Source organism: Lepidochelys kempii, chromosome 23, assembly GCF_965140285.1.
Source record: "Lepidochelys kempii isolate rLepKem1 chromosome 23, rLepKem1.hap1, whole genome shotgun sequence".
Classification (NCBI taxonomy): domain Eukaryota; kingdom Metazoa; phylum Chordata; order Testudines; family Cheloniidae; genus Lepidochelys; species Lepidochelys kempii.
The window spans coordinates 16,800,800-16,868,641 of NC_136402.1; the positions used below are offsets into that span (position 1 = coordinate 16,800,800).

At 65.4% G+C, this 67,842-nt stretch overlaps 4 protein-coding genes and 1 pseudogene across 5 annotated transcripts in view; 1 reads left to right on the forward strand and 4 right to left on the reverse strand.

Moving 5' to 3' along the window:
- The window catches only part of LOC144929678 (DNA-directed RNA polymerases I, II, and III subunit RPABC5-like), an 8,364-nt pseudogene extending 7,178 nt beyond the window's left edge, over positions 1–1,186 (reverse strand). The window contains exon 1 of the transcript XR_013634910.1: positions 1,092–1,186. The product of XR_013634910.1 is annotated as a DNA-directed RNA polymerases I, II, and III subunit RPABC5-like (transcript). The remainder of the gene's footprint in view (positions 1–1,091) is intronic.
- AKT1S1 (AKT1 substrate 1) overlaps positions 1–3,773 on the reverse strand; it is a 6,701-nt gene extending 2,928 nt beyond the window's left edge. Inside the window, exons 1-4 of the mRNA XM_078850032.1 lie at positions 3,680–3,773; positions 2,551–2,998; positions 2,057–2,134; positions 1–898 (exon numbers count right to left, since the gene is read on the reverse strand). The exon at positions 1–898 is cut by the window's left edge and continues 2,928 nt beyond it. Of these exons, the coding sequence (XP_078706158.1) occupies positions 585–898; positions 2,057–2,134; positions 2,551–2,992 (834 nt within the window). The 5' untranslated portion in view covers positions 2,993–2,998; positions 3,680–3,773 and the 3' untranslated portion in view covers positions 1–584. The remainder of the gene's footprint in view (positions 899–2,056; positions 2,135–2,550; positions 2,999–3,679) is intronic.
- A 260-nt stretch (positions 3,774–4,033) lies between these two features.
- TBC1D17 (TBC1 domain family member 17) lies at positions 4,034–17,965 on the forward strand. The gene is given in 18 exon segments (XM_078850019.1): positions 4,034–4,128; positions 5,140–5,238; positions 5,476–5,550; positions 5,626–5,734; positions 5,991–6,201; positions 6,573–6,684; positions 10,845–11,006; positions 11,446–11,577; positions 12,043–12,146; positions 12,414–12,508; positions 12,909–13,025; positions 13,120–13,220; positions 13,303–13,402; positions 13,905–14,002; positions 14,241–14,357; positions 15,179–15,265; positions 17,113–17,164; positions 17,167–17,965. Coding segments are annotated over 18 exon segments (1,941 nt in total). The 5' UTR covers positions 4,034–4,107; the 3' UTR covers positions 17,316–17,965.
- Positions 17,966–25,321: 7,356 nt separating this feature from the next.
- On the reverse strand, positions 25,322–56,453 carry KCNC3 (potassium voltage-gated channel subfamily C member 3). The gene is given in 8 exon segments (XM_078850018.1): positions 25,322–26,941; positions 41,716–41,898; positions 44,928–45,114; positions 45,116–45,267; positions 45,270–45,452; positions 45,455–45,866; positions 51,664–52,513; positions 56,186–56,453. Coding segments are annotated over 7 exon segments (2,061 nt in total). The 5' UTR covers positions 52,267–52,513; positions 56,186–56,453; the 3' UTR covers positions 25,322–26,600.
- Positions 56,454–65,862: 9,409 nt separating this feature from the next.
- NAPSA (napsin A aspartic peptidase) overlaps positions 65,863–67,842 on the reverse strand; it is a 6,811-nt gene continuing 4,831 nt past the window's right edge. Inside the window, 4 exon segments of the mRNA XM_078850378.1 lie at positions 65,863–66,111; positions 66,560–66,658; positions 66,903–67,015; positions 67,018–67,070. Of these exon segments, the coding sequence (XP_078706504.1) occupies positions 65,863–66,111; positions 66,560–66,658; positions 66,903–67,015; positions 67,018–67,070 (514 nt within the window).

Sequence of the window (67,842 nt, forward strand, 5' to 3'; positions counted from 1 at the left end):
ATCATCTTTGGACAAAAATAAAGGGGCAGGGCCAGGGCCCCTGAACATCTGGTACAAAAGAAGGGGTGGGGGGGGTCCGGGCCAGGGACCCTCTGGGGTCAGGTACCGAGGCTGGGCTCGGAAAACCAGCCCCTGCCTGTCCTCTCAAAGGAGGGGGTAGTTCCCTCCATCCCCCAAAAATTAGGGTGTCAGTTCTGGGGGGCAGGGGGGAGAAGTCTCTCCTGGAGGCTGACAGCAGAGCCCCCCCATAGGGGGGTTTGGGGAAACTGCCCCCCCTTTCCGGGGGAACAGCTCATGTGCAAACGGAGGGCCTTACAAAAATCTATTAAGACACTTTGGGGGAAGGGGGGGCAGTGGCCCCTGTAGTGTGTGGAGGGGGCACCGGGGGTGCTCCCCTCTCAGTAGCTGTCGTGCTGGGGGGACCGGAGGGGCTCCCCACCACATCTGCTGCTGTGGGAGGGGATGGAGTGTGGAGGGGGAGGGACAGAGGGTTCCCCCCCCCCCAACCCTTGTGATCCTGTAGCGTGAGCAGGCAGCTAATACCCCCCCGCAGCTTGGATGCGGTGGCAGGTAGTCCCACTGACTCACGGCGTCCCAGAGAGCCCTCGGTCACCACAGGCCTCTTTGGGGCCAGGGTGCAGGGGGGGAATTCCCCCTTGCCCTGCCATTGGGGGGGGGGTGTAGTGTCCAAGGGAGGGGGCGCTGTCGGGGGGGCCCCAGGCTGTCGGGGCCCCTCCCCCAGCGGGGGGGGGTGTCAATACTTCCGCTGCAGTTTCTGGAGGTCCCCGGTGTTGAGGCGGGGGCGGGGCAGGTCCCCGAACATCTCGGTGCCGTCGGAGCCACGCAGGGCCAGTGCCCGCATGCTGGCCGCGATCTTCTCCAGGTCGGGGGACGAGTGCTGGGGGGCGGGGAGGGGGAGGGGTTAGCGCCATGGGCACCAGCCAGGGACCCTAACACCCCCCACCCCGCCCCTCCCCCTGCGGCCGGATTCTCCCCCACAACCGCCACGACCTCTGCTCTCTGAGACTGACCCCCCCCCCCAGACTCCAACCAGGGCCAGGGGCCCCCCGTTCCCCCGCCGGGCCGCCCACCTTGGCATTCTCCTCGTCAGACGAGCGCTGCTCGGGCCCCGCCTGCCGGAAGGCCCAGACGGGGACAGAGACGGGCAGTGACTTGGCGTACTGGTGGTTGGGGGGGGCGGGCGGGGGCTGGGCGGGCGCCTCCTCACTCAGGCTGCCATCTGGGGAGGGAAGAGAGTTAAGAGGGGGACCCCAGCCCCAGACAGCCCCGCTGCCTCCACCCTTTCTCCCACCCTCTCTGGCAGGCTCCCTCCCTTCAGCCCCATGGGGTGAGATGGAGGTGGGGTTTTAGTCTCCTTATGATGCCGCATGTGAGTTTTACTGGCCAGTGTGTGCCTCAGTTTCCCTGTCCGCAGCACCAGTGCTAGGTGATGGAAATTGTGTGTGTGTGAGACTTTCGCTGAGGCCCTTGGGGGCAGGCAAGGCAGCTTTGAGGTCTGTACATAGGGGATGGCCGGTAACCTGAGCCCCAGGAGGGGCATGCGACCAAGTGACTTTGTGTCCCAGAAGAGAGACAAAGACCAGCAAGAGCAAGGGGCGGATCACAGGGAGTCTGGGGACTGTGTGTGTGGGGGGGGGGGGGGGGAGAGGAGAAGAGTCCAGGGCGTCTGGCCCAGGACTCCCCAAGATGGACTTGGCTATGCTCACAAGCTCTGTTCTATGCCGTGTTCCTGTCAGCCAATAAAACTTCTGTGTCCCCGGCTGGCTGACAGTCACGGCTGGCTGCGGAGTTGGGGGGCGGGGCCCCCTGGCTCCCCCAGGACCCCCGCTAGGCGGACTCGCTGCGGGAAGCGCCTGGTGTGGATGGGGAGGCTGAATGCTCCGGGGTCAGCCCCAGGAAGGTGGAAGCTGGGGCAGCGTCTTGCCCTGGGGACAGTAGCTCCGACAGAGGAGGGTCCCCCCGAGTCCTGGCTGGCTTCGTGCGGACTTCGCCTCGGTGACTCCACGACACCCCCCGACAGCCCCCCCAAACCTACCGTCAGTGCTCTCTGGGTCCGAATCGAAAAAGGGCTCATAGTCCTGGCTGGGGGAGTCCTCATCCATCACAAAGAGACCTGGGGAGCCGCAGAAGGGGCCCGTGAGGAGACTCAGCCACCTCTGGGGTGGGGTGCTGAGTATCCAGGGTCCCCTCACCCACTGCAGGGAAGTGGGATGGGGCGCAGGGGCTGGATGTACAGGTCCCCTTGTCTGGTGCCGAGATGCAGCCCCTCTGGGGTGGGGCATGGGAGCTGAGTAGACAGGGATGCCTCGCCCGGTGCTGGTAGACGCAGACCCCTTGCCTGGCACCATGACGTGGCCCCTCTGGGGTGGGGCGCGGGCCTGGGTCCCCTTGCCTGGCACCAAGTTACGTCCCTTCTGGGGTGGGGCACACAGATCCTTCTGCCTGGCGCCGAGATGCGGTTCCTCTGGGGTGGGATGTTGGTAGACAGACCACCCCTCCCCCCTCCCATTGGGGGGGGCACGGACTCACCCGTGGTGTCGCTGGGGGGCTGCTGCTTCCCCGGTGACTCCATCTCCCTGGGTGCCGGCATGTTTTTCTCCTCTTCCTCCTGCCCCCCAACGGCCTCAGCCGGGGCTCCCTGGGCGCCCGCGATCCAGTGGGGGCTGGCGGGTGGGTCCTGGGGGGGGCAGCTGCGGGAGTAGGGGCTGGGGGGCGGCCGGGGGGCAGGTGCGGGCCGGGCGGCGTAGGTAAAAGCCGTGGTCTTGTGGACCACGGCGATGTCCTCCAGGTAGCGGCGGGTGGCGTCGCCCAGGGCCCCGCAGCCGTGCTGGGTGTAGGCGAAGCCGCCCGGATGCGGGGCCCGGTAAGCCGTGATCAGAACCACCTCGTTCCCCGTCCGGCGCCGGTACCGCTCGGCCTCCGCGATCAGCCCCGCCCAGCTCTCCCGGTGGTTGTCGGCCATGCCCGCCATCCTGGCCTGCGGGAGACAGGGGGTGAGCGCCCGGATGCCTGGGTTCTCGCCTGCCTTGGTGGGGGGGTGTGCTAGTGATTACCGCGGGGGGGGGGGGCTGGGAGCCCGGACGCCTGGGTTCTCTCCCAGCTTGGGTGGGCATGGTCTGGGGGGCAGAGCCCGGATGCTTGGGTTCCCTCCTGGCTCAGGGAGGGGGAGCTGGGAGTCAGGATGCCTGGGTTCTTTCCTACCTCAGGGAGGGGAGTAGGGGCTAGTGGTTAGAGCAGGGTTGGGGACTGGGAGCCCGGACGCCTGGGTTCTCTCCCTGCCAGGGGTGGGGGGTACGGGGGGAGCGGAGCCCGGACGCCTGGGTTCTCTCCCTGCCAGGGGCGGGGGGTACGGGGGGAGCGGAGCCCGGACGCCTGGGTTCTCTCCCTGCCAGGGGCGGGGGGAACGGGGGGAGCGGAGCCCGGACGCCTGGGTTCTCTCACTGCCAGGGGCGGGGGGAACGGGGGGAGCGGAGCCCGGACGCCTGGGTTCTCTCCCTGCCAGGGGCGGGGGGAACGGGGGGAGCGGAGCCCGGACGCCTGGGTTCTCTCCCTGCCAGGGGTGGGGGGTACGGGGGGAGCGGAGCCCGGACGCCTGGGTTCTCTCCCTGCCAGGGGTGGGGGCAGAGCCCGGACGCCTGGGTTCCCGAGGGCCCGTTACCTGCCCCCGCCGCCTCCTGCCTCCCTCTGTCCGTCCCAGCCCCCAGGGTCACTGCGCGGCCCACGGCGGCGTCACCCTCTGACTCCTGACCTATAACCCCGGGAGCAGTTCCGCCCCTCCCCCCACACAGCGCCCCGCACAAGCATGGCGGCCCCCGCAGCGCCCCGCACAAACATGGCGGCGGCTGTGTTGCCCCGGATAAACATGGCGGCCGCTACCAACCCTCGGCTCCTTCCCCCGCCCCCAAGGCAAACATGGCGGCTGCCCTTTGCCCCGCACAAAGATGGCGGCCCCGCCACGCAGAGACATGGCGTCACCCTCACTTACCATGCGCCGCCCCTCACAAAGATGGCGGCCGGCCCGGGGGCGGGGCGTGAGGACGGAAGTGACGAGTAGTTGTTTCCGGAAGTGGTGGTGGTCCGCGGAGGATGGAGTCGGAGGGCTGCAGGGTGAGCGGCGGGCCCGGGCCGGTGGGGCGGGGAGGGGGCGGGGCCTTGGGGCGCGGGTCGGTGGTGGGGGAGGGGTCCCCGTGCGGGGGGGGCAGGGGGGAGTGACAGGTGCGGGAGGGGTCCCCGTGCGGGGGGGGCAGGGGGGAGTGACAGGTGCGGGAGGGGTCCCCGTGCGGGGGGGGGCAGGGTGGAGTGACAGGTGCGGGAGGGGTCCCCGTGCGGGGGGGGGCAGGGTGGAGTGACAGGTGCGGGAGGGGTCCCCGTGCGGGGGGGGCAGGGGGGAGTGACAGGTGCGGGAGGGGTCCCCGTGCGGGGGGGGGCAGGGTGGAGTGACAGGTGCGGGAGGGGTCCCCGTGCGGGGGGGGCAGGGGGGAGTGACAGGTGCGGGAGGGGTCCCCGTGCGGGGGGGGGGGCTGGGGGGAGTGACAGGTGCGGGGGGGGGGGCTGGGGGGAGTGACAGGTGCGGGAGGGGTCCCCGTGCGGGGGGGGGCTGGGGGGAGTGACAGGTGCGGGAGGGGTCCCCGTGCGGGGGGGGGGGCTGGGGGGAGTGACAGGTGCGGGAGGGGTCCCCGTGCGGGGGGGGGGCAGGGGGGAGTGACAGGTGCGGGAGGGGTCCCCGTGCGGGGGGGGCAGGGGGGAGTGACAGGTGCGGGAGGGGTCCCCGTGCGGGGGGGGGGGGCTGGGGGGAGTGACAGGTGCGGGGGTGGGGGCTGGGGGGAGTGACAGGTGCGGGAGGGGTCCCCGTGCGGGGGGGGGCAGGGGGGAGTGACAGGTGCGGGAGGGGTCCCCGTGCGGGGGGGGGCTGGGGGGACTGACAGGTGCGGGAGGGGTCCCCGTGCGGGGGGGGGCAGGGGGGAGTGACAGGTGCGGGAGGGGTCCCCGTGCGGGGGGGGCAGGGGGGACTGACAGGTGCAGGAGGGGTCCCCGTACGGGGGGGGACTGACAGGTGCGGGAGCGATCCCCGTGTGTGGGGGGGGGCGGTACTTGCTCTGGCTGATATCCCCCCCCCAGGTGGCCTTCGAGAAGGACGGGGTTTTCCTGCACACCAGCGCCAAGCGCCACCCAGATCAGGACTCGCTCATCCCGGGGCTTGTCCGCATCCTCGACAAGGTACACCGCCGAGGGGCACCGCCGAGCTGGGGGGGCAGGGCTGGGCTGGTGGGGGGCTGCGGGTTGGGAGTGAGGGGCACCGCCGAGCTGGGGGGGCAGGGCTGGGCTGGTGGGGGGCTGCGGGTTGGGAGTGAGGGGCACCGCCGAGCTGGGGGCGGGGGGGGCTGGACTGGCGGGGGGCTGTGGGTCAGGAGCGAGGGGCACTGGCAGAGCTCTAACTGCACCCCCTGCCCACAGGGCTCAGACCACCTGCTGCAGTGGACGCCCCTGGAGGAAGCCGGTGATGCTCCCCCGATTGTTTTCTCCAAGAAGGTGAGCGGCTCCCGCTGCCGGAACCCTCTCAGTGCCCCCCTCCCCAGCTCCGCTAACCCCCTTTCTGCCCTGTAGGAGTCCCCGGGTGTGGCCGAGGAGGAGCCTTTCGATCCGGGCTATGAGCCTGACTGGGCCGTGATCAGCACCGTGAAGACCCGGACCCGGCCGCAGGAGGAGCCCCCGGGTAACGGTGTGGGAGACGGTGGGGCAGGATGGGTGGGGAAGATGTGTGGGGTGAAGCCTGGCTCATGGGATCTCGGCGTGCAGCAGGGGCCAGACAGGGTTGGGGGTCAGTGCATTGACGGGGCAGCCCTGGATGGTGCGGCTGCGGGGGAGTTAGTGCAGTGGGCCCAGCGTGGGACAGCTCTGGGGGTGTGTGCGCAGCCGGAGGGGTGTTAGTGCGGGGGGCTAACACGCCCCCCCATCACTCTGCCCCGCAGGCTCCGTGCCCCCGGCCAGCCCCTGGGCGCAGTGGGCCTTCACGCTCAGCCTCTCTGAGCTGCAGTCGATCCGCCGGAGCCGGCCGGGGCTGGGCTGGTCCTACCTCATCTTCATCAGCCGGGAGAGCGGGTCCCTGCCCGCCCTCCACTTCCACCGCGGGGGCAGCAAGGCCCTGCTGCGGGCACTCTGCAAGTACCTCATCCTGGCCATGTGAGCGGGGGTGGGGGGGATTGTGGGGGGCAGGGGAAGGGGCTGTGCTGCCGTGGCCGTGTGCGGAGCTTATGAACTGGGGCACTGTCTTCGGGTGCTTGCAGCTGGGGACATTGGGGGGCAGGGCACTGCTGGGGGCAGTTCACAGCAGGGGTGGGGTAGTGGGACACTGCCATGGGTCCAGATTGGGGGGCCCAGGTGGGGGAGCTGGCAGTATGAGGCTGGGGGGTCCCCAGGCAGTAAGAGCTGGTGCAGGGCACACTGGGCAAGGTGGTTCCAGAGGGCGGGGGGTGGGGGTGGGGGCAGTTAGCAGGTGCAGGCAGAGGCACCTGCCAATGCTGGGGTAACTGAGGACCCCCTCCCCCCGGCAGCTCCCCCAAGGACTCGCGGCTTTACCTGGTCTACAGCCATGACTCGTACGCGCTGTCACACGCCTTCGACGAGCTGCAGCTGTTCGATGAGAACTCCTCCAACCTAGTGTCGGTGAGTTCCCCAGGCCCCGGTGGACCCCTAGTGCCCCACAGCACCCCCGGTTGGCCCTAGGAGAGCCCTCCCCACGGCCTGTCTGCCGGAGCCGCTCAACTAGGCCATGAGCCCCACACCACTCATGACGTGGGGGGGGGGGGGCTGGGAATGAGGACCCTTGGGGACTATCCCTGTGTCACGTTGTGTGGGGGAGTCAGGGCCCTGCACCCCCCACCTCCTGCGATTCACCGTGACTCTCGGCCAGCCAGTAACACAGAAGGTTTATTAGCCGACAGGAACATGGTCTAAACCAGAGCTTGTAGGCACAGAAAACAGGACCCCTCGGTCAGGTCCACCTTGGGGGGCATGGAGGCCAGAGCTCCATCTGGGCCTCCCTCCATTTCCTCAGCCAGCTCCAAACTGAGACTCTCCAGCCCCTCCTCTGCCTTTGTCTCTTTCACGTGCCAGGAGGCCACCTGATCCCTTTGTTCTCTAGCCCCTTCAGTTGGCACCTTGCAGGGGAGGGGCCCAGGCCATCAGTTGCCAGGAGATGGGGTGTCGGCCATTCTCTGTGCAGACCCCATCACAGTGGCCCTCTAGGGTTCTGCAACAATCACACCCCCTTACCCCACTCCTGGATACTTAAGAACTGCCTGGGGAAACTGAGGCACCTACCCAGTATTCAGAGGGAACATTAAGAATAGTCCTGCTTCGTCACATCTCTCCCCCCTTCGAGTCCAAACTGAGCAGGGTCACTTTCACCGGTGACCTGGGGAAGTTCGAACCAACCAACGGTCCCATGGATGCCCCAGCATCTCTCCCGTCTCTTGGTGGGAGTTGCACCAGGCCCTTCCAGTCTAACGCCCTCCCTTAGGTCAGGGGTGCTCGATGGCACTCGCAGGCCGCATGGGGGAAGGTTTATGGGGCCCCGGCCCTTTTGCCACCCCAACACTCCTGGAGTTCAAACAGGGATTGGGCCTTCTCCCAGCGCTCTAGGCTGGAGGGCTGCGATTTGGGCTCTCTTGGTTAAGAGCCCCCAGCTTGACCTTGGCCCCCCTCTGACCGGGTGTCTCTGTCCCCCGCCGCTCAGCATCAGCCCCTTTCATTGGGTGCAGCCACGTCGGGGCAGAGGCGTCAGGGTGCCCAGCAAAGCGCCGCCCAAAGAGATCCGGCTGCAGCTTTTTAGGGGCCTGCCCCATCGCCAGGCATTTCTTCTTTATGGCCGGACAGTTCTGCTCCTGGGGCAGTCGCTTCTTGCTCATGTACCCGCTGGGGTGTCTCTCCCCCTTAGCATCGGCCTGCGTCAGCACTGCACCCAGCCCTGCGTCTGAGGCGTCGGTGAACACTGTAAAAGCCTTGGCAAAGTCCGGGTTTACCAGATTTACCGGGCCCTGGATTAGAGCCTCCTTCAGCACACCGAGAGCCCTCTGGCACCAATCGGTCTAGACCACCTCGTCTGGCTTCCCCTTCTCACCGAGCTCAGTGATGGGGCCAGCTAGGGAGCTCAAGTGGGGTACAACCCCCGGTAGTACCCTGCCATCCCGATAAGGGCCTGGACCTGGTTCTTGGTCTGGGGAACAGGCCCATCTCTGATCGTCTCCACCTTGGCCGGCTCTGGGCTTGGGCCGGTCCCCACCTTGTGGCCCAGGTACGACACCTCTGCCATCCCCACCTTGCACTTTTTGGCTTTTACCGTCAGTCCTGCCTCCTTGGGGAGCCCATTCCCGGTACAGGAATCCGCTTTCCCACAGGAATCTGTCCCTGCAGGCTTCCCCAAGGGGATTTGCAGTGCTGTGGCCCGCAAGTTCCCTCAGCTTCTCCACGGAGGGATCCATCTGCAGCTCGGTCTGGAATTCAGCTGGTGGGGAAGGGAGTGGGACTGTTCCCTCTCGCTGGCTGGGCCTGGGGTCACAGCCCCGCTGAGCCCTGTGCCTGGTCGCTCCCTCCCTGCCATGGGATCACTTCCCAGGAGCGCCTCTGGACAAGGCAAACCTGGTTGGCAGCCGACCTGCCCTGCCTGTGGGTGTCCCCACTCAGCTGGGGTCTTATCTCCCCCCTTCCTCAGCGCTGCCCTTGCTGTCCCAGTTGGGGCAGGCAGCGAGCTCTCTGCGCTCCTTACAGCATCAGAGCCAGCGGGACCCCCTCTCCTGTGTGCAGGGGGGTGGGGAGCATCTCTTTGTCCCACCCCGCCCCAGGGGTCTGGTTACAGGCAGGCAGGTAGCCTGAGCCTAGCGGCTCCTCCCCCTGCTAGCCAAGTCATCTGCATTTTCACTGATCATTTCCCTTTCAGCCGGTCGGTTCCCTGGATTGAAATTAAAACAGGAGCAGGGCCTGGATCCTGTCCCAAAGAGACACAGTCACTCCCCAGTAAGGTCTCATAGCTGATATCCTGGAGCACCTGAACGTCCCGCCAGCCCCACCCCTCCTGGGTCTGCACAGGGATCTGAGCCATAGGCAGGGCGAGGGGCTTCACCCCTGGGACCCTCACCCAGCTCACACAGCCCCTCAGCCTCTGAGGCTGCACCACCCGGGGCCTGACAACAGTTCTCTCTGTCCCAGGATCTCGCCACCCCAGAAATGTCTCCCCAGTGACCATCGCCTTCCGCTTCCACTGGGGGTCCGAGGGGCCTGAGCCCAGGAGACTCCACACAGACATATAGGTTGGGGTCAGGAGTGGGAGCCTGTCCACCACCCCACCCATCTGGCTGACGGAGTCTGTGGCCTTGGGACCCAGCAAGGGAGCTAGACCCTGGGGCTTTTCCGCAGGGTCCCCCTGGTTCAAGTCTCCATTAAGAACAGTCCCGCTTCATCACAGCAATTTAGTCTCGAGGTTCCCTGCGGAACTGGCCCCCCGGGGTCTATTCCCACTCACCCCGGGGAGGTCCCCTAGGCCTCTCCGCTCCCCCACCGCCAGTTCATGCTGCTGCTGCTTCTGCAGCTTTTTCTCGGGCTCTCGCTGTCTCTCACAGTCCTCTGGCTCTCTCGGACTCAGCTCCAATCCCGTCCGTCTCCGATCCCCCGATGGGGAACCCGATCATGAAGACCCTCGTCTGGTCGGGGACAGGAGTCTTGGGGCTGCCTGGCTCCCACTCCAGCTGCTCCCAGATCCTGCTATAGCCCCATTTGGGGTCAGGAATCTGTTCCTTAGTGCGGTCATCCTCCTCCAGCTGCAAGATTAACTGCGCCTTGGTGAACTTTCCAATGCTCAACCCTCTCTTTCTGCACAGGGTTACAATGTCCTTCTTAAGGAGAAGGTGACAGGCCGTCACTCTGCTCTTCCCAAGTTGTTGTGGACTCACAGGCCTGTGTGCTCTCAGCTCCCCACGGTCTCCAGGGAGAACCCCTAGTGTGCCAGCCCTTCTCGAGGTCACCACCTCTTTGCCAGGGTTGAGCTGCAGACTCCTCCGCCCCTGAAACCACTTGCCGTGGACCCAGTTACTGCAACGGTCTTTCTCACAGGTCACCCACTCCCAGGGGTTAAGCCTAGCTCCTCTCTGAGCCTTCAGCACACCTGGTCCTCGTTAACCCCCTTCGTTTTACTGCTCCCCTGTCACTCACTGCAGGAAGCGCCATCCCCGGGGTGCAGTACATCCCACCGCTGACACCAGTTGTCATAGAGTGTGCGGGAGTCAGGGCCCTGCACCCCGCACTTCCTGCTATTCACCATCACTCTCAACCAGGCAGTAACACAGAAGGTTTATTAGCCGACAGGAACACAGCCCAAAACAGAGCTTGTAGGTACAGAGAACAGGACCCCTCAGTCTGCTCCCACTTCGGGAGTGGGGAGCCGAGGCCCAGGTTCTGGGCCTCTCCCGCTCCCCAGCCAGCTCTAAACTGAAACTCACTCCAGCCGCCTCCACCAGCCCCCGCCTCGTCCAGCCTTTGTCCAGTTTCCCAGGCAGAAGGTGTCACCTGGCCCCAACCCCCTTGGCTCAGGTTACGCAGGGAAACGGCCACCCTTTGCGCTGGGCGCCAGGTATCGTCCCTCAGTGAAGTCACCCCCTTGTTTCCCATCCCCAGCTAGTCTTGGTGCAGACTGTAAACTAGTAAAACTCCCCTGCACCATTCCCAGCTTAATACTCCCTCCTCCGACGCAGCTGGGAGCCAGGACTCCTGGGTTCTCTCCCTGGCTCTGGGGGTTCCCCTCCAGGAGTGACTCTCCCTTCCCCCCCCCACAGCGTTTCCTGCAGGACCCCTACACTGCCACTTTCGGGGGCTTCTCCAAAGTCACCAGCTTCTTCCGCGGGGCCCTGCACCAGGAGGCTGGCACCCCCCTGCGGCCCTCGAGCACCACGGCCACTAGCCTGGAGGATGAGCCAGGCTTCGAGGTCATCAGCTGCGTGAGTGTCCACGGCCAGTCCGGGTGCACCCCAGAGGCACCAGCCAATCGCATCTCTTTGTGTGGTGCGGTTGGGGCACCAGCTAGACGGGTCCCTCGCTCTTATAGGGCATGGCTGGCCGGGGGGCGGAGCTGGCCTGGGGGGGGCGGGCTGTGGGTGGCAGAGGGTGGGGCTAGCCTAGGAGGGGCGGGGCATAGGTGGTGGGGGGCGGGGCTGGCCATGCAGGCGGGGTGTGGGTGGCAGGGGGTGGGGCTGGTGACACAGGAGGGGTGGAGCATGGGTGGCAGGGGGTGGAACAGGCCTAATGAGGTGGGCGGGGCTGGCCTAGCCAGGGCGGGGCATGGGTGGCAGGGGGCGGAGCCAGGCTTGGGCAGGGTGAGACTGGTGTGTGCTGGGGGGTGCCTTTCCCACCCGCCCCGTGATCCCCTCCCGTATGCAGCAGCTGCAGCTGGGGCCGCGGCCGGCCGTGTGCCGGGAGGCCCCGGTGACGGAGCAGGAGTGGGGTCAGCACCTGGACCCCGAGGGGCGCATCACCCACCTGGACGGGCTCAAGAGGAGGATCTTCGCTGGGGTGAGGGCAGGGGGCAGAGCAGATGGGGGGCGTGGGGCCTCTGGGAGAGAGCTGTGCTTGGGAGCTGGGGGGCTAGAGAGAGGGGGCCCAGGCTGGGCAGAGGGCCCGGATGGAGGTGGGGCCTGGCTGGGGGGCGGGGTGGGGCTGGAGGAGAGGCCTCTGGGGGACAGCTGTGCTTGTGGGGGCTGGGGGGAGGAGCTGCTGGGAAGGGGGCCTGGCTGCAGGGTGGAGGCTGGGGCTGGGGTGGGGCTGCAGGGGTTGAGGGGGCTGGAGGCGGGGCCCTGGCTGGGCAGTGGGGGCGGGGCTGCAGGGGGTGGGTGGGGCTAGAGGCGGGGCCCAGGCTGGGGGCGGGGCTGGGTTGGAGGAGGGGGCTCTGCGTGGGGAAGAGGTTGGAGCTGGTCCGGGCTCACTGGGGGTCCCAGGACTCTCTGCCCCCCGGGGTCTCACCACAGCCCCCCGTCCCAGGGCCTCACCCCGGCGCTGCGCAAGGAAGCCTGGAAGTTCCTGCTGGGCTACTACGGTTGGGAGAGCACCAGCGAGGAGAACCGGGCCCGGGCCCGCCGCAGAACGTGAGCGCCCGCCCGCTGGGGCTGCGGGTCCGGAGTGAGGGGCACCGGCAGGGCTGGGGGGAGCTCAGGGCTGGGCTAGTGGGGGCTGCGGGTCGGGAGTGAGGAGCACTGGCAGGGCTAGGGGGAGCCCAGGGCTGGGCTAGCAGGGGGCTGCGGGTCAGGAGTGAGGGGCACCGGCAGGGCTGGGGGGAGCCCAGGGCTGGGCTAGTGGGGGTTGCGGGTCGGGAGTGAGGGGCACCCCCTCACCCCGTGCTCCCCCTGCCCCAGGGACGAGTATTTCCGCATGAAACTGCAGTGGAAGTCGGTGAGCGAGGAGCAGGAACGGCGGAACTCCCTGCTGCGCGGCTACCGCAGCCTCATCGGTCAGTGGCACCCACCGTCCCTGCCCTGGGCGACCCCCCCAGAGTGTGGCCCTGTGACCAGGTGCCTGGAGGGGAAAGCCCCGCTCAGGGCAGACGCGCCTCCCCCTCCCCTCCCGAACTCAGGGCAGACGTCCCCCAGAACCATAACCAGGGGGCGTCTGCAGCTAGTGCCTCCCAAGCCAACCCCAGCCCTCTGGGCAAACAGGCGAGAGGTTCGTGCAACCCAGTTCACCATTCTTGTGCGCGCTGTTCACGGGCATCCAGACCCCTGCGCACGCGTGACACCGAGGCCCGCGCGGGCGTTGGGGAAGTATTACGGGAAAGTCCCCCTTCGTCACCCCCCCCCTGGGCCCCCCTATAGTGCCCCCACAGCCGTGTAACCCCCGCCCCCCCCTTGCAGAGCGGGACGTGAGCCGCACCGACCGAAGCAACAAATTCTACCAGGGCAGCGAGAACCCGGCGCTGGTTCTGCTCCATGACGTGCTCATGACCTACTGCGTGTACAACTTCGACCTGGGTGAGCCGGGGGGCAGGGGCTGCCTGGGGGAGGGGCTGGGGGCCTGTGCCTGTGGGGGGGCCAGTCTGTAACCCCGTTATCTCCCCCCCCCCAGGCTACGTGCAGGGCATGAGCGACCTGCTCTCCCCCGTCCTCTACGTCACCCAGAACGAAGTCGACGCCTTCTGGTGCTTCGCGGGTTTCATGGAGCTGGTGGTGAGTTTCGGGGGGCCCGAGCGGGGTGGGGGCTGAGAGTGGGGGGGGGGTCGGGCCCCCCTGATCCATCGTCTCCCCGCAGCACCATAACTTCGAGGAGAGCCAGGAGAGCATGAAACGGCAGCTGGCACAGCTGGGGCTGCTGCTGCGTGTAATGGACCCGCCGCTCTGCGACTTCCTGGGTGAGTGCCCCCCGCCCCCGGGACCGCCTGCCCCCCCCCCAGGGACCGCCCGCCCTCAGGGAAACGCCCCCTTGTCGTGGGGCCTGGGCGAGGGTCCGTGCGACGCCCCCCCGGGCCCGCTCAGAACAGCGCCGGGCTCCTCGGCTCCCCTGCCTGGCTCTGCCCTCGGCCCCCCCCCCCTGCAGGGAGCCTGCTGGGAGCGGGAGCCTTGCGCCCCCCCCCCCAATGGCCCATCCAGCTCCTGCGGGGGGCCCCAGTGTCTGCCCATGAGGACCTCTGCCACGCTCACCCCCCCCCGTTCCGCCACCTCCATACACGAGGGAAACTGAGGCGCACGCAAACCATTACGAAAATTCCCGTTTCATCACACCCCTGGGACTCCCCGGGGCTGGAGGGGAGCCAGCACCCCCAGAGGGGACAAGGACCCCACCCACCCCAAGCCAGACAGTCCCCCGCCCAGAACTGGGTCCCCTCACTGACAACCCCCCTTGTCTCCCCCCAGACTCGAAGGAATCCGGCTCTTTGTGTTTCTGCTTCCGGTGGCTCCTGATCTGGTTCAAGCGGGAATTCGCCTTCGAAGACGTGCTGCAGCTCTGGGAGGTGGGGGGGGGCAGTGCATGTGGGGGGGCTGGGGGGGGTCTGTGCGTGTTGCAGGGGGCTGGAGGGGGTGTGATCCAGGTGGGAGAGGTTTGGCGGGTGACCTCTGCCCCTGGTGGGTAGATGCATGGGGGGGTTCCTTGCAGGTGGAAGGGCTCAGCTTGGGGGGTCCTTGTGAGTCTGTCTGGCAGGGAGGGGCCTCTCCCCCGCCCCCCCATGCTGACCCTGCCCCACCCCACAGGTGCTATGGACGGGGCTGCCCTGCCCGAGCTTCCACCTGCTGGTGGCCTGCGGGATCCTGGACTCGGAGCGCGAGGCCCTAATGAACTCGGGGTTCAGCTTCAGTGAGATCCTCAAGGTGAGACACACACCCCCCCCCAGCTCCCCCGTCCCAACCGCCCCGGTTCCGGCACCTTCTCGGGGATCCAGCCCTGGGCCCCGCCGCCTCTGAGCCCCCAGCACCTGGCTCTGCCGCAGGCTCCTCAGGGGTCTCCTCATGGGGGCCGCCCCCCGGAGGGAGCAGCCCCCCTGTGTCAGAGGAGGGGGTATTAACCTGGGAACGGGGCAGGGGGTCGCTGCACCTGCAAGCCCTGGTTTGGGCTGCGTTGCTTTTGGCTAATAGCCCTTCTCTGTTACTGGCCGGCCGAGAGTCCCGGGGAAGTGGGGGGCGCAGGGCCCCGACTCCCCCACACTCCGTGACACCCCCCCCCCCCGGGCTCCAGCCCACAGGGACCCTCAGCCAGCGCAAAGGGGGGTCATTGTACGTCCCAGCCCAGCCCCGGCAGCTCTCAGGGCCCTGGCCCGGCCAGTCCCAGCCCCATGGCCCGGCCCCATGGCTTCTGGCTGCTCCTTGTGACCAGCCCAGTCCCCCCCTTCCAGCTGGGCCCCATCCCCACATCCCCCCTTCCGGCTGTGCCCCCATATCCCCTCCCCATGCAGCCCCCCCCCCTTCCAGGTGGGCCCCCTATCCCATCCCCAAAGCTGCCCCCCCCAAGACTGCCCAGAGACGTGTCCTCCCATAGAGGTCCCACAGCCCCCCAGTCTCATCCTTTGTTCTCCAGGCGTTACCGTAGTACACCTAAGAGAACCACGCGGGTGCTGGGGGGTCCTGGGGCAGCAGTGGGGATCCCAGGCACTACCGTAACCTACCTAATAAATGTGCCCCCCCCCCCCCCCCAGCACATCAACGAGCTGACCATGAAGATGAGCGTGGAGGAGACGCTGTGCCGGGCCGAGGCGCTGTACGGACAGCTGGCGGCCAGTCCCGTGAGTGCCCCCCGCCTGCCCCCCGCCTGCCCCCCAGTGCCCCCTCAGCCTGCCTCCCCCAGCCCCGTGAGTGCCCCCCGCCTGCCCCCCGCCTGCCCCCCAGTGCCCCCTCAGCCTGCCTCCCCCAGCCCCGTGAGTGCCCCCCGCCTGCCCCCCGCCTGCCCCCCAGTGCCCCCTCAGCCTGCCTCCCCCAGCCCCGTGAGTGCCCCCCGCCTGCCCCCCGCCTGCCCCCCAGTGCCCCCGCAGCCTGCCTCCCACACCCCCAGTCCCGTGAGTGCCCCCCGCCTGCCCCCCGCCTGCCCCCCAGTGCCCCCGCAGCCTGCCTCCCACACCCCCAGCCCCGTGAGTGCCCCCCGCCTGCCCCCCAGTGCCCCCGTAGCCTGCCTCCTACACCCCCAGCCCTGTGAGTGCTCCCCGCCTGCCCCCCCACCTGCCCCCCAGTGCCCCCTCAGCCTGCCTCCCACACCCCCAGCCCCGTGAGTGCCCCCCGCCTGCCCCCCAGTGCCCCCTCAGCCTGCCTCCCACACCCCCAGCCCCGTGAGTGCCCCCCGCCTGCCCCCCGCCTGCCCCCCAGTGCCCCCGCAGCCTGCCTCCCACACCCCCAGTCCCGTGAGTGCCCCCCGCCTGCCCCCCGCCTGCCCCCCAGTGCCCCCGCAGCCTGCCTCCCACACCCCCAGCCCCGTGAGTGCCCCCCGCCTGCCCCCCAGTGCCCCCGTAGCCTGCCTCCTACACCCCCAGCCCCGTGAGTGCCCCCCGCCTGCCCCCCAGTGCCCCCTCAGCCTGCCTCCCACACCCCCAGCCCCGTGAGTGCCCCCCGCCTGCCCCCCAGTGCCCCCTCAGCCTGCCTCCCACACCCCCAGCCCCGTGAGTGCCCCCCGCCTGCCCCCCAGTGCCCCCTCAGCCTGCCTCCCACACCCCCAGCCCCGTGAGTGCCCCCCGCCTGCCCCCCAGTGCCCCCTCAGCCTGCCTCCTACACCCCCAGCCCCGTGAGTGCCCCCCGCCTGCCCCCCACCTGCCCCCCAGTGCCCCCGCATCCTGCCTCCCACACCCCAGCCCCGTGAGTGCCCCCCGCCTGCCCCCCACCTGCCCCCAGTGCCCCCGCAGCCTGCCTCCCCCAGCCCCGTGAGTGCCCCCCGCCTGCCCCCCAGTGCCCCCGCAGCCTGCCTCCCACACCCCCAGCCCCGTGAGTGCCCCCCGCCTGCCCCCCACCTGCCCCCCAGTGCCCCCGCAGCCTGCCTCCCACACCCCCAGCCCCGTGAGTGCCCCCCCCGCCCCCCAGTGCCCCCGCAGCCTGCCTCCTACACCCCCAGCCCCGTGAGTGCTCCCCGCCTGCCCCCCACCTGCCCCCCAGTGCCCCCGCAGCCTGCCTCCTACACCCCCAGCCCCGTGAGTGCCCCCCGCCTGCCCCCCAGTGCCCCCACAGCCTGCCTCCCACACCCCCAGCCCCGTGAGTGCTCCCCACCTGCCCCCAGCCAGCTCCCCATCCTCCACCTGCCCCCCAGTGCCCCCGCAGCCTGCCTCCCACACCCCCAGCCCCGTGAGTGCCCCCATCCCCCCAGCCAGCCCCCCCTGTCCCTGACCTGCCCCCCAGTGCCCCCACAGCCTGCCTCTCACAGCCTGAGTCCCATGAGTACCTCCTGCCCCCCTGCCTGCCCCCCCAATACCCCCACCCCACAACCAGACCCCCCGCCTGTTCCCCAGTGCCCCCTCAGCCTACCTCCCACACCCCCAGTCTGGTGAGTGCCCCCCCAGTCCTGGCTGCCCCCATGTCTCATTCTGCCCCCACCCCAAGCCAGCCAGTCCCTTGCCCCGTGTCCCAACCCCCGGTGACCTTGCTCTCCCCACAGGAGCTGCCACGGAACGTGCAGGAGCTTCTGGGGCTGGGGGGTCCTGCGGGGGGCAGCCCCCAGCCACTCCCCCCCAGCCCCTCTCTTCCGTCCAGGCCCCGGGACTGGAGCTGACGGGCAGCGTCTCGCCCCCCCGGCCTGACAGCAGCATCGAGATCCTGCCCCCCGAGGAGCCCGCCCTGGCCCAGAGCCACCTGCCCTGAGCCGGACGCTGGGGTCCGTCCACCCCTGCCGGCTGTTCAAACCAGCACTTTAACAGGGGTCGGGGGTCCCATTGTGCCCGGGGAGGGGGTGTCGGGGCCAGACCTTGTTCCCAGGGTGCACTGGGTTCTGCTCCCGGCCCCGCGAACTCGGACTCCTGGGTTCTGAGCCCTGGCCCCCTCCCCAAGCCCGGACTCCTGGGTTCTAGCCCTGGTTCTGGCGAGGGGAGGGGGTCCTTCAAACACCATCACCCCACTTCCCTGGGCCCATGACCTTCGGGGGGGCTGGGCCTGACCCTCATGCCATATGGGGGAGTAGTAGGTGGGGCGACTCCCATATTCTCGTGGCCTCGGGGGGTACCCCGAGTTGCCTGTGAGTGGAAGTGGGGGGCAGCCTGGGAACCAGGAGTCCTGGTTCCCCTGCAGGTCCATCCCCTGCCCTCCCCCCCGGCCCAGCTGCTGTTCACCCCAGCCCCGGGGCTCCCCCATTGCTGCCCTGAGGCTCGCTGCTTTCTGCAATGTACAGACCCCAAGGGGCTGGGGGGTCCCTACTGCTCCCCAGACACTGACACCCCCCTAAGGGCTGCTGTCCTGGGGGGCCCTGCCCCTCCTGCTTCCTTTGTAATGTACATTAAAAACTCATGTTTACCAAATGGCTTGTATCTTTCCTAATTGGGGCTGGGGGGCTGGGAGCCAGGACTCCTGGGTTCTCTGCTCAGCTCTGGGAGGGGAGTGGGGTCTAGTGGTTACAGCAGGGAGGGGTGGGAGCCAGGACTCCTGGGTTCTCTACCTAAGCTACAGCGGGAGGCCCCTTGTTCTCCCGAAATCCACTTCTGAGGAGTTTGCAGCATCTGCTTCATGGCCTGTGACCCCTCCCTGAGCATGTCACGTGTGTGTGGGGGTATTTCCCATCTAGGGGGCGCCAGCCCCCCCCCCCATCCAGGGAAGGGAATTTCTTCGGTCTGCTCTAACCTGCCCCCATCTGCCCCAGCCAGAGCCCCATGTCCCCCTCCCCCTCCTCAGGGAGACGGGGGCCGGGGTCGCTGTCTCGGGTGGGGGGGCCCGCTGGGTGTTGGGGGTAGGAGAGGGCAGAGGCGGCCTGGACTCCTGGGTTCTAGTACTCCTCCTGCGGGTCATTGTTGGTCTGTGGCCTTTGTGTGTGGGGGGGTGGGGGGCTTCATCATTTCCCCTCCCCTGCCCTGATAGGGAGAATCTAGGCCGCGTGTGGTCCCCCCCCAGCGGGGGCTATTTTGAGCCACGCAGCCCCTCGGCGGCTCCCTTATGTAACCAGCTGCGGCCCCCGGGACACGACCTATTTATAGCAAAATGCAGGCAGCTGCTCCCCCCCCCTTCCCCGGCAGGGACAGACAGATGGGGGGGCTGGGCCAGCCTGGAACATGGCCCCCCCTGCCCTGCCCCCATACAGCTGGGCTGCTGTCCCTCACTCCCGACCCGCAGCCCCCTGCCAGCCCGGCCCTGGGCCCCCCCAGCCCTGCCGGTGCCCCTCACTCCCGACCCGCAGCCCCCTGCCAGCCCGGCCCTGGGCCCCCCCAGCCCTGCCGGTGCCCCTCACTCCCGACCCGCAGCCCCCTGCCAGCCCGGCCCTGGGCCCCCCCAGCCCTGCCGGTGCCCCTCACTCCCGACCCGCAGCCCCCTGCCAGCCCGGCCCTGGGCCCCCACAGCCCTGCCGGTGCCCCTCACTCCCGACCCGCAGCCCCCTGCCAGCCCGGCCCTGGGCCCCCCCAGCCCTGCCGGTGCCCCTCACTCCCGACCCGCAGCCCCCTGCTCGCCCAGGTGTTGCTCTGTGTTTGTCTCCTCCAGGGCCTTTGCCAGGCTGCCCCAGCCCCACAGAGGCCCCCTGGCAGGAGAGGGGAGAATCCAGCTGCCGTGGGGGAGTCACAGGCTCTCCCTGATCCAAGACCAGCCCTGGCATCACCCAAACGTTGACCTCGGCTCCAGCCCCTCCGTGGGGCCCAGCCATCCCAGTCCTGCCACCAACGCGACCCCCGTCAGCCGCTGCGGCCTGCAGCATGAATGGGGGCATTGGAGCCACCAGGGAAGACACCCCCCCCTCCACCACAGCCCCAGCCATGGGGGAGGGGAGCCCAGGGCTGGGCTAGCAGGGGGCTGGGGGTCAGGAGTGAGGGGCACCGGCAGGGCTGGGGGCTGCCAACTCGTGCGGGGGGCTCGTACTGGTTGTGGCGGAGGATAGAAAGGAGGGCAGCCCCTGCCAGCTTCCCCTCCCCGGGGGCTGAGCAGCAGCTCATTACTACCACCCCCACGCCCAATGGGCCAGGAGAATTAATTAGCTACAACCCAGCTAAACTGGGTCTGGAAGGACTGAAATAGAGCGAAAATGGAGAACTGAGAGAATTCCACCCCACCCCCCAGCCCTGCTCCGGACTCCTGGGTTCTCTGGAGTCCTGGCCCTGGGAGGGGAGGAGGGTCTAGTGCTTAGAGCAGGGGGGGCTGGGAGCCGGGACTCCGGGGTTCTCTCCCTGGCTCGGGGAGGGGAGGGGGGTCTGGTGATTAGAGCAGGGGGGGCTGGGAGCCGGGACTCCGGGGTTCTCTCTCTGGCTCGGGGAGGGAGGGGGTCTGGTGATTAGAGCAGGGGGGGCTGGGAGCCGGGACTCCGGGGTTCTCTCCCTGGCTCGGGGAGGGGAGGGGGGTCTGGTGATTAGAGCAGGGGGGGCTGGGAGCCAGGACTCCGGGGTTCTCTCTCTGGCTCGGGGAGGGAGGGGGTCTGGTGATTAGAGCAGGGGGGGCTGGGAGCCGGGACTCCGGGGTTCTCTCCCTGGCTCGGGGAGGGAGGGGGTCTGGTGATTAGAGCAGGGGGGGCTGGGAGCCAGGACTCCGGGGTTCTCTGTCCCATCCTACTTGTACCCAGGGTCAGTCCCCGCCTGGCGGTGGGTCGAGACCAGGCTGTGCGGGCTCAGGGCTGCTGGGGAAGGGGCCGGGGGCTCGGAGCTGGGCAGGGTCATGGGCCTGGTGCCTGAGGCTGGTTCTGCCAGCTGGGCGCCTTTGAGCTGCCAGGATCCGGCCGGGGGCTGGCAGATCCGGCCCAGCCCCAGCTGTGGGCCTGGCTCCCGGCCCAGCTCCCCAGCGCCAGGCCTGGGACAGGAGCCCGGAGCCCCCCTCCTGCCCAGCGCGGCTGCAGGGGACAGAGCCTAATTAGGGGCTCGAAATTAACCAAATTAATTCGCTAACAAAGGGGCTGGATGGATGGAGGAGCAGAGAAATGGGGGGGTTGGCAGCAGAGCAAGCTGGGGTGGGCGGCATCACTCCCACCCCGCAGACCCCACCTCCCAGCTCTGCCGGTGCCCCTCACTCCTGACCCACAGCTCCCTGCCAGCCCGGCCCTGGGCTCCCCCAACCCCAGCTCTGCCGGTGCCCCTCACTCCCGACCCGCAGCCCCGGGTTCCCCCCAGCCCTGGGCTCCCTCCAGCTCTGCCGGTGCCCCTCACTCCCGACCTGCAGCCCCCTGCCAGCCTGGCCCTGCCCCCCCGGCCCCATGTTTGCTAGACCCCCGGTGCCTCTCAATGGGGCAGGGTTTGGGGGGGTGACAGTTGGCTGGGGGACTTTTGGGGTTCTCAGACTTTGTGGGTGGGGGGGCAGTGCCTGGGGAGGCCCAGCTTGGGGGTGGGGCTGGCAAGTGGTTTCCCAATTCTGCTATTTCCCCCTCCCCCTTAGGCTCAGGGCCCCCACCCCACCCCACCACTGGCAGTTGCCTGCCCCCACCCCAAGAAAGAAGCTGGAGCCCCTAAAGGGCCCAGAGACGGGGGGGGTGTTCCCTATGTGGGGGGGATTCCCAGCCAGCCCTAGGACAGGGGACTGGGTGGCTGGGGGGGAATGGGGCATGGGGGGGCCTGCTCTGGGCCCTGTTTCCCTGGCACAGTGTATGGGGGTGCCCCCCAATTCTCCCCCCCCCCGGCGCTGGTCAGAAGCAGGCGCTGCCCACGCGGGGTGAAAGGTTTCCATGAAAAGGATTCGTTTATTTCATGCTGTAAAGTCCTGGCCTGACCGATCATGCAGCCCCCGGACCCCCCCCGCCCCCCCCGGCAGGCAGAGACCGGGGAGGGGACATGGGGGGGGACAGATAACAGGGGGAGAGAAAAGAAACAGCAACAAAAGCACAACCCCCCCCAGGAGCTGCTCAGCCCCCCCCCCCAGCCCTGAGCGCTTGGGTGGGGGAGTCCTGGCGGGCCGGGGGGGGCAACACCAGGCCCCCCCCCCAGGGGTCGCGTAGCACCAGAGTTGAACGGGAGCAGGGGGGGGTGAAGGATGCCCCCCCAGAGGTGGGGGGGGGGGAGGAAGACTTGCTGGGGAGGATCGGGGGGAGGGCTGGTGGCGGGGGGGGGGTCGATATGTGGCAGGAAGGGGGGGTGGAAGGAAGGTTATGGGGGGCCTGGAAGATGGGGTGGCTGGACGAAGGAGGGGGGGCAGGCAGGCTGGGGGGCAGGGGGTTGAAGGACAGATGGATGCGGGGGGAGGCAGGATATGGGGGGGCGGTCCCTCGGCTCAAGGCCTTGGCTGAGTTGGGGGGGGGGTCACCCTGGGTCCTGCTGGCTCATGGGATGGGGGGAACCCACTGGGGCTCGGAGCTCAGCCAGGTCCTGCCCCCCCCAGACCTGCCCCCCCCACCCCGCTCAGGACGCTGCTGGGGCAGTATTATTGCTTTGTGTGGGGGGGGCAGCACTAGGGAGACCCCCCCCCGGGGATGTGGATTGCGGGGGGCGGGGGGGCTGGTACCAACACATGCCTGGGGCCGCCGAGAGGGGTGGGGAGGGATGAGAGATGGAGGAGGGCTGGAGCAAGGGGGGGGAGAGACATGGGGGGGCACAGGCGGGGGGTCCGGAATTACACGTCATCCAGCTATTCCCCCCCCAATCACAACTCACAAATTTGGCACACTTGTGGGGTTGGGGCCAGGACCTGCCCCGGGATGGGAAGGGGTGGGGGGGGAGCAGGAAATATGGGGCGATGGGACCCAGGCGTCCGGGGGGGGGGGGGCAGGAGTGTGTGTCTTTCCCCCAGCCACATGGCTCATGCCCTGCGGTGCTCACAGCTGGGGGGGGGGGGCGGGGGGGGCTTGTTTCTATGAAAAAATAATGTCGCGATTCTGCATTTTATTAAACATCTGCTTGAAAAAATAGACCTGTGCCCCCCCCCGGCCCCTCCCACCTGCCCATCCCCCCCACTTTGCACCTTTCCCTGCCTCCTGCCCCTCCCCGGGGGGCTGGACCATCCCCAGGCCCCCCCTTCCTGAGTCTAAAACTCCCTGTAGTTGCTGGAAGACATTGTCAACCCTGTCCTCTGTGGGGCTCCCCACAGCTGCAGGGCTCAGCTCCCCCCACCCCGGTTCTTAAATCAGGGACCCCCCCCGGGAGATAATTTAATCAAGGAGCCAGCACCGCCCCCCCCCGCCTTGATTTTATTTCCCCCCCGGCTCAGTGCAATGGGGGGGGGCAGCTCCACAAGGCCAGGGGGGTGACCTATAACCCCCACCAATATATGAAGCGAGGAGCTGACATTCCCAAGGGGGGGTGTTTAAAGTGCGATATGTGTGTGTGTGTGGGGGGGGAAACCACAGAAAAAGATTAGCCCCCCCACCCCAGCAATGGATGAGGAGGGTCAGACACGGGGGGGGGGGGCAAGTGTTTATGAGGAGGCTTATTTTAAATTATTTGGACCCCCCCATACCATGCACCTGGGGGAGGCGGTAGACAGGCCTTGCCCCCCCCTTTAAGTAGCATCTCCCCCCACATGAGGGGCTGGGCGAGGCACCCACATTCCCCACCCTGGTGGCGGGGCTCGGAGCCGGGGGGGGGGGGAAGCCAGCCAGGCTGAGGGGGGGGGGCCCTTCGGTCAATATGACCCATTAGCTGCCCTCAGCAGTGGGCAGGGACAGGGGTGGGGTGGGGGCAGCACTACAGGGGAATCCCCTCCCCCCAGCCTTCCCCCCCCCCATCCGCTTCTCTGGGGTGGGAGCAAAGCCAGACCCCCCCCTGCCCCCGCTAACTTTTGCATAGGAATTGTTGCATAAGAAGCTTCTGGTATCTGCTGGGGGGGGGGCAAGAGACCGGTGGGGGGGTCGGGGGGGTCTCTCAGAGCAATGGCGGGAAGGGGCTGGAATTGAGGGGGCTCCCCCCCCAGGAGACCCCGCCCCCCGGCTCAGACGGGGTGATGTTGCATAGTGTGACAGATGAATTTCCTGGTGGGGGGGTTGTCCACCCTGCAAAGGGGTGGGGGGTGACATATCGGGGGGGGGCAGACTCTCCCCAGCCCTAGGCCATGCAGCTGCTGCGGGGGTGGGGGGGCTCCAACCACTTTGAGGCCTAGTTTGCGTAGGTGGAGGTTGTGGGGGTCTCCGGTGGGGGGGGAACTGAGTGAGGAAGAGCAGGGTCACATGGGGGGGCAGAGCTGTGCCCCCACCTCCAATGGCCCCCCACAGTCCCCCCCCCCCACCGTGTCCCCTCTCGCTATCCCCCCTTCCCGCAGCGGAGGAGGGCAAACTGGGCGCTAAAGGGGAGGAGACCCAGGGCTGGGGGAGGTCCAGTGCCCTCCCCCCCCTCAGGCCGGGGGGGGGGGGCGCGGGGAGGGGAGTTTTGCATATAACACGAGCGGATTCACATGCAGACACATGCTGGCTGGCACAATGCAACTTGGAGATCAGCTCCGGGCGGGGGTGGGGGGTCCGGTCCCGATCCTGCTCCCGCAGGGGGGGGACCCCCCCCCCACACGCCGGTCCCCACCTCCGGCCGCTGGGGCCCCTCGGTTCCACTGGTACGGGCCCCGGGGCGCAGCCGGGGTGGGGATCACAGTGACGGGCCGCGCCAGGACGGGGGGCATGACCCCGGGGCAGCCGGGAGCCAGGCAGGGGAGGAAGAGGAGGAGGAAGGTGGGAGCCGGCTGCCCCCCCCCCCTCACCGGCGCTCCTCCGTCCGTCCGTCCGTCCGACCCGACGGTCCGCGAAGTGCCTGCGTCCCGGGCCCGGCGGCGTGCAGCCGGAGAGGCCAGCATGTAGCTTATTGCTTGTGTGATCCATGGAAGATCCATGCAGGAGAGAACCAAGCGGGCGGGGGGTCCGGCAGTGGGGGGGGGGTCCCTCAAAGGAGCAGAGTCTGTGAGTCCAGAAACCGGATGGGGGGGGGAACAGACAGACAGACAGACAGGCGCACACAGGGGTGGACGGACGGAACGGTGCATATGGGGGCAGACAGGGGGATGGGGTGTGTATGGGGACAGACAGACAGCTGGAGGGGTGTGTCTGGGGACAGAGAGACGTAGGGATGTGGATGGAGACAGCTGGAGGGGGGGTTGATGAGGACAGACAGACAGCCGCAGAGGAGTGTACGGGGACAGAGAGTCGGAGGGGGGTGTATGGGGACAGATAGCCAGAGGGCGGTTAATGAGGACAGACAGACAGTCGGAGGCGGGTTATGAGGACAGACAGACTGACAGTCGGAGTGGGGTGTACAGGGATAGACAGCCAGCCATGGAGACACACAGACAGACAGTTGGAGGGGGTTAATGAGGATAGACAGTCAGAGGGGTGCTGATGAAGACAGACAGTCAGAGGAATGTGTATGGGGACAGACAGACAGACAGTCGGAGAGGTGTTGATGAGGACAGACAGACAGCTGGAGGGGTGTTGATGAGGACAGACAGCTGGAGGGGGGTGTATGGAGACAAACAGTTGGAGCGGTGTGTCCGGGGACAGACAGACAGATGGAGGGGTGTTGATGAGGACAGACAGACAGTCGGAGGGGTGTGTATAGGGGCAGATAGTCAGAGGGAGCGTACAGGGACAGACAGACAGATGGAGCGGTGTGTATGGGGACAGACAACCGGAGGGGGGTGTCCGGAGACAGACAGACAGATGGAGGGGTGTTGATGAGGACAGACAGACAGTCGGAGGGGTGTGTATAGGGGCAGATAGTCAGAGGGAGCGTACAGGGACAGACAGACAGATGGAGCGGTGTGTATGGGGACAGACAACCGGAGGGGGGGTGTCCGGAGACAGACAGACAGATGGAGGGGTGTTGATGAGGACAGACAGACAGTCGGAGGGGTGTGTATAGGGGCAGATAGTCAGAGGGAGCGTACAGGGACAGACAGACAGATGGAGCGGTGTGTATGGGGACAGACAACCGGAGGGGGGTGTCCGGAGACAGACAGACAGATGGAGGGGTGTTGATGAGGACAGACAGACAGTCGGAGGGGTGTGTATAGGGGCAGATAGTCAGAGGGAGTGTACAGGGACAGACAGACAGATGGAGCGGTGTGTATGGGGACAGACAACCGGAGGGGGGTGTCCGGAGACAGACAGACAGATGGAGGGGTGTTGATGAGGACAGACAGACAGTCGGAGGGGTGTGTATAGGGGCAGATAGTCAGAGGGAGCGTACAGGGACAGACAGACAGATGGAGCGGTGTGTACGGGGACAGACAGCCGGAGGGGGGTGTCCGGAGACAGACAGACAGATGGAGGGGTGTTGATGAGGACAGACAGACAGTCGGAGGGGTGTGTATAGGGGCAGATAGTCAGAGGGAGCGTACAGGGACAGACAGACAGATGGAGCGGTGTGTATGGGGACAGACAACCGGAGGGGGGTGTCCGGAGACAGACAGACAGATGGAGGGGTGTTGATGAGGACAGACAGACAGTCGGAGGGGTGTGTATAGGGGCAGATAGTCAGAGGGAGCGTACAGGGACAGACAGACAGATGGAGCGGTGTGTACGGGGACAGACAGCCGGAGGGGGGTGTCCGGAGACAGACAGACAGATGGAGGGGTGTTGATGAGGACAGACAGACAGTCGGAGGGGTGTGTATAGGGGCAGATAGTCAGAGGGAGCGTAAAGGGACAGACAGACAGATGGAGAGGGGTGTATGGGGACAGACAGCCAGAGGGGGGGTGTCCGGGGACAGACAGACAGTCGGAGGGGAGCGTACAGGGACAGACAGACAGTTGGAGCGGGGTGTATGGGGACAGACAGCCGGAGGGAGGTGTCCGGGGACAGACAGACAGCCGGAGGGGTGTTGATGAGCACAGACAGACAGATACAGCTGGAGGGAATGGACTGAAGGACCCAGAGGTGCAGCGTGGGGCAGGGGGCTCCGGGACCCCCCGTCTCTGTCCCTTGCTGACCCCCCCGCACAGTATTTGGATTCTCAGAGCAAACCTCCCTCCTGCCAAAAAATATAAACTCTACCCCCCCAGCCCCAGGCCAGGCCCCTCCCCGGAGGGACCCAGGCGTCCTGCTCCAGGAGGGGTCCGGGGCGTAACTCATGGATGTTCCAGAAAGTGCCGTGTAGCGTGTCCTGTAGAAGCCGAAGGGGGGACGGGACCCACGTTGCCCCTGGCGACGAAGCCCCCCGGTTGCCCCTGGCGACGAAGCCCCCCGGTTGCCCCCGGCGACGCCTCCTCTCTTCTGCCTTGTTCTTTTGCTTGTTCTTCTTTTTTGCTTAAAAAGTCGGGGGGGGGCGGAGTCCGCGGCCCCCGGGCTATAGGATGGAGGGGAGCGGGGGGCGGGGGCGCCGGGGGGCACCGGGCGAGCCCAGGGGGCTGGGGGCGGGGCGAGAGGCGCAGCCCCGCGATGCTGTTCAGACTCCGGGACTTCTCATAACCTTCGGGGGGCACCGGTGGGGGGAGAGAGAGAGAGAGAGGGGAGGTGAGTGGGGGGCGAGGCACCCGCCCCCCCGACCCACGGCACCCCCAGGCCTGTTCTCCCCCGACCCACGGCACCCCCGACCCACGGCAACCCCCGGCCTGTTCTCCCCCGACCCACGGCACCCCCGACCCACGGCAACCCCAGGCCTGTTCTCCCCCGACCCACGGCACCCCCGACCCACGGCACCCCCAGGCCTGTTCTCCCCCGACCCACGGCACCCCCGACCCACGGCAACCCCAGGCCTGTTCTCCCCCGACCCACGGCACCCCCGACCCACGGCAACCCCAGGCCTGTTCTCCCCCGACCCACGGCACCCCCGACCCACGGCAACCCCCGGCCTGTTCTCCCCCGACCCACGGCACCCCCGACCCACGGCAACCCCCGGCCTGTTCTCCCCCGACCCACGGCACCCCCGACCCACGGCACCCCCAGGCCTGTTCTCCCCCGACCCACGGCACCCCCGACCCACGGCACCCCCAGGCCTGTTCTCCCCCGACCCACGGCACCCCCGACCCACGGCACCCCCAGGCCTGTTCTCCCCCGACCCACGGCACCCCCGACCCACGGCAACCCCAGGCCTGTTCTCCCCCGACCCACGGCACCCCCGACCCACGGCAACCCCAGGCCTGTTCTCCCCCGACCCACGGCACCCCCGACCCACGGCAACCCCAGGCCTGTTCTCCCCCGACCCACGGCACCCCCGACCCACGGCAACCCCAGGCCTGTTCTCCCCCGACCCACGGCACCCCCGACCCACGGCACCCCCAGGCCTGTTCTCCCCCGACCCACGGCACCCCCGACCCACGGCACCCCCAGGCCTGTTCTCCCCCGACCCACGGCACCCCCGACCCACGGCACCCCCAGGCCTGTTCTCCCCCGACCCACGGCACCCCCGACCCACGGCACCCCCAGGCCTGTTCTCCCCCGACCCACGGCACCCCCGACCCACGGCACCCCCAGGCCTGTTCTCCCCCGACCCACGGCACCCCCGACCCACGGCACCCCCAGGCCTGTTCTCCCCCGACCCACGGCACCCCCGACCCACGGCAACCCCCGGCCTGTTCTCCCCCGACCCACGGCACCCCCGACCCACGGCACCCCCCGACCCACGGCACCCCCGACCCATGGCAACCTCCAGCCTGTTGTTCCCCAACCCACGGAAACCACCAGTGTGTTATCCCCCGAGCCATGGAAACCCCAGGCCTGTTGTCCCCTGACCCACAGCACCCCCAACCCACGGAAACCACCAGCCTGTTATCCCCCAACCCATGGCACCCCTGACCCACAGCAACCCCCACCCTGTTATCCTCTGACCCACTGCACCCCCGATACATGGAAACCCCCAGCCTATCTCCCGACCCACGGCACCCCGACCCATGGCAACCTCCAGCCTGTTATCCCCCAACCCATGGCACCCCCGACCCACAGAAACCACCACCCTGTTATCCCCCAACCCACATCGCCCCCGACCCACAGAAACCACCACCCTGTTATCCCCCAACCCACGGCCCCCCGACCCACAGCAACTCCCTGTGACGAAGTGGGACTGTTCTTAATGTTTCCTCTGAATAGTATGGGGGTGCCTCAGTTTCCCCTAGGCAGTTCTTAAGTATCTAGGTGGTGGGATAAGGGTGTATGATCGTTGCAGAGCCCTAGAGGGCAGGTGTGTGCAGGGGGCTGGACACAGAGAATGGCCGACACCCTGTTTCCTGGCCACTGATGGCCTGGGCCCTTCCCCCCTGCAAGGTGAGAGCTAAAGGGTTGGAGAACAAAGGAATCAGGTGACCACCTGGCCCGGGAAAGGGACAAAGCCCAGAGGAGGGGGGGGGGCTGGAGGGAGTTTCAGTTTGGGGCTGGCTGGGACATGGAGTGAAGGGCAGACGTGGTTGTCTGGCTCCCTGCCCCCCAAAATGGACCCAGCTGAGGGGTCCCGTTCTCTGCACCTGCAAGCTCTGTGTTAGACCATGTTCCTGTCGTCTAATAAACCTTCTGTTTTACTGGCTGGCTGAGAGTCACGTCTGACTGCGGAGTTGGGGGGCAGGACCCCTCTGGCTTCCCCAGGAGCCCCGCCTGAGCGGACTCGCTGGGGGAAGCGCACGGAGGGGCAGAGGAGGCTGGAGGCTCCGAGGTCAGGCCCAGGAAGGTGGAGCCGGGGGAGCTGTGTGTCCTGCAGACAGGCTGCTCACAGGAAGGCGACTGCCCCAGAGTCCTGCCTGGCTTCATGGGGAGCAGATCCAGAGCATCGCCCAGGGACTCCGTGACACTCCCACCCTGTTATCCCCCAACCCACAGCACTACACCTTGTCACGGACTCACACTCCCACTTTGCCCCATGCCCTGAGCACCCCCAACTCACAGCACCCTCTAATCCACAGCACCCCACACCCGAGGCAGCCTCTGGCCCACAGGACCCCTCTTCCCCCCCCGCAACACCTAGTTGTGGCAAAGTGGGACTGTTCTTAATGTTCTCTCTGAATAGGGTGTGAGTGCCTCAGTTTCCCCTAGGCAGTTCTTAAGAATCTAGGTGGGGGGATAAGGGGGTGTGATTGTCGCAGAACCCTAGAGGGCCAGTGTGATGGGGTCTGCACAGAGAATGGCCGAGACCCCGTCTCCTGGCAGCTGATGGCCTGGGCCCCCCCGCAGCAAGGTGCCAACTGAAGGGGCTGGAGAACAAAGGGATCAGGTGGCCTCCTGGCCCGGGACAGAGACAACGGCCGGAGGAGGGCGGGAGAGTCTCAGTTTGGGGCTGGCTGGGGAAATGGAGGGAGGCCCAGATCGGGCTCAGGCCTCCTGGCCCCCCAAAACGGACCTGACTGAGGGGTCCTGGTCTCTGTACCTACCAGCTCTAGTTTAGACCATGCTCCTGTTGGCTAATGTGTCCCCGGCTGGCTGAAAGTCCTGTCTGACTGCGGAGTCGGGGGGCAGGACCCTCTGGCGCTCCCAGGACCCCACCCCTGTGTGGAGTCGCTGCGGGAAGCGCGGGGTGGGGCAGGGGAGGCTGGAGGCTCCGGGGTCAGCCCCAGGAAGAGGGAAGTTGGGGCAGGGTCTTGCTCTGGGGGACAGCAGCTCCGAGAGAGGAGGGTCCCCCAAGTCCTGGCTGGGTCGTAGGAGGCAGTTCCAGAGCATCGCCCGGGGACGCCGTGACACCAGGCCACCCCCCAAAAAAGCCACAGCATCCCACATACCTATTCATCCCCCAGTCACCTCCACTGACTCACCCCCAGCACCCCCAATCCAGCTCCCATCACCCCCATCCCTGGGCATCCCCCAAATTGCAAATATCCTCCCCCAGCTCCCATGAGCTCTGTACCCCTTCCCCACCCCCAACCCCACTCATGCCAGTGCCGGTCTCCGAGTGAGGCATGGGGGGGCAGGGGTGCCAGGGGATACCAGGGTGCACGGGCCCCCGGCTCTGATCTGGGAGCAGCCCAGTGCAGGCTTGGTAACTCTTCCCCTTTCTCCCCTCACCCCCTCCACCCCGCCCCTAAGGGTGCTTGGGGTCCCCACCCCGAACCTCTCAGCCCACCCAGCAGCTGGACCCTGGGCTTAGCAGCATCCCTGGAGGCAGGGGTGGGTTAGGGGCACCAGCTTAGCTTTGAGCATGGCAGTTCTGGGGAGAGAACCCAGGAGTCCTGGCTCCCAGCCCCCACTGCTCTAACCACTAGACCCTACTCCCCTCCCAGAGCCAGGGATGGAACCCAGGAGTCCTGGCTCCCAGCCCCCACTGCTCTAACCACTAGACCCTACTCCCCTCCCAGAGCCAGGGATGGAACCCAGGAGTCCTGGCTCCCAGCCCCCACTGCTCTAACCACTAGACCCCACTCCCCTCCCAGAGCCGGGGAGGGAACCCGTCGTGTGCCGGGGTTGGCTTGTGATTCGCATGTGAGTGTCTGGCTATGAACACAGGTCTCATGCATGTATGAGACTGCACACACGCATGTCCATCCACACATGCGTGTACATGAGTGTGTGTCCAGGGCCTGGACTTATGTGTATGTCTGACACACAGGCTGTGCGTGTTCTCCACCCGCCTCACACGCGTGTGCTTGCGGCATCTCCCGCGGGTGCATGCAGGGCCCGGGCGGCGTGTGAGGGTGTGTTACCTGGTACAGGTGGGGTGTGTTTGCGGGGTGCCAGCCGGCGCAGGTACTTGGGATTTGGGGGGGTGCCCTGTGATGCACGCAAGGGGCCACGTGTGTCACAGCCGTGGGGCGTGTAACACGTGTCCTACTGGGCCATCCCACTAATCCTACCCCAGGATGCTGGGCCAGTGGGTGTGTGTGGGGGGGGGCCTCCATTTCCAGCTCATGCCTGGCCCCAAAATCCCGCCCCTGTAACCAGCTCTGTTGGCAGGAGACCAGATTCCCCTACACTTCCTGTCCCATACTCCTGGGCAGGGTCCCTGTATACGCAGCCATGAAGCCCCACCCCAGAGCCAGCCGCATCTCAGGCCCCGTCGAGGGGTCCCGGTATAACCCCAGTCCCTTCGCCCTACCCCAGAGCCAGCCACATCTCAGTGCCAGGCGAGAGGGTCACCATATACCCAGCCGGGTGAGGGGTCCCCTTATAACCATCCCCCGTACCCCACCCCAGCGCCAGCCGAATCTCAGAGCTGGAGGAGGGGTCCCCATATAATTGGCCCCCTGCGCTCCGCCCCAGAGCCAGGTGCTAGGGGTCCCCGTATACCCAGCCTCTGTGCCCCTCACCAGAGCCAGGTTCTTGCCCGCGCACACAGAGGGAAGGGGCCCAGGAGCCTGCGTGGACAGCGGGGGCGGGCGGTCAGTGCGGGCGCCCTGGGTTGGTGGGGTGTGTCGGGGGTCACAGGCGAGGGGGAGGCACTGCTCTGCTTGGAGTGGTGACGGTGGCTGCTGTGGTGGGGGGAGAGAGATGAGGTTTTGGGGGGGGGTGTTGGTGCCCCGCGGGGCGCCGGGGCAGGGTACGTACCTGGCTGACGCAGCCGGGGCGTTACAGGGGCACTGGGCGAACCCTACAAGACGTATGAAATGGGGCGTTAATTGGGGGGGGTCAAATATTGGGGCAGCCCGGGGTGAATACGAGGGGAGTCCTGAGCACCCCCCACTTGTGCCCCCCCCCACTGTCTCCCCATTCCCTGAACCCCCTGGCCCTGAAACCCACCCCTCACCCCCATGTACCCCTCCTCCTATCTCCCCCACTAGCCTCTGCACCTCCTAGCCCGTGCCACCCCCATTCCCAGCACCCCGTCTCTTGCCCCCCACCCGTGAGATGCTCTGGTATAAGCAGGTGCCTCCAACCCCAGCTCCGACCCCGCCAGGAGGAATATGGAGACCTGGCACCACCCATGTGACCTGCCCTTGGTCCTGGCCTCCAGCCTTGTCTCCCTTCAGGCTTGGGATAATATTTTGTTTGATGACTGCGTGTGCCTCAGTTTCCCCACATACTGCGTGGTCATGGTGGGGGGCGGGGGAAGAGGCTCCTTTCTTGCTGCACAGACCCAGGGCCGGCTTGCTGGGGCCAGGCCCTGCCATGCCCAGGGTGGGGCCCACAAGACAATGGCCCCTCCCTTTGCCTGGCCCATTGGCACCCAGCAGCTAACGCCCTTGGCTGCCCCCTGGGCAGGGAGCTGGCCGGGTGCGACCAGCTGGAGGACAAAGGGCTGGGAGGGGCTGGGGGGGTTGCTCCGTGTGGGGCTGCTGAGGGCACTGGTACTAAGGGGTCAGGGGGCTCAGGCCCGACCCAGCCGGCCTTGGCTGTAATTTCTGTTCCCGGCGCTAACCCAGGACTCTCCGCGCTGCCCAGACCCCCAACCCCTCCCCGCTCCCACCGCTCCCCAAGTCACTCCCGAGCCCGGAGCTGGGGGGCCCGGCTCCCGCTGGGGGGGTCCGTCTGCCCCTGGGGCCCATCCTGGGGCACTTGCTGCAGGGTGCTCCCGGCCTGACCTGGGGAGGGGAGGTGCAGGCTCTGAGGGGGGGTCCCAAGGGGGCGGGAAGCTGAGGGGCTCACCCCAGTGAGAGCAACCCTGAGGGGGCTGCCAGGCTGCAGGGGTCCCCCGCGGTCTGGGCCAGAGCTGACTCCTTGTACTATAATGAGGGGTTCCAGGCATCGTCCCTGGGAGACCCCAGCACCCCCCAACCCAAGGCAGGGACCCCTTGTATTCACCCACTGGGGGCTGGCCCCATATTTGCCTTGGAGATGGAGATGGGGCTGAGCAAAAGCAACAGGTAAAAAGCAATGGACGGGGGGGGGGGAACGCTCGGGATGTGTGGGGGGGAGTCCTTGGCCGGGGGCGGGGCTTCTGAGATTCTGGGGGGCGGGGGGAGTGGTCTAGGGAAGCAGGGGCAGGGCTTGCGGAATGTCCCGGGAAGGGGGCGGAGCCTGAGAGCCGGGGGAGGGGGGGCCTATGGTTAAGGGGCGGGGCCTGGGAGCCAGGGGCAGGGCCTGGGAGTAGAGGGGCGGGGCCTGGGGAAGCACCAACCCCCCCACCCCCACCCGCACCCCAGGGCTCAGTTAAAGGGCCAGTGTCTCTCGCCACTCCCCCTTCCCCCACCCTGGAAATTCTGTGCCCCGAGTGGCTGAGTTTTGGCAGGACCCACAGGAACGGGTCTGAGGGGATGGCTGGGGCTTTGGTGTGTGTGTGAGGGAGTCAGACAATCAGGAGGAAGTGGGGAGGGGGTATCAGGTGGGGGAGGGGGTTGGGGCTGCACGGCGGGGGGGTGTCCCAGGAGACCCCACTCCCCTCCCAGAGCCAGGATGGGACCCAGGAGTCCTGGCGGCCAGCGAGGCCTGGCTGTGTCTTTAGCCACACATGAAGGATGGGGAGGGGGCTTGTTCCCGGCTGGGCAGATGTGGGGGCTGAGGGGTGCGCGGGGCGGGGCAGGGCAGGGGCAGCTGTGTGGTAAGATGTGGCTGAGATGACGGAGGGGGCCTGGCGAGGTGCTGGGGCGGGTCCATGCGGGGGGGTGCAGCAGGAGGAGGGGGGGTGCAGGGCTGCGGTGGGGGGATGGGAGGGGGAAGGGGGGTGCAGCAGGGAGGCAGGGCAGCGGGACAATGGGGGGGTGCAGGGAAGGGTGGGACGGGGGTGCAGGGCTGCGGGGGGGATGGGGGGAAGCGGGATGCAGTGGAGGGGCAGGGCAGGGGGGCAGCGGGAGGATGGGGGGGTGCAGGGAGCGGTGGGATGGGGTGCAGGGCTTCGGGGGGGGATGGGAGGGGTGCAGCGGGGGGGCAGGGCAGGGGGGGCTACTCACCCGTTCCCAGCACGCCCTGCCTTCTAGTGCTGGCTCCAGGAGGCGGGCGCGGCATTGACGCCAGGCAGGCACCAGGGGGCGGCGTCCGGGGGCGGCAAGCGGAGCGCGGCTACGGGGGGGCCCGGGCGGGGGGGGCGGGGGGCCCGGGCGGCGATGTGGGGGGGAGATAAACAGACAGAGACGCCACGTGAGGAGGAGGCGCTGGCGGGGGAGGGGAGGGGAAGGGACCCGCCGCCCGACGTGCCCCCCCCCCAACGCGTCTGCTGTGTGCGTCGTCCCACTGGACCCCCCCAAGACTCCCCCCGCTGCATCCCCCACAGCACCTTCCCCCCAAACCATCCTCACTGCGCCACCACGGCACCCCCTCCCCCGAGCCATCCCTATATGGACCCCTCACTCCGAACCATCCTCACTGCACCCCTGCTGCAACCCCCCCCTCCACCTTCCCCTCACTGCAACCCCATTGCACCTTCCCCTGGGCCATCAGCCCACTGCACCCCCAGTGCACCTTCTCCCAAACCATCCTCACTGCACTTTCCCCCCACTGCACCGTATCCACTGCACCCCTGCTTCACCCCCCTGCACCAACCCCCGCTACACCCTGAAGCGGGACTGTTCTTAATGTTTCCTCTGAATAGTGTGGGGGCGCCTCAGTTTCCCCTATGCAGTTCTTGAGTATCTAGGGGGTGGGGTAAGGGTGTATGATCCTTGCAGAGCCCTAGAGGGCAGGTGTGTGCAGGGGGCTGGACACAGAGAATGGCCGACACCCTGTTTCCTGGCCACTGATGGCCTGGGCCCTTGCCCCCTGTAAGGTGAGAGCTAAAGGGCTGGAGAACAAAGGAATCCGGTGACCTCCTGGCCCTGGAAAGGGACAAAGCCCAGAGGAGGGGGGGGCTGGAGGGAGTTTCAGTTTGGGGCTGGCTGGGACATGGAGTGAAGGGCAGACGTGGTTGTCTGGCTCACTGACCCCCAAAATGGACCCAGCTGAGGGGTCCTGTTCTCTGCACCTACAAACTCTGTGTTAGACCATGTTCCTGTCGTCTAATAAACCCTCTGTTTTACTGGCTGGCTGAGAGTCCCGTCTGACTGTGAAGTTGGGGGGCAGGACCCTCTGGCTTCCCCAGGAGCCCCGCCTGGGCGGACTCGCTGTGGGAAGCGCACGGAGGGGCAGGGGAGGCTGGAGGCTCCGAGGTCAGACCCAGGAAGGTGGAGCCCGGTGAGCTGTGTGTCCTGAAGACAGGCTGCTCCCAAAGAGGAGACTTCCCCAGAGTCCTGACTGGCTTCGTAGGGAGCAGTTCCAGAGCATCGCCCAGGGACTCTGTGACAACTGGTGGCAGCGGTGGGATGTACTGCACCCCGTGGACGGCGCTTCCTGCAGTAAGTGACTGGGGAGCAGTAAAACGAAGGGGGACTGACGAGGACGAGGCGTGCTGAAGGCTCAGAGAGGAGCGGTTTCGGGGGGCGGTTAACCCCTGGGAGTGTGTGACCAGCGAGAAGGACTATGCAGTAATGGGGTCCCCCTGGGGACTGCGGTGAGTAGTCTCAGGAGCGGAGGAGCCTGCAGCTTGGCCCTGGGAGAGAGAAGGACTTTTGCAGTAACAGGGTCCCCCGGGGGATTGCAGCGAGCGGTCCCGGGGCGGAGGAGTCTGCGGCTCGACCCTGGCAAAGAGGTGGTGACCTCGAGAAGGGCTGGCACACTAGGGGTTCTCCCTGGAAACCGTGGGGAGCTGAGAGCACACAGGCCTGTGAGTCCACAACAACTTGGGAAGAGCGGAGTGACGGCCTGTCGCCGTCTCCTTAAGAAGGACATTGTAACCCTGTGCAGAAAGAGAGGGTTGAGCGTTGGAAAGTTCACCAAGGCGCAGTTCATCCTGCAGCTGGAGGAGGATGACCGCTCTCAGGGACAGATTCCTGACCCCAAATGGGGCTAGAGCAGGATCTGGGAGCAGCTGGAGTGGGAGCCAGGCATCCCCAAGACTCCTGTCCCCGACCAGACAAGGGTCTTCACGATCGGGTTCCCCATCGGGGGATCGGAGACGGACGGGATTGGAGCTGAGTCCGAGAGAGCCAGAGGACTGTGAGAGACAGCGAGAGCCCGAGAAAGAGCTGCAGAAGCAGCAGCAGCATGAACTGGCTGTGGGGGAGCGGAGAGGCCTAGGGGACCCCCCAGGGGTGAGTGGGGATAGACCCTGGGGGGCCAGTTCCGCAGGGAACTTCAAGACTAAATTGCTGCCCCTGGTTAAGGAGGTGGGGATGTGGATGCCACCTCACTGCCTTTAAGCAGGCTGGAGATTTGAACCAGGGGGACCCTGCGGAAAAGCCCCGGTGTCTAGCTCCCTTGCTGGGTCCCAAGGCCACAGACTCCATCAGCCAGATGGGTGGGGAGGTGGACAGGCTCCCACTCCTGACCCCAACCTATATGTCTGTGTGGAGTTTCCTGGGGTCAGGCCCCTCGGACCCCCAGTGGGAGCGGAAGGTGATGGTCAATGGGGAGACATTCCTGGGGTGGCGAGATCCTGCGACAGAGAGAACTGGTGTCAGGCCCTGGGTGGTGCAGACATTCCTGGGGTGGCGAGATCCTGCGACAGAGAGAACTGGTGTCAGGCCCTGGGTGGTGCAGCCTCAGATGCTGAGGGGCTGGTTGAGCTGGGTGAGGGTCCCAGGGACGAAGCCCCTCGCCCTGCCTATGGCCCAGTTCCCTGTGCAGACCCAGGAGGGGTGGGGCTGGCTGGTTTTTGGGGTTCTCCGGGATATCAGCTGCGAGACCCTGTTGTGGGGTGACTGTGTCTCTTTGGGACAGGATCCAGGCCCTGCTCCGGTAACTGCCAAGGGTTTGAATTTGAATCCAGGGAACCCATCCGCGGACAGGGAAATGGTCAGTGAAAATGCAGATGACCTGGCTGGCATGGGGGAGAAGCAGCTAGGCTCAGGCTACCTGCCTGCCTGTAACCAGCCCCCTGGGGCTGGGTGGGACAGAGGGATGCTCCTAGCCCCCTTGCACACCGGAGCGGGGGCTCAGGCTGGCTCTGATGCAGTGAGGAAAGCAGCGAGCTCCCTGCCTACCCCCACTGGGACAGCAAGGGCAGCGCTGAGCACAGAGGGAGCTGAGACCCCAGCTGAGTGGGGGGAGACACAGGCAGGGCAGGGGATCTGTGGGGAGCGGCAAGGTGCTTGGTAAGGAAAGTCTGGCTGAGCCTAGGCAGCCTTGTGAGCTGATGCCTGTGTCTAGTCAGCAGGGCGGGAAGGAGAGGAGAGTGGAAGATGAGTGTCCCTGGATCTTACCTGTTAGCTGGGTGGAGAATTGGGGCAGTGAAGGAAACATGCCTGTGTCTGTCAGGGCTATTGACTTGCCTGTGGAGGGAGCTACCCTGATCTCCAAGCAGTTGACTGTGACCAGCCTTGTGTGCTGGGACAAGGGGAATGAGATCCCAAGCTGGGTGTCTGGGAAAGGAGAAAGTGTGTCCGGCTCTTCTTTGTCTGTGGAGCAGACAGAAGGGGCCTTTCAGCCTGTGATGGTTGAGGGTCGTGCAGTTGTCTCAGAGCTGGTTCTGGATTCAGCTAAAGCCCAGGAAGGGAAGGGTCCGAAGTTTGTGTCTGCTCGGGAGAATGGCCCTGTAACTAGGTCACATCCAGTTAGTGTCTATGTAAAATCCCAGAGACCAGACAATTCTGGTGCTTGTATTTTGCCTGTTGCTCATGTGTTGTTGGGAAAGGGTGTAGCAACTCTGTCTGATTAGGGTGAGATCCTCGCCAGAGCACAAGGAGAGCATGAAGGTGATGTGATTGTGTTACCTACTGAGGGTGTGGAAACCTGTAGCAAGAAGGAAAAGATTCCTGAACTTGTGGGTGGCAAAGGGAAGGAGAAGGCTTCTGACCTTTTATCTAGGAAGTCTGTCAGTTTGCCTGAAAGGGGATTGTGGAGGAATCTGCCGGATGGGCCAGAGGTAATTCTGGATGTAAGGGAGATCCAAAAAGAGTCTGTTGTTGCTCAGGAAAGTGTTCCTCTAGAGCAAGCCCTCAGTGAAGAGGGTAAGAGCAGAATTTCTGGGAGGGGTGAATTGTTGCATAGAAAAGCCCTAAGGAAAGGAATCCTCATGGAGTCTTTGCAAGCAGTTTACTGCCACTGAAGGGTGTGAAAGTGATTTAATCAAGAAAGTTTCAGTTCCTAACAGCCAGAAATTTTCTGTTGTGAATGGATCCACTGACTTTCCTGTTGAAAGACCCAGTGTGGATAGCTTTGGGAGGGACTCAGATGAAGTGAAAGCTGTTAAAGTTAAACAGTCCCATAACCAAGTGGGGAGAAAACCCAATCCCAGTTTGACCCCCTGGGGTTTTGGGGTAGCCAAAGGACACGGGCTGCATAAACCTTCCCACATACGGCCTGCGAGTGCTATCGACCACCCCCGACTTAAGGGAGGGCGTGAAACTGGAAGGGCCTGGTGTAACTCCTACTAAGGAACCGGAGAGATGATGGGGCATCCATGGGAATGTTGGTGGCTTCCAACTTCCCCAGGTCACCGGCTAAAGTGACCCCGCTCAGTTTGATCTCGAAGGGGGGAGAGATGTGATGAAGTGGGACTGTTCTCAATGTTTCCTCTGAATAGTGTGGGGGTGCCTCAGTTTCCCCTATACAGTTCTTGAGTGTCTGGGTAATGGGGTAAGGGTGTATGATCCCTGCAGAGCCCTAGAGGGCAGGTGTGTGCAGGGGGCTGGACACAGAGAATGGCCGACACCCTGTTTCCTGGCAACTGATGGCCTGGGCCCTTCCCCCCTGTAAGGTGAGAGCTGAAGGGTTGGAGAACAAAGGAATCCGGTGACCTCCTGGCCCGGGAAAGGGACAAAGCCCAGAGGAGGGGGGGGCTGGAGGGAGTTTCAGTTTGGGGCTGGCTGGGGACATGGAGTGAAGTGCAGATGTGGTTGTCTGGCTCCCTGCCCCCCAAAATGGACCCAGCTGAGGGGTCCTGTTCTCTGCACCTACAAGCTCTGTGTTAGACCATGTCCCTGTCGTCTAATAAACCTTCTGTGTTACTGGCTGGCTGAGAGTCACGTCTGACTGCGGAGTTGGGGGGCAGGACCCTCTGGCCCCCCCAGGACCCCGCCTGGCCGGACTCGCTGTGGGAAGCGCAGGGATGGGCAGGGGAGGCTGGAGGCTCGGGGGTCACCCCAGGAAGGTGGAGCCGGGGGAGCTGTGTGTCCTGCAGACAGGCTGCTCCCAGGAAGGCGACTGCCCCAGAGTCCTGCCTGGCTTCATGGGGAGCAGATCCAGAGCATCGCCCAGGGACTCCGTGACACCCCCCCACTGCATCTTGTGCACACTGCACCCCCACTGCACCTCCCCCCCCCCAAACATTCTCACTGCACCATCCCGCCACAGCACAAACACTCACTGCACTTACCTCTGATGGCACCATCTCCTCCTGCACCCCACCATCCTCCTGCACCATCCCCCACTGCACCCCCATGCTTCACCCCCCCTGCACCTTCCCCCCACCATCCTCTCATCATCTCCCCCGCACCCCCGCTTCACCATCTCCCCACACCATCCTCAATGCATCTTCCCCGCCACTGCACCTCCCCACTGCACCTTCCCTCCACTACACTGTCTCCTCCTGCACCCACCCCCGGCTCTCCCCATTGCACCTTCCCCACACTGCGCCACCCCCCACCGCATCATTCTCCCACTGCAGTCCACACTGCCCACCACCTTCTGCCCGCCCCATGGCTCCCCCACTGACCCTCTCCTCCCACTGTACCGCCTACTACTCCCCCATCACTCCCCCCCACTGAGCCATCTGCCCACTGCACCCCCACTGCACACAGCCCTGCCGCACCTGCCCCCACTGCATTATACACTGCATCCATCCCCTGCTGCCCCCCCCCACCCAGTGCCCGCCCCATACCACAACTCACCTGCTCCTTGGTGCCTAGTGGGGGAGGGGCTCAATGGATTTATAGACCGGGGGGGGGCTCTGAGCCCCCCTCATAGCCCTGGATCCCTCTTAGAGGTGGGGTTGGAAGGGGCCTGAGCCCACGGGTGGGGTTCAAATGCCCCCCCAAGCCTTGTCTGGAGGGAGGGGCCTGGGCTCCCCCCTTCCTCAGCCCCCCACCTCCTGGGCAGGGCTGTCACTCCCTATCTGGGCCCACCCAGATGGCACCATGGTCTGCCCCCCTCCCACAGGACCCAGCAGCTGCTCCTAAGTGGGCAGTGATTGGGGTGCGGCATTAGACCCCAGTGCGAATCCCGGGGGATCAGTCCTTGCAGCCTGCTCAGAGGAAGGGGGGGGTCTTCATGTCGGGGGGGTGATGAGAGGATGGGGGGGTCTCTGTGCTACGGGGAGGGAGTGGGCAAGATGAGGGGGCTATCCTTACCATGGGCTGGGATGGGAAAGCAGAGGGGCTGGGGGGGTGTCTCAGTGTGGGGGAGTAGGTGGGGGGCAGGGTGAGGGTGATGGGGGCCTCCATGCTGTGGGGGGTCCCATTGGATGGGGGAGGGGAGTGCCTATTGCTGGGGGGCTCACTGGGGGAGGGGAGGGTTGGTGGGGTGTAGGTGGGGGGGGTGTCAAGGGGCACTTGGGGTTCATGGGTGTGACATTCTGTGCCCCAAAGCAACCCCCTGTCCCCGCCCCCCCCAGTCACCATGATGGCACAGAGTATCCCTGGTGAGGGGTCATCTTAAAGTCTCATCTGCTGGACTGACCTGGGGAAGGGGAGATGGGGTCCCAGGCGAACCCCACCCCGGGGCGAGAGACCGGCTGGATTCAAATCGGACCGAGTTTATACAGCCCAGCTTTCGCAGGTGAGGGGGACGCTCGCTACTTCCACCCCCCCGAACATCGGTCTGTCGGCAGGTCATAAATCTGGTTTCTATTGGACCTAAAGCCCGCAGGTTTGGGGGTCGAGGTAGCTGGGGAAGTCGGGTGCCTCGTCCTCTGTAAACTGACCCCAGCCGGGCCTTGACCGGGGCGAGCCGGTACCGCTCTGGGGTCCCAGGCTGGGGGGCTGGGGAGGAGCCTGGTGGACGTGCAGCAGCTTGTCACAGCAGCCCGGGGGGGCTCGGCGGAGGGCTCGGGGGTACCCCGCGGAAGCGGTCACAAGGGGCTTGAAGGGGGTGGGGGAGCAGAGCTCAGTGGGATGGCGAGAGGGGCAGGGGGTCACTGGAGCGGTGGATGTGCGCAGGAGTTGAGCTGGGGTGGTCAGGTGGGGGGCTGCAAGTCGGGTGGGGGGGCTGCCCAGGGGGCTGTTGGGGGCTGGGCAGGGCTGCAGGTCAAGCGGGAGGGGGGCTACCCAGGGGGCTGTTGGCAGCTGGGCAGGGGCTGCAGGTCAGGCAGGGGGGGCTGTTGGGGGCTGGGTGGGGGCTGCAGGTCGGGCGGGGCGGCTGCCCAGGGGGCTGCTGGGGGCTGGGTGGGTCCTGCTGATCGGGCAGGGGGCTGCTGGGAGCTGGGGGGTGGCTGCCCAGGGGGCTGTTGGGAGCTGGGGGGGGCCGCTGGGGGCCGGGGCGGGGGGTCACCTTTGCGGAGGTTGCCGTCGGGCGCCGGCCCGAACTCGCCGGCCGTCAGCAGGAAGCAGGCGCGGTCGTGGCTGTAAGCGGGGGTGGCGGGCGACTTCTCCTCGGGGGACAGGGCCTGGTCGATGGTGGGACAGTCCTCGTGGGCGAGCGCCGCCTTTGCCGCGTCCCCGTTCTGCTTGGAGTCTGCCAGCGACACAGCCCGGGTCAGGGGAGCTGAGACCCCGCCCCAGGGGAGAACCCAGGAGTCCTGGCTCCCAGCCCCCCCGGCTCTAACCACCAGCCCCCGCTCCCGTCCCAGAGCTGGGGAGAGAACCCAGGAGTCCTGGCTCCCAGCCCCCCCCAGCTCTAACCACCAGGCCCCGCTCCCCTCTCATTGCTGCGGAGAGAACCCAGGAGTCCTGGCTCCCAACCCCCCCGGCTCTAACCACCAGGCCCCGCTCCCCTCTCATTGCTGTGGAGAGAACCCAGGAGTCCTGGCTCCCAGCCCGCCCCGGGTCTAACCACCAGGCCCCGCTCCCCTCTCATTGCTGCGGAGAGAACCCAGGAGTCCTGCGCTCCCAGCCCCCCCAGGGTCCCAGCAGGAGGGGGGTTGCTGTATGTGACCAGCCCATGTGGCACCATCTGCTCTTGTCCCCCCTCTCCTCAAGTCCTCAGCGGGCCCATATGCTCCTGCCCCAGAGCACTGTGGGAACGGGCTGCTGCAGGTGTGAAAGCCGAGGCCCCCCCCAGCGCTGACAACCCCCCCTCCACACACACACGGCACCTCGAGTGCAGAACCCCCACCGGGCCAGAGCCATCGCCCCGTGCGGCCACGTCACCCGGACCCTCGGCACCCGCACAACAGACGACATGTGCCGCACGCCCCTGTGCACACCCATCGCCACGCACACCCCTGAACAGCACACACCCCTGTGCACATCCATCGCCGCACACACGCCTGTACACACCCATCGCCACGCACGCCCCTCTGCACATCCATCGCCACGCACACGCCTGTACACACCCTCACCGTGCACGCCCCTGTGCACACCCATCGCCACGCACGCCCCTGGAACAGCACACACCCCTGTACACACCCATCACCGTGCACACCCCTCTGCACACCCATCGCCGCACACACACGTGGAACAGCACACACCCCTGTGCACACCCATCGCCGCACACACACGTGGAACAGCACACACCCCTGTGCACATCCATCGCCGCACACACGCCTGTACACACCCATCACCGTGCACACCCCTCTGCACACCCATCGCCACGCTTGCCCCTGGAACAGCACACACCCCTGTGCACACCCATCGCCGCGCATGCCCCTGTGCACACCCATCGCCGCGCACGCCCCTGTGCACACCCATCACCGTGCACACGCCTGTGCACACCCATCACCGTGCACACGCCTGTGCACACCCATTACCATGCACACCCCTGTGCACACCTGGCACAGCACACACCCCTGTGCATACCTGGCACAGCACACACCCCTGTGCACACCCATTGCAACACCCCCAAGCACACCCATCACTGCACACACACCCTGTGCACACCCATCGCCCCACACACGCCTGGAACAGTGCACAACCTGTGCACACCCATCGCCATGCACACACCCTGTGCACATCCATCTCCGCACACACACCTGGAACAGCACACACCCCTGTGCACACCCATTGCAACACACACCCCTAAGCACACCCATCACTGCACACATGCCTTCCACACCCATCGCCGCACGCACGCCTGGAACAGTGCACATCCTGTGCACACCCATCGCCATGCACACCCCCTGTGCACACCCATCTCCGCACACACACCTGGAACAGCACACACCCCTGTGCACACCCGGCACGGCGCACACACCTGGCACAGCCCCCTGCTAGCCCAGCCTTGCCCTCCCCAGTCCTGTTGGTGCCCCTCACTCCTGACCCACAGCCCCTGGCTCTCCCAGCCTAGGGGGAGCCCTGGATTCACTCTACATGGGGGGAGGGTCCAAGTCCCACTGAGGTCTGGTCTGTGGGGCAGAATCGGAGCTGTCCAAGGGGAGCTGGGGAAGATGCTGCATTATCATGGGCAGTGGGGAGGGTGACTGGGGAGGGCAGGTGCCCCCCAGCTGCATTCAGGATGGGGCAGGGTGGGGGGCATGACAAAGTGGGAATTGAACCCTATGCGTGCCTCAGTTTCCCTGGCATGTTGGGGGGTGGAAGGGGCAGCGGGCACTGGGGCTGTCAGCTGGCTCAGAGCACCGGAGAAGACGAGGGCAGATCCGGAGGGAGATGGGCTTCCCCACCTCACCTCGGGGGGCTGAGGCGCATCTCCCCAGCTTGGGCAGAAAGACTGGGGCAGGGATTCTGTGGGGCATGCTGTGGTGTGGTGCTGGGATCCCATGGAACTGGGATCACCAGGGGCAGGGTGTGGTGTGGGACTGGCATCACCATGGAGCTGGGATCACCATGGGCAGGTGTTGGTGTGGGGCTGGGATCCCATGGGCAGGGATCCTGTGGGGCAGGGTGTGGTGTAGGGCTGGCATCACCATGGGGCAGGGTGTAGTGTGTGGCAGGGATTCTGTGGGGCTGGGCGACTCATTGCCTGGAGCTCACGGGAGCTGCAGGCCCAGGAGCCCAGCCTATTAAGGGGGGGAGAAGCCGTGGGGCTGACTCTGACTGGAGCGTGACACCTGGGGGGTGGGATCTGGCCCCCCTAACCGGGGCCTCGCAGAGGATGTTCCAAAGCTGGGGCTGTAACAGCGGTTCGGAACCCTGCAGTGGTTTAGGGCTGGGGCCCCATGGGGCTGGCGGGTGCCGGATGTGAGGCTGGGGCAGGGTGTGGGGCTGGGATCCCCGGGGGGGTGTGGAGTGGGGCTAGCAGCTCTACACCAATCGGCAGCAGCAGCCCAGGGAGGTTCTGCTGTGGCCAGAGTCCGCCCCCTGCCCGAGCGGCGGGAGCCAGGGCCGGGAGAGCTCGGCCAAGGGCCAGGGTAGTTATAGCCACCTGGATGAGGAGCGCTGTGGGGCTGGGAGTCGTGTGGGGGCTGGGATCGCCGTGGGGCAAGGTGTGGGGATGGAATCCCCATGGGGCAGGGGGTGGAGTAAAGGTGGGATCCCATGAGGCTGGGATCCCCGCGGGGCAGGGCCCGGGGCTGGGATCACCTCGGGGCAGGGCTCGCCATTGGGAAGGGCGCGGGGCAGGGATCCCCGTGGGGCAGGGCTCCCTACCTGCCCGGTTGATCTCGATGATCTCCTCCTGGGCCAGGGGGCAGGCGTCGGCGGCGGGGGGGCCTGGCCGGGGGCCGGGGGCTCCCTCGGGCTTGCAGTAGTTGGGCGAGCCGGGCTGGGGCGCCCGGGGGATGTGCTTGTTCTTCTTCTTGGGCAGCTTCTGCTTGGCCATGGCCAGGGAGTAATAACATGCCGAAGTTGTTGACGATGACGGGCACGGGCATGGCGATGGTCAGCACCCCGGCCAGGGCGCACAGCGCCCCCACCAGCATGCCCGACCAGGTCATGGGGTACATGTCTCCGTAGCCCAGGGTGGTCATGGTCACCACGGCCCACCAGACCCGATGGGGATGTTCTTGAAGTCGGTGTGCTTGCTGCCCGTGATGTCGTCCGGGTCGGCCCGATGCGCTCGGCGTAAGTAGATCATGGTGGCGAAGATCAAGACGCCCAAGGCCAGGAAGATGATGAGTAGCAGGAACTCGTTGGTGCTGGCCCGGAGCGTGTGGCCCAGCACCCGCAGCCCACGAAGTGCCGGGTCAGCTTGAAGATCCGCAGGATCCGCACGAAACGCACCACCCGGAGGAAGCCCAGCACGTCCTTGGCCGCCTTGGAGGAGAGGCCCCGCAAGCCCACCTCCAGGTAGAAGGGCAGGATGGCCACAAAATCGATGATGTTGAGGCTGCTCTTGACGAACTCCAGCTTGTCCGGGCAGAAGCAGACCCGCATGAGGAACTCGAAGGTGAACCAGATCACGCAGGCCCCCTCCACGTAGGTGAGGAACGGCTCCGTCTCCACCTCCACCGCCACCTGGGTGGCCGTCCCGTTGGCCACCGCCACCGTCTCCGTCTTGTTGATGACGCGGTTGAAGGCCTCGTGTGTCTCCAGGCAGAAGGTGGTGATGGAGAGGAGGATGAAGAAGAGGGAGGCGAAGGCCACGTACTGGAGAGGGGGTGGGGGAGGGGCAAGGGGCGGCCGGGGAGGAGGGTGGGGGGAGAGGATGGGGGGCAAACACAAAGGATTGTTAGTCGCCCCGTTCTAGAAATCTGAAACACCTCCCCCCCCGGAGAGGGGAGACCCCCCAGCAAGACTGGGATCCCCCCTGCCCTGTGCCCCAGCCCCTGAGCCAGTCCCTGCCCTCGGGGCTGGATGGGAGCCAGCGCCCCCGAGAGGGAAAGACCCCAGAATCCTGGATTTCCCCCCACCCCCCACATTTTCCAATGGCCCCATTTATACCCAGAGGTCACCCTGGGCAGCGGGAGCATTTGCACATGGGGGGGGGGTTGTGGGGAAACATGGAGCCCCCCCAGATTTCCAGTGGGAGGGGCAACCCTCAGCCCCCCCTCCTCGGGACTGAATGAGCCCCAGTATTTCTGCTTAATAGAGGGGAGACACCAAAGAGAGCTGGGAAAGAACCCAGGCGTTCTGGTTCCAAGCCCCATCCCCCGCTGCTCTAACCCCACCGGACCCTCCCCGCACCCGGAGCCAAGGCAGAACCCAGGAGTCCTGGCTCCCAGCTCTGTTAATTGGGGAGATGGTCCGAACCCACGGGGGGAGGGGGAGTCACCGGCTCCGCGGCTGCTCCCCCCCAGGTAAGCAGAGGGTGCTAGGATCAGGCGAACCGGGCGCGCGGGGTGGGGCCCGGGGTGGGACACACGTGGCCGGAAGCTTCGGGGGGGGGCACACCGGGCCGGGGGGGTCGCGGGGTGGGGGGCACGGGCCGGGATAGACACACACACGGGGGGGGGGTGGCTGCGGGACGGAGGGGCACACGCAGGGGGGGGCGGACGGACGTCGGGGGTCCGCGGGGGGGGAGTCGCGGGGGGGGACGACACACGGGGTGTTGCGGGGGGAGCCGCGGGGCTGCGGGGCCGGGGGGGCACACGGGGGGGGGGGGGCTGCGGTGAGCGGATTGTGCCGAGTTTGCGGGATTCGCTGCTGCAGCGCGAGCTGCGCTGCGGGCCGGTCCAGCGCCCCCTGGTGGCGACCAGCTCCTCTCCCCCCCCGTGGGTCAGGGCGGCCCGCGTGGTGGTGGGGGGGGGGGGCGACGTCTATAAATAAACCCAACAGCCCTAGAGCCCGGCCCCAGCACGGAGGGGGGGGCGGGGGTGTATCACGCTGCCCCACCCGGGAGTTTATCTGGGTGGATCTCAAAGAGCCCCCCCACTGCCCCCCCGAGCCCCCCACTGCTCCCCAGCCTCCCCGAGCCCCTCACTGCGACCCGTCCCAGCCCCCCGCTGCTCCCCAGCGTCCCTGAGCCCCTCACTGCCCCCCATACCAGCCTCCAGTCCTCCCACTGTGCTGTGTCCCGGCTCCCCCTGCACCCCTCCCCCCACGGCAGTCTTCTTCCCTTGCAAGGGGGGCTGTGGCGTGTGTGTGTGCACAAGTGTGTTCCCCGTGAGCGTGTGTGTCTGTGTCTGTGTCCACATGCGTGTGTGTGTCCATCCGTGGGGGCCGTTTGTCTGTGACCCTCTGTGTGTGGGTCCGTGTCTATCCGTGTGTGTCTGTGTCGTATGTATCCATCTCTGTCTGTCAGTCCATTTTCATATCGGTCCGTGTTCATCCGTGTGTGTCTCTGTGTGTCCGGGTCCATCCATGTCGATATGTGTCCATCTCCGTCCGTGTGCGTCCGTGTGTGTCTGTGTGGCCATGTCCATCACGCGCTATCTCAGAGTATGTGTGTCCGTGTGTGACACCAACCCCACGACCCGTCCGTCCATCCACCCACCCATCTGCCTGCCTCTGCACCCACCCATCCGCCCTTCTACCCATCCCTCTGTCCACCCACCCTGCTACCCATCCCTCTGTCCACCCTTCTACCCGTCCGTCCATCCATCCATCCATCCATCCATCCATCCATCCATCCATCCAGCTACCTGCCCCACTATCCATCCATCCATCCATCCATCCATCCATCCATCCATCCATCCACCTGCCCCTCTACCCACCCATCCGCTCTTCTACCCATCCTTCTGTCCACCCTTCTATCCATCCATCCATCCATCCAGCTACCCGCCCCACTACCCACCCATCCGCCCTTCTACCCGTCCATCCATCCAGCTACCTGTCCATCCATCCACACTTCTACCCACCCATCTGCCCTTCTATCCATCCACCCATCCATCCTCCTGCCCCTCTATCTACCCATCCGCCCCACTACCCACCCCTCCATACCTCCATCCCCCCTTCTACCCGTCCATCTGTCCCACCTGTCTGGCTATCCATCCATCCATCAATCCATCCATCCAACCACCCCTCTATCCATCCATACATCCACCTGCCCCTCAACCAGTCCACCCACCCTTCTATCCATCCATCCATTCACTTTCCCGCACCCATCCATCTGTCCAATCTGTCCACCCGCCCTGCTATCCATCATCCATCCATCCATCCATCCATCCATCCATCCATCCATCCCTCTACCTGTCCATCCACCCTTCTACCCATCCCTCCGTCCACCAGCCTGGCTACCTGTCCATCCATCCACTCACCCACCCCTCTATCCATCCATCCCTCTACTTCCCCCCATCCATCCATCCGTCCACCCGCCACTCTACCCGTCCATCCATCCACCCTTCTACCCGTCCATCCATCCACCCCTCTACCTGTCCCTCCATCTATCCATCCACTCCTCTACCTGTCCATCTCCCCCCCCATCCTGCTATCCAACCATCCATCCATCCACCCTTCTACCCGTCCCTTTGTCCACCAGCCTGGCTACCTGCCCATCCATCCATCCATCCATCCATCCATCCATCCATCCATCCATCCATCCACTTCCCCCCAATCCATCCATCCATCCGCCCCTCTACCTGTCCATCCATCCACCCACCCCTCTACGCGTCCACCCATCCACTCCTCTACCCGTCCATTCATCCCTCCCCGCTACGCGTCTATCCATCCACCCCTCTACCCATCAGTCCATCCATCCACCCCTCTACGTGTCCATCCATCCATCCATCCACCCCTCTACTCATCCATTCATCCACCCCCTTACCTGTCCCTCCATCTATCCATCCACTCCTCTAACTGTCCATCTGTCCCCCCGCCCTGCTACCTGTCCCTCCATCCACTCACCCCTCTACCTGTCCCTCCGTCCATCCACCTGCCCCTCTACCCGTCCCTCCATCCATCCACCCCTCTACCCGTCCCTCCATTCACTTGTTTTTCTACCCATCCGTCTGTCCATCTGCCCCGCTATATTTCCCTCCATCCACCCACCCCTCTACCCATCATTTCTCCACTTCCCGGCTACCTGTGCATCCACCCTGCTATCCGTCCATCCGCCTGCCCCTCCCCCCATTCATCCGTCCACCTGCCCCTCCATCTGTCCCTCCGTCCATCCACCCCTCTATCCGTCCATCCGTCCACCCACCCCTCTATCCCTCCACCCCCACCTCTGCCCCTCCCCCCATTCATCCGTCCATCTGCCCCTCCATCTGTCCCTCCCTCCGTCCAATCATCTGCCCCTCCCCCCCATCCCTCCGTCCATCTGCCACTCACGCCCTCTCTCCCTCCTTGCCCTTGGACCAAGTCACTAGAGGAGAGGGGCCCAGTGGGGAGCCCCCCATTTCATTACCCCCTCCCAGGGTCCCTTGGAGCTAACTTTTCTCCTCCCCACCCCCCGAAGCAGCAGCTGGCAGGGCAAGGAGTGGGGGGGTCACTCTGTGCATCTGGCAGAACCGGCTGCACCAGGGCACCGCTGGGTGGGGGGGGGGCTGAGGTGCATCGTGGAGGGGGGGGCATGGCAAGCTGGGCTGGATGCAGACTGCAGTGCGGCCCCCCCCTCCGACCCGCTGCCTCTGCAGAACCAGCCCAGTGCAGAGCCAGCGCCAGCCGCTGTCCTCCAAGTGATCCTGAGCTGGGGGGTGCAGGGGGGGCCTGGGCCAGGGCTGTGCTGGGGGGTGCAGGGGGCCAGGCCTGGGCTGTGCAGGGGCCTGGGACAGGGCTGTGCTGGGGGGAGCAGGGGGGGCCGGGACAGGGCTGTGCTGGGGGGTGCAGGGGGGGCCAGGACAGCGGGGTGCAGGGAGCTGGGACAGGGCTGTGCTGGGGGGTGGGTATTGGGGGCCTGGACCAGGGCTGTGCTGAGGGGTGCAGGGGGCCAGGCCCGGGCTGTGCAGGGGGCTGGGACAGGGCTCTGCTGGGGGGGTGCAGGGGGGGCCGGGACTGGGGGGTGCAGGGAGCCGGGACAGGGCTGTGCTGGGGGGTGCAGGGGGGGCCGGGACAGAGCAGTGCTGGGGGGTGCAGGGAGCCGGGACAGGGCTGTGCTGGGGGTGCAGGGGGTCGGACAGGGCTGCAGGGGAAGCTGGGGCAGCTGCGTGTATGGGGGGGACAGGGGTGCAGGGGGGCTGGGGCCGCAGGAAAAGGGGTAAGCAGGGGGGGATGGGCCATAAACTGACCCCCCCAGAGAACTCGTTGTCTCCCCCCAAGGGGTCTGGCTGGGCAAGTTACCCCCTGCTGGGGGTCGGGTCCCCCCATAAAGATCCCAGACCCTCACCCCAGGTATTATCCTAGGAGCCCCCCCATGCCACTTGCACCCCCTCAGGCCCTTGCCTGCTGCCAGTTGCACACTCAGTCCCTTCCACACTTGCTCACTTTATTTCCTTTTTGCACAAGCACCCTCTGGTGCCCCCTGGTTCTTTGCCACCACCCCTGCCTTCTCTTACACACTCACCTCTCTCCTTCCTTGCACACACCCAGCCCCTCTCATGCCCTGTGTCCCGTGCACACTCACACACCACAATGCCTGCACAGGCACACCCCTTGCACACTCATCTGTGCACACTTGAAAGAACCCTCGCATGAGCTGCATTGCACACTTGTGCTGACCTTGACATGCAGACACTTAGATGCTCACACTGACACTTGCCCTGCTCTCTCACAGTCACACTAACTTTGGTGCACACATAGGTGCACACTCACACTGACCTTTGCACTATTCCCTTGCACACCTATATTGACCTTGGTGCGTGCACCCTTGCACAGTCACACTGACCACTGCATTATCCCCTTGCACACTTACATTGACCCTGGTGCACATCCTTGCACACTAACACTGACCATTGCACTATTCCCTCCTACACTCTCATTGACCCTGGCATACCTACCTTTGCACACTCACACTGCCACTTGCACTGTCTCCTCACACACTCACACTAATGCTGGTGCACACACCCTTGCACGCTGAAACGGACACTTGTGCTATCCCTTCGCACACTCACACAGTCCCTGGCACACTCACCCTTGCACACTCCAATGGACCTCACGCTATCTCTTCTCATTCTCTCGCTAACCGGGGCGCTCGCACCCTCGCATCCTCACACTGACACTTGCACGATCCCATCACACACTCACACTCGCACCGGTGCACACACCCTTGCCCACTGAAGCGGAGCCCTGCACTATTCCTTCCCACACACAGACCCTGGCGCGCGCACACCCTCGCACACTCAAACGGACGCGTGCACTATTCCCTCGTGCACTCACATGGACTGTGGCACCCATACCCTTGCACACTGAAACTGCCCCTTGCACGATTCAAGTGCACACCTACGGTGGCCCTCGCACTATCCCCTCGCACACTTATGTTGCCCCCGGCACGCGCACACGAGCTCCGGCGTGCTCCCGGCCCCCCTCGCCCAACCCTCATGCCCACTTGCCTCGACCCCGCGCTCCCTCTGATCCCCGCGCCCACTCAAGCTGGCCTTGGCCCCCGAGCCGAGCCCCCCCCCGCCCTTACCCTGGCCATCTTGGAGGAGTACGGGTCCTCAAAGAGCGCCCAGACCTTGGGCTGCCAACGGCGCCACCAGCCAGCCTGGCGCCCGTCCTCCTGCAGGCAGAGCCGCTTGAGGTCCCCGGCGGCGTCCTCCTCCTCCTGGGCCTCGGGGGCCTCGAAGCTGTCCAGCGCCTCCTCGGCATCCCGGTGTTGGCGGTAGTTCATCCAGCAGCAGGCCTCCACGTCGGTCTCGTCGATGCCCCAGAAGGCCAGCTCCTCCTCGAAGAGCGGGCCGCACACGTCGGCCGGGCAGTGCAGCTTGCCCGTGCGGTAGTAGTTGAGGACGTAGGCGAAGACCTGCGGGTGGCGGTCGAAGAAGAACTCGTCGGCGGCCGGGTCGTAGTCGAAGTTGCTGCAGGCGTCGGGCTCGGTGAGCCAGGCCAGGCGGGTGCCGGGCAGGGTCTGCAGGGTGCTGCGGTAGGTTTCGTGCCGCACCCCCCCCACGTTAATCACGATCTTCTCGCTGTCCTCGTGCCGGCCCATGTCCCCCCTGGCGCATGACTTGGCTGGCGCCTGGCTGCCCGGCTTGCGCCCGCGGAAGGAGGAGACGCACACTGAGCTCAGCATTGGGGGGGGCGGGCACGGCGCGCCCCCCGGCACGCGGCGGGGGGGGAGGGGAGGGGGGGCGGTCAAATCAGGGCGCTCCACGGGGGAGGCGTCATCGCAGGCCCGCCTCCACTGGCCCCGGCGGGGGGGGGGGGGGCAGGACCAAGGTGTGGGGGGGAGGTCGGGATCCCGGACGAGAGAGAGGGTGCGGGAGGGGGGTGGGGGCTGGAGTTTGGAGAGAAGCAGAGAAGCCGGCAGGCAGCAGGCGCTGAGAGAGAGAGAGAGAGAAGTGGGGCAAGGTTAGTGCGGGCTCCAGCCCTCCGCCAAACCTTTCCCTTTCCCTCCATCCCTCCGCCGAGCCTTTCCCGTTCCCTCCATCCCTCCATCCCCCCGCTGAGCCTTTCCCGTTCCCTCCATCCCCTCCAGCCCTCCGCCGAGTCTTTCCCATTCCCTCCATCCCTGTCCCCTCTATTCCTCCTCTGAGCCTTTCCCTTTCCCTCCATCCCTCGGCTGAGCCTTTCCCATTTCCTCCATCCCGCCGCCGAGCCTTTCCCGTTCCCTCCATCCCTCCGCCGAGCTTTTCCCATTCCCTCCGTCCCCTCTAGCTCTCCTCCAAGCCTTTCCCATTCCCTCCATCCCCTCCATCCCTCCACCGAGTCTTTCCCATTCCCTCCATCCCTGTCCCCTCTATTTCTCCTCTAAGCCTTTCCCTTTCCCTCCATCCCTGCACTTTCTCTCTTTCTGTTCCTTTCCTGGGTGTGTTTGGGTTTCAGATCAGGGACCCTTCCCCCAAACAGACCCCCCCACCCCAACTCTCCCTGCTCCTGCCCCCCCCCGCCTCTGTATCTGATGCCGTTCCCCTGCTCGCGCCCCCCAGCTAGGACCTGGCCAGCCGTCCCATCTCCCTCGACCCCCAGGATCCTGGCTGGCAGGGCTGGGGGTGGGACTTTGGGGCTCGGGACTGGGATGGGGGGACGCTGCACTCCCCCCCAGGACAAGTTGCTGCAATCTCTGCTCCCCCCCCCCCAGTGGCTGTGCACTCAATGGGGAGGGGTCCAGAGCCTGCAGTCATCCCCCCTGGCTCAGCTTTCACCTGGGGGGGTTTCTTCCCTCGCCCTCCCCCCCCTCTAACTTTCACTGCAAACTCTCTGCAGCCTCCCCCCCCACCCCCCTGCGCCCACGTCCTTCCCAGGGACTCTTGTGTAACTGAGGCTAGCGGGTCCCCCCTCCCCACTCCAGGGGCGACTGGGAGCGAGGCATAAAAACCTCACGGGGGTCGCAGGGACCCCCCCCAGCAAGGCTGCTGAGCTGCCCCCAATGCCACTCCCCCCCATGGCTGAGCTGCCCCCCTGACCTGATCTCCCCTTGCCCCCACCTCAGGTGAGGGCAGCAAGGACAGGCGTGGGGGGGGGGGGGCGCCTGGGGGCCGGGACAGCTGCCTCAGCAGATTGGGGGGGGAGTGAAGCCCACCCTGCACCCAGAACCTGCCGCAGCTGAACTGTGGGGGGCTATGGGATGCCTGAGTGCGGGGGGGGGTCCGGAGGTGGGGGGTAGAAGAGGAGGGCTTTGGGACTGGGGGAGATCCTGAGGTGGGACTGGGGGGCTGGTACACGGGGTGTGTGCCAAGGGGGGGGCTGGGTGTGCGGGGTATTGGGGTGGAGGGGTGCCCCAAAGAGGGTCTCTGGGGCTGGGTATCAGCTTTCTGGTGGGGGGCATTCCAGGGGGCTGGATGTGGGGAGTTCTGGGGGGGGGCTTGGGGAGTGGGGCTGGGTGTGGGGGTCAGGGGGTCTGGATGTGGGGGGGGACTCAGGAGGGTTGGGGGCAGTTCTGGGGGGGTTGGATGTGGAAGGGTTGTGGGGGGTGGGGCTGGGTGTGGGGGTCAGGGGGTCTGGATGTGGGGGGGACTCAGGAGGGTTGGGGGCAGTTCTGGGGGGGTTGGATGTGGAAGGGTTGTGGGGGGTGGGGCTGGGGGTGTGGGAGGTTCTAGGGAGGCTGGGGGTAGTTCTGGGAAGGTTGGATATGGGGAAGATGTGGGGGGTGGGGCTGGGGGTGGGGGTTCAGGGGGCTGGATGTGGGGGGATTCTAGTGGGGCTGGGAGTAGTTCCAGCGGGGGAGGGGCTGGGTGGGGGATCCCTAAGATTGCTGGAACAGAGAGGTCCCCCCGTTCTGCCCCCTCCCTGCTTTCAATTGCCCCAGTGTGTGGGTTTGCCCCCTGCCCCCGAGCTGAGAGGCGGCGGGGGTCTGGACAGGCCCTGCTCAGGGAACACCCCAGGGGAGGCCTCCAGGAACTCGCTGACTCTGTGTGTGAGTGTGTGAGTGTGTGTGTGTGAGTGTGAGTGTGTGTGCATGTGTATGTGTGTGTGCGTGTGTGAGTGTGAGTGTGCGAGTGTGAGTGTGCATGTGTGAGTGTGTGCACGCGCATGTGTGAGTGTGAGTGTGTGAGAGTGTGTGAGTGAGTGTGCGTGTGTGCATGTGTGTGAGTGTGTGTGCGCAAGTGTGAGTGTGGGTGAGTGTGCGCGTGTGTGCACAAGTGTGTGTGTGTGCGTGCGGGCATGCTTGTCGTATGCGTGTTGGCGGGTACACGTGGGCGTGTGCATGCTCTGTGTGTGTGTGTGTGTTTGCACTGTGTGCTTGTCCACTGGTGTGTGCGCGTGTGGTTGTGTGTGCCGTCTGTGTGCCTGTGGGCTCTGTGTGTGTTTGCGTGTGTGTGTGTGCTGGGGTGTGCTGGTGGTTGTGCATGCCGTGTGTGTGGTCACTGGCTGGGAGCTGACCCCCTCTCTCTCCTTTGGGGGTCCTCTTCTGTGTCTAAAATCATCAGCCTCCCAGAGCCCCCCCGACGCACACACCCCGACACAGACACACTGACACACACACACTGACACACACACCCAGACACACACACCCCGACACAGACACACACACACCCCAACACACACCCCCCGACATACACCCCCCAGACATTCACACACTGACACACACCCCGACACACACACACACACACCCTGACACAGACACACACACACCCCGATACCCGAACACACACACCCCCAACACCCACACACCCCGACACCCCGACACACCAACACCCCCCCAACACACACACACACACACACCCTGACACCCACACATACCCACACACCAACACGCACACACACCCTGACACAGACACACTGACACACACCCCGACACACACACCCAGACACACACATCCCAACACACACACCCAGACACACACACCCCAACACCCCCCCCAGACATTCACACACTGACACACACATCCCAACACACACACACACTGACACACACCCCGACACACACACACACACACCCTGACACAGACACACACACACCCCGATACCCGAACACACACACCACAACACACACACACATCCCGAGACACCAACACACACACACACACCCTGACACCCACACATACCCACACACCAACACGCACACACACCCCGACACAAACACACCCCGACACACACACACCCTGACGCACACGCACCCCAACACACACACACACCCTCCAACACACACACACACCCTGACGCACACGCACCCCAACACACACACACCCCCCGACACACACACACACCCTGACGCACCCCCCCCCATCTGTCCAAGGCTGAGATCCCCACACTCCCGAATCCAGAGATACTCAGTCAATTCTTGCGGGGGGGGGGGGTGCAGCCTCCAGGCCAGGCTCCCCCCCCCGCGCCTGCCGAGCCAGGAGCTCCTGACATCACCCCTCCCTCCATGCAGACACCTGTCATCCACCCCCATCCCCCATTGCACCCCCATCCCCGATTGCACCCCATCCCCCCAATGCACCCCCATCCCCCAGGTACACCTCCATCTCCCTCCATCCCCCCATCGCCTCTGCACCCCTCTGCGTCCTCCCTCCCCCGCACCCCCTCCCTCCCCAGCTGATACTCACTTGTCAGTCAACGCCCCCCCCCGATATTTTGGGGGGCGGCTCCACCACCTCCCGGTGTGTGTGTGTGTCTGTGTGGGGGGGGGGGCGGGCTGGGCCGGGCCACGGCGGGTGCTGGGGGGGGGGGGCGGGCGGAGCAGGGCGGAGGGGGGCGAAGGCGGCCGGATCCTGCTGGCGGGGCCCGATCCTGGCTCTGGGTCCCTCCCCCCCCCCCGCGGCGAAGCTGGGGATGCGGAGCCCGGCTGCCGCTGCGGGGACTGCGGACCCTGCTATGACATCACCGCCCGTGAGGTGGAGCCTGGCCATTCCGGGGGGGGCGGGGGGGGCTGGCCCGGCAAGGGGGGGGCTGGAGTCTGCGAAGGGCTGGGCTCTGATCTGCCCCCCCCCCGGCACGAGAGGTCAGTGGGGCGCAGTCGCGGGGGCGGAGGGGGGCGCAGGTGGCGGCTGCTGGCGGGGGGGGGAACACGGTCAGTAACTGCAGCCCCCCCTTACGATATGGGGGCGGCGGGGGGGGCGCTGGCCCAGTTAATTTGGGGCCGTTGCTTTGAATGCGGAGCCACCTTAAAGACCCTGCAAAGAAATTGGGAGGGGGGGCACTGGGAGGGGAGGGGGGGCGCTGGGAGGGAGAGGTGGGAGGCGTCCCTGGGGGGAAGAGGAGGGCTCTGGGTGGGAAGAGGCAGGGGGAGTCGCTGGGGGGATGAGGAGTTGCTGGGGGGAAGGGGGGGTCCCTGGGGGGAAGACGGGGGGGGGCTCTGGGTGGGAAGAGGCGAGGGAGTCGCTGGGGGGAAGGGGGAGTCTTGGGGGGAATGAGGGGGCTCTGGGTGGGAAGAGGCAGGGGGAGTCGCTGGGGGGATGGGGAGTTGCTGGGGGGAAGGGGGGAGTCCCTGGGGGGAAGAGGGGGGCTCTGGTAGGGAAGAGGCGGGGGGAGACGCTGGGGGGAAAGACGGGGGCAGCAAGTGGCTGCATTAACCCTGAAGAGTCTGGAGGGGAGGGGAGCTGGGGGGAGGGGAGAGATGGACCCCAACTAACCCCCCCCACCAAGTCGCACACAAAACCAAACCCACCCGTTTCACACACGAACCAGCATCCACACACACACACCCAGAGACTCTCACAGCTGCTAGGGTCTTACCCTCTAACTGCCCCTAACTCGGGCGGGTAACTGGGGGGCTTGGGGTTGGGGCCCCTGGATGTCACTAGTTACCCCCCTCCCCCTGGCTGGGCAGGACCCTGGCAGCTCTGGGCTGGCAGAAGCTGTGGGGGGCGAAGGGGGCTCGTGGGCTGATAATTCATACAGGCCAAGGCTCCCCCCCATTTGTGGATTTTTCAGCCTTTCAGGGACTAATTCGGGGGCTCTTGAATATTGTTTGGCTGGGGGAAAGAAATGGGCACTATGTCCCCCCCACGGTGCCAGGTCTCCCCCTCCACAGACTCCCTGTCTGCCCCCCAGGAGCCCTGTTCCCAAACATTCACCCCCTCCCCCTGCCCCAAATCGGAGTAATCCCCCGCCCCCGCCCTTCCTCACGCTCAGCAGCTGGTGCTGGGGGCTCCTATGGTGATGGGGCCGGGCCAAGCAGATCCTGTTCCAGGCCCCAGCCCCCCCCCCCCTTCTGCAATCCCTTCATTGTTGGGATTCAGAAATGCAGCATCCAGAATAGCAGGCCAGGGCGACTGATGTGGGCTCTACATGGGGATAGAGACCGGGGTGGGGGTGACACTGGGGTGGGGGACTCTACACAGGGATAGAGACCAGGGGAAGGGGGAGGGGCTCTACATGGGGATAGAGACTGGGGAAGGGGGAGGGGCTCTACATGGGTATAGAGACCAGGGGAGGGGGAGGGGCTCTACATGGGGATAGAGACCAGGGGAGGGGGAGGGGCTCTACATGGGGATAGAGACCGGGGGAGGGGGAGGGGCTCTACATGGGGATAGAGACCAGGGGAGGGGGAGGGGCTCTACATGGGGATAGAGACGGGGGAGGGGGAGGGGCTCTACACGGGGATAGAGATCGGGGGAGGGGTTCTACAACCCAAGCTCACAGTTTCTCAGCCCCAAAGGTCCCGTGTGCCCAGCTCCTGGGACCTGCAGAGCCTGGCCTGGGGCTGCCCCAAATTCTCTGCCCCAGCTCCCCTGCTCCCTCCTGACCTGCTCCTTCCCAGGCTGGCTCCAGCCTGCAGCACTGCCCTCCCTCCCTCTGCCGGGCGGCCGAGCCCATAGGCCCAGATTTGTCCCCCCGCCATAGGGACCTGGTGCTGGGCTCAGCCCCCCCCCAACCTGCCCTGTGGGGAGCGGCCGAGCTGGGGCTCCTGGCATCTCTCGCTCTGGGACAGGTTTTCTGTAGGAATGGGGGCTCACAGCGTGCCAGGCATGGGGGGGGGGGGTGGAAAACGGGGGGACCAGCTAGGGGGAGGGGGTGGGGGGTTGCAGGGAGAAGGGGCTGGGAGGGGGGTACCCAGGGGGACCCTCGAAACCCCTGAGAACCTGTCTCCCCCAATCTGGCGGTATGGCCTGACCTCTGCATCCCCCAGCCCCCTGCCTGGGCCCCAACACCCTTCCCCCCAAACCCCCAGTCCCCTGCCTGCCCCCAAACACCCAGCTCCCTGCCTACTCCCCCAACACCCTAACCCCCCAAATCCCCAGCCTTGCCCAGCAATGAAGACCACTCAGGCCCTCAGTAACCAGCTCTCTTTATTGACTGCTTGGACCAACCCCGGGGCCCCCCAGCTCCACTGGAGAATTAGTGTGTGTGGGGGGGGGTTTGGTTGATGCAGGGGTGCAGTCCAAGGAGGGAGCCTGCCAACGTCAACGGAAGTCGGTTTACGAACCGGCGACAAAGTGGGAATTTTCGGACAATTTTGTACAAATACTGTGCATGCCTCAGTTTCCCTGACAAAGTCAGGGAACGTGCCTGCTCGCCGGTTCCCCGTCCAGCCCAGGAACATGGCAAAGGGCCCGGTGTTCACGGGAACAAGATGTGCCAGAGACCGACTCCATCCTAGAGAGACAGCATCAGCCCCGGGCGGCCTGCGGATGCCCCGACCCCTCCTTGGAGGCGGGGCCGTGGGATGGGGAGGTTTTGGAGGGGCCGGATCAGTAAGTCACCGCGTGATTGTACCGGTGGCCAGCAGAGAGATGGTGGGAGGCCGTCTCTGGCTGGCCCAGGGGGCAGCAGACAGTCCCGCTGCGAAGCGAGCTCGTCCCTGGTGACGGGCATACGTGTGTTAGCGTGTTGTGATGAAGCGGGACTGTTCTTAATGTTTCCTCTGAAGATTGTGAGGGTGCCTCAGTTTCCCCTAGGCAGTTCTTAAGTATCTAGGGGGTGGGATAAGGGGGTATGATCATTGCAGAGCCCTAGAGGGCAGGTGTGTGCAGGGGTCTGGAAACAGAGAATGGCCGACACCCTGTTTCCTGGCCACTGATGGCCTGGGCCCTTCCCCCTGCAAGGTGAGAGCTAAAGGGTTGGAGAACAAAGGAATCCGGTGACCTCCTGGCCCTGGAAAGGGACAAAGCCCAGAGGAGGAAGGGCTGGAGGGGGTTTCAGTTTGGGGCTGGCTGGGACATGGAGTGAAGGGCAGACGTGGTTGTCTGGCTCACTGTCCCCCAAAATGGACCCAGCTGAGGGGTCCTGGTCTCTGCACCTACAAGCTCTGTGTTAGACCATGTTCCTGTCGTCTAATAAACCTCTGTTTTACTGGCTGGCTGAGAGTCCCGTCTGTCTGCGAAGTTGGGGGGCAGGACCCTCTGGCTTCCCCAGGAGCCCCGCCTGGGCGGACTTGCTGTGGGAAGCGCACGGAGGGGCAGAGGAGGCTGAAGGCTCCGAGGTCAGACCCAGGAAGGTGGAAGCCCGGTGAGCTGTGTGTCCTGAAGACAGGCTGCTCCCAGAGAGGAGACTTCCCCAGAGTCCTGACTGGCTTTGTAGGGAGCAGTTCCACAGCATCACCCAGGCACTCCGTGACAACTGGTGGCAGCGGTGGGATGTACTGCACCCCGTGGACGGCGCTTCCTGCAGTAAGTGACTGGGGAGCAGTAAAACGAAGGGGGACTGACGAGGACGAGGCGTGCTGAAGGCTCAGAGAGGAGCGGTTTCGGGGGACGGTTAACCCCTGGGAGTGTGTGACCAGCGAGAAGGACTGTGCAGTAATGGGGTCCCCCTGGGGACTGTGGTGAGCAGTCTCAGGAGCGGAGGAGCCTGCGTCTTGGCCCTGGGAGAGAGAAGGATTTTTGCAGTAACAGGGTCCCCCTGGGGATTGCAGCGAGCGGCCCCAGGGGCGGAGTAGTCTGCGGCTCGAGGTGGTGACCTCGAGAAGGGCTGGCATACGAGGGGTTCTCCCTGGAGACCGTGGGGAGCTGAGAGCACACAGGCCTGTGAGTCCACAGCAACTTGGGAAGAGAGGAGTGACGGCCTGTCACCGTCTCCTTAAGAAGGACATTGTAACCCTGTGCAGAAAGAGAGGGTTGAGCATTGGAAAGTTCACCAAAGCACAGTTAATCGTGCAGCTGGAGGAGGATGACCGCTCTCAGGGACAGATTCCTGACCCCAAATGGGGCTAGAGCAGGATCTGGGAGCAGCTGGAGTGGGAGCCAGGCATCCCCAAGACTCCTGTCCCCGACCAGACAAGGGTCTTCACGATCGGGTTCCCCATCGGGGGATTGGAGACGGACGGGATTGGAGCTGAGTCCGAGAGAGCCAGAGGACTGTGAGAGACAGCGAGAGCCTGAGAAAGAGCTGCAGAAGCAGCAGCAGCATGAACTGGCGGTGGGGGAGCGGAGAGGCCTAGGGGACCTCCCCGGGGTGAGTGGGGATAGACCCTGGGGGGCCAGTTCCGCAGGGAACCTCGAGACTAAATTGCTGTGATGAAGCGGGACTGTTCCTAATGTTTCCTCTGAATAGTGTGGGGGTGCCTCAGTTTCCCCTATGCAGTTCTTAAGTATCTAGGGGGTGGAGTAAGGGTGTATGATCATTGCAGAGCCCTAGAGGGCAGATGTGTGCAGGGGTCTGGACCCAGAGAATGGCCGACACCCTGTTTCCTGGCCACTGGTGGCCTGGGCCCTTCCCCCCTGCAAGGTGAGAGCTAAAGGGTTGGAGAAGAAAGGAATCCGGTGACCTCCTGGCCCCGGAAAGGGACAAAGCCCAGAGGAGGGGGGGCTGGAGGGAGTTTCAGTTTGGGACTGGCTGGGACATGGAGTGAAGGGCAGAGGTGGTTGTCTGGCTCACTGCCCCCCAAAATGGACCCGGCTGAGGGGTCCTGTTCTCTGCACCTACAAGCTCTGTGTTAGACCATGTTCCTGTCGTCTAATAAACCTTCTGTGTTACTGGCTGGCTGAGTCCCATCTGACTGCGGAGTTGGGGTGCAGGACCCTCTGGCTTCCCCAGGACCCAGCCTGGGTGGACTCGCTGGGGGAAGCGCACGGAGGGGCAGAGGATGCTGCAGACAGGCTGCTCCCAGAAAGGAGACTTCCCCAGAGTCCTGTCTGGCTTCGTGGGGAGCAGTTCCAGAGCATCGCCCGGGGACTCCGTGACAATTGCTGCCCCTGGTTAAGGAGGCGGGGGGATGTGGATGCCACCCCACTGCCTTTGAGCAGGCTGGAGATTTGAACCAGGGGGACCCTGCGGAAAAGCCCCTGTGTCTAGCTCGCTTGCTGGGTCCAAAGGCCACAGACTCCATCAGCCAGATGGGTGGGGAGGTGGACAGGCTCCCACTCCTGACCCCAAACTATATGTCTGTGTGGTGTTTCCTGGGGTCAGGCCCCTCGGACCCCCAGTGGGAGCGGAAGGTGATGGTCACTGGGGAGACATTCCTGGGGTGGCGAGATCCTGGGACAGAGAGAACTGGTGTCAGGCCCTGGGTGGTGCAGCCTCAGAGGCTGAGGGGCTGGGTGAGCTGGGTGAGGGTCTCAGGGATGAAGCCCCTCGCCCTGCCTGTGGCCCAGATCCCTGTGCAGACCCAGGAGGGGTGGGACTGGCTGGTTTTTGGGGTTCTCCGGGATATCAGCTGCGGGACCCTGTTGTGGGGTGACTGTGTCTCTTTGGGACAGGATCCAGGCCCTGCTCTGGTAACTGCCAAGGGTTTGAATTTGAATCCAGGGAACCAATCTGCGGACAGGGAAATGGTCAGTGAAAATGCAGATGACCTGGCTGGCAGGGGGGAGGAGCGGCTAGGCTCAGGCTACCTGCCTGCCTGTGACCAAACCCCTGGGGCTGGGTGGGACAGAGAGATGCTCCCTGCCCCCTTGCACACCAGAGAGGGGGCTCAGGCTGGCTCTGTTGCAGTGAGGAAAGCAGCGAGCTCCCGGCCTGCCCCCAGCAAGGGCAGCGCTGAGCACAGTGGGAGCTGAGACCCCAGCTGAGTGGGGGGAGACACAGGCAGGGCAGGGGATCTGTGGGGAGCGGCAAGGTGCTTGGTAAGGAAAGTCTGGCTGAGCCTAGGCAGCCTTGTGAGCTGATGCCTGTGTCTAGTCAGCAGGGTGGGAAGGAGAGGAGAGTGGAAGATGAGTGTCCCTGGACCGTACCTGTTAGCTGGGTGGAGAATTGGGACAGGGAAGGAAACGTGCCTGTGTCTGTCAGGGGTGTTGACTTGTGTCACGGAGTCCCTGGGCGATGCTCTGGATCTGCTCCTCACAAAGCCAGGAAAGCCTCTGGGGAAGTCTCCCTTCTAGGAGCAGCCTGTCTGCAGGACACACAGCTCCCCCGGCTCCACCTTCCTGGGGCTGACCCTGGAGCCTCCAGCCTCCCCTGCCCCTCCGTGCGCTTCCCACAGCGAGTCCGCTCAGGCGGGGTCCTGGGGAAGCCAGAGGGCCCTGCCCCCCCGACTCCGCAGTCAGACGGGACTCTCAGCCAGCGAGTAACACAGAGGTTTATTAGACGACAGGAACATGGTCTAACACAGAGCTTGCAGGTGCAGAGACCAGGACCCCTCAGCTGGGTCCATTCTGGGGGACAGTGAGCCAGACAACCACGTCTGCCCTTCACTCCATGTCTCCAGCCAGCCCCAAACTGAAACTCCCTCCAGCCCCCCCCCCTCCTCTGGGCTTTGTCCCTTTCCGGGGCCAGGAGGTCACCTGATTCCTTTGTTCTCCAACCCTTTAGCTCTCACCTTGCAGGGGGAAGGGCCCAGGCCATCAGTGGCCAGGAAACAGGGTGTCGGCCATTCTCTGTTTCCAGACCCCTGCACACACCTGCCCTCTAGGGCTCTGCAATGATCATACACCCTTACCCCACCACCTAGATACTTAAGAACTGCCTTGGGGAAACTGAGGCACCCCCACACTATTCAGAGGAAACATTAAGAACAGTCCCACTTCGTCACATCTTGCCTATGGAGGGAGCTACCCTGGTCTCCAAGCAGTTGTCTGTGAACAGCCTTGTGTGCTGGGACAAGGGGAGAGAGGTCCCAAGCTGGGTGTCTGGAAAAGGAGAATGTGTCTCCGGCTCTTCCTCTGTGGAGCAGACAGAAGGGGCCTTGCAGCCTGTGATGGTTGAGGGTCGTGCAGTTGTCTCAGAGCTGGTTCTGGATTCAGCTAAAGCCCAGGAAGGGAAGGGTCCGAAGTTTGTGTCTGCTCGGGAGAATGGCCCTGTAACTAGGTCACATCCAGTTAGTGTCTATGTAAAATCCCAGAGACCAGACAATTCTGTTGCTTGTATTTTGCCTGTTGCTAGTGTGTTGTTGGAAAGGGTGGAGCAACTCTGTCTGATCAGAGTGAGATCCTAGCCAGGGCACAAGGAGAGCATGAAGGTGATGTGATTGTGTTACCTACTGAGGGTGTGGAAACCTGTAGCAAGAAGGAAAAGATTCCTGAACTTGTGGGTGGCAAAGGGAAGGAGAAGGCTTCTGACCTTTTATTTAGGAAGTCTGTCAGTTTGCCTGAAAGGGGATTGTGTAGGAATCTGCCGGATGGGCCAGAGGTAATTCTGGATGTAAGGGAGACCCAGAAAGAGTCTGTTGTTGCTCAGGAAAGTGTTCCTCTAGAGCAACCCTCGGTGAAGAGGGTAAGAGCAGAATTTCTGGGGGGGGTGTGTGTGTGTGTGAATTGTTGCATAGAAAAGCCCTAGGGAAAGGAATCCTCAGGGAGTCTTTGCAAGCAGTTTACTGCAACTGAAGGGTGTGAAAGTGATTTAATCAAGACAGTTTCAGTTCCTAACAGCCAGAAATTTTCTGTTGTGAATGGATCCACGGACTGTCCTGTTGAAAGACCCAGTGTGGAGAGCTTTGAGAAGGTCTCAGATGAAGTGAAAGCTGTTAAGAAAGTTAAACAGTCCTATAAACCAGTGGCTGTGTTGGGCCAGCTTGTTGGGGAGACAAGGTTGTGGAGAAAGGGATGTCTCCATGCTAGTTCTGTAAGTGAACAGTATGTGGCCCAGGTCAAGATGGGGGCTCTTAACCAAGAGAGCCCGAATTGCAGCCCTCCAGACCGGAGCGCTGGGAGAAAACCCGATCCCAGTTTGACCCCCTGGGGTTTTGGGGTGGCCAAAGGGCACGGGCCGCATAAACCTTCCCACATGCGGCATGCAAGTGCCATCGACCACCCCGACCTAAGGGAGGGTGTGAAACTGGAAGGGCCTGGTGTAACTCCCACCAAGGAACGGGAGAGGTGCTGCGGCCTCCATGGGAACGTTGGTGGCTTCGAACTTCCCCAGGTCACCGGCTAAAGTGACCCCCCTCAGTTCGGTCTCGAAGGGGGGAGAGATGTGATGAAGTGGGACTGTTCTTAATGTTTCTTCTGAATAGTGTGGGGGTGCCTCAGTTTCCCCTAGGCAGTTCTTATGTATCTTGGGGGTGGGGTAAGGGTGTATGATCATTGCAGAGCCCTAGAGGGCAGGTGTGGGCAGGGGGCTGGACACAGACAATGGCCGACACCCTGTTTCCTGGCCACTGATGGCCTGGGCCCTTCCCCCCTGCAAGGTGAGAGCTAAAGGGTTGGAGAACAAAGGAATCTGGTGGGAAAGGGACAAAGCGGGGACGGGGGGGGGGGCCGGCTGGAGACAGTTTCAGTTTGGGGCTGGCTGGGGATGAGGAGTGAAGGGCAGACGTGGTTGTCTGGCTCCCTGCCCCCCAAAATGGACCCAGCTGAGGGGTCCTGGTCTCTGCACCTACAAGCTCTGTGTTCGACCATGTTCCTGTCGTCTAATAAACCTTCTGTGTTACCGGCTGGCTGAGAGTCACGTCTGACTGCAGAGTCGGGGGGCAGGACCCTCTGGCCCCCCCAGGACCCCGCCTGGGCGGACTCGCTGTGGGAAGCACCCGGAGGGGCAGGGGAGGCTGGAGGCTCCGGGGTCACCCCAGGAAGGTGGAGCCGGGGGAGCTGTGTGTCCTGCAGACAGGCTGCTCCCGGAGAGGAGACTCCCCCAGGGTCCTGCCTGCCTGCGCGGGGAGCAGCGCCCGGGGACCCCGTGAGAGGGGCTGGCTGGGGACACAGGGGGAAGGCGCAGAACCGGGGTCTGGGCTCCCCACCCCCCAAGATGGACCCGACTGAGGGGTCCTGTTTTGGGCTCTGTTGCTGTCGTCTAATAAACCTTCCGTGTTACTGGCTGGCGGAGAGTCTCCGTGAGTCGCAGGACGTCGGAGGTGCAGGGCCCTGACTCCCCCCCACTCTGTGCCACCAGCCCCCCCCCCCCCCGCTCTAACCACTAGACCTGCCCTCCCCTCCCAGAGCTGTGGGTGGAAGCCAGGTGTCCTGAGGCCTCAGTGCGTGCCGTGGGCTGGGGGGTGGGTTTTGGGGCTCCCCGTGGTGCTGGGTGGGGGTGTCTCTTGCGGTGCTGGGGGAGGGGGCGACTTGGCCCGTGCCAGCCCCACGCGGTCCCGTTCCCGGTCGAACACGGAGTAGTACTGGCCCAGGAAGACGTCCCCCAAGATCCAGAGGGGGCCGGTGGGGGGGGGAACGTCCAGGGCCATGAACCCGCTGACACACACGGTGATGCCCATCTGCGTCACCTGGATGGGGGGGAGATGGGGGAGGGGTCAAGCTGGGCCTGAGATGGACCATGTGGGCCCAGCCACCTGCCACCCCTCCCACCCTGGGTCCAGTGCCCCCCAGCACTGCCCTCCTGCCACCCATGGGCCCATGCCCCCCTCTCCCTTGGGCCCAGCACTGCCCCCCATGGGCCCATGCCCCCTCACCCTGTGAGCCCAGCGTCATCCTCTGGCCCCCCCTTTCCCCCTAATGGGCCCATTCCATGCCCCCGTGGGCCCAGCACCCCCCCCATTTTTGCCTCCCCATATGCACACCTCCCCGCTCCCCCCCACAAGCCCAGCCAGTCCCCACCTGCCCCTGCCCACGTCGCAGCGCCCCCCAGGCCAGACAATCCCAGCAGCAGCCCCCAGCCCGCCATGGGCCCAGCCTGTCCCAGCGTCGCCCCCCAGCCTCGAGGGGGACCCTCACCTTCAGTATGTACTGCTCCCCCGTCAGGTTGAAGGGCTTCCCCCGCAGCACGAAGGAGACCTCGGGCAGGGCTGAGAGCTGGTCGCAATCCAGCAGGTACTGGGGGAGAGCGCAGAGGTGGGAGGCGTGTTAGACAGTCCCACCACCACGGCCAGCAGGGGGCGCAGCATGCATAAGAACCCAGGAGTCCTGGCTCCCAGCCCCCCCCCCACCCCCACTCTAACCACTAGACCCCACTCCCCTCCCAGAACTGAGGAGAGAACCCCAGAGTTCTGACTCCCAGGCCTCCCCAGTTCTAACCCCTAGGCCCCGTGGCTAGAACCCAGGCGTCCGGCCCCCTTACCTGTCCCTTGAGAGCGTGGAAGGGTCCCAGGGCTTTGTGCAGCTTCTTGATCTCCTTGCTGGGGCCTGTGATGAGGGAGGTGCCCGTGTCCACAATGGCCTGGCAGCCCCCCGGCAGAGAGCCGGCCCCTTGCACCGGTGCCCGCCCCGGGACTTCTTCACCCGGATCCTGCAGAGAGGGGAGGCCGGGAGAGGGGGTCAGGGGAATGGGGGGAGGGGGGTCAAGGGAGTAATCGGGGTTCAGGGGGTGGAGGGAGGATAGGGGGTGGGGAGGGATTTGGGCACTGGATGGAGGTTCAAGGGTAGGCTTGGGTGGGGGTTGACTATGGGGTCCAGGCCTGGTTTTTGGACCGAACAGGGGGCTAGGGTGGTTTGGGGGAGCTGGGGGGGATCAGGGACCCAGGGGGTTGGGTGGGGGCCCAGGAGTAGTTCTGGAGGTCGGATGGGGGTCTGGGGAGGTCGGGGGGGGGTCCAGGGGTCAAGATGCCTGTGGGTCAAGTGGGGATCCAGGGTTTTACTGAGGGCGGGGTGGGGGTGTGTTCAGGGGTTCTGGGGGTTGGGTGGGGGTCCAGAGGAATTGGGGGACCCTGGGGGGTTCTGGGAGTCAGGTGGGGGTCCAGGGGGTTGGAGAGAGTCCAGAGGCTCAGGGCAGGGTCCAAGTGGCTCTGGGGGCTGGGAGGGGTCCCAGGGGGTCCAGAGGGTCAGGGAGGTCCGGGGCTACAAGGGGTCAGGTGGGGGTTCAGGGGTGTATGTCTGGAGGCTATGGGGGGTCCAGGGGCTTGGGGGAGGTTCTGGGGGCCAGAAGGAGTCCCAGAGGGGTCCAGAAGGTTGCAGAGGTCCGGGTGGGGGGTCTGGGAGTCAGGTGGGGGGTCCAGGGGGTCAGGGAGGGTCCAGAGGCTTGGGGGTACTGGAAATCTGGGGGGTTGAGGGAGATCCTGGGG